The 72,089-nt window shown below is 39.6% G+C and overlaps 1 protein-coding gene across 5 annotated transcripts; it reads left to right on the forward strand.

Moving 5' to 3' along the window:
• Positions 1 to 33,326: 33,326 nt before the first annotated feature.
• On the forward strand, positions 33,327 to 47,078 carry LOC107771310 (urease). Of its 5 annotated transcripts, none has more exons than XM_075230880.1 (18): positions 33,327 to 33,674; positions 34,384 to 34,457; positions 35,029 to 35,074; positions 35,178 to 35,283; positions 36,220 to 36,362; positions 36,802 to 36,912; positions 38,025 to 38,188; positions 38,318 to 38,687; positions 38,764 to 38,872; positions 39,844 to 39,983; positions 40,363 to 40,500; positions 40,578 to 40,669; positions 40,839 to 40,968; positions 41,043 to 41,201; positions 45,077 to 45,244; positions 45,860 to 45,994; positions 46,273 to 46,348; positions 46,743 to 47,078. In XM_075230880.1, the coding sequence occupies exons 1-18, from the start codon at positions 33,549 to 33,551 to the stop codon at positions 46,958 to 46,960; spliced, it is 2,505 nt and encodes an 834-aa protein (XP_075086981.1). In that variant the 5' UTR covers positions 33,327 to 33,548; the 3' UTR covers positions 46,961 to 47,078. The 5 variants fall into 5 exon arrangements, with proteins under 5 accessions (XP_075086981.1, XP_075086982.1, XP_075086984.1 ...); XM_075230881.1 differs by having other exon boundaries at positions 46,273 to 46,344; positions 46,739 to 47,078; XM_075230883.1 differs by having other exon boundaries at positions 33,338 to 33,685.
• The last annotated feature ends 25,011 nt before the right edge of the window (positions 47,079 to 72,089 follow it).

Genomic DNA, 72,089 nt, shown 5'->3' on the forward strand with positions numbered 1-72,089 from the left:
TCAAGCCCGCGCGTACAACCACAAACCACATGCATGACTTCACACGCTGAAGGAACTGATCTTTGCCACAATCATGTTGATTTAGCCATTACTAATCGACCCGACTTCTTCTAATTTACTCTCGACTTGCCTTAGAAATAGTAATAGCTCCATTCAAAAAACGTAACGAACCAAATCCGCAATTATCCCGAGTGACCCGCATCACGAGACCACATCATCTCAATACTCATGAACTATCTCATACTCTCCCTATGCGCACAATAGCATCTCCAATTGGTGCACCCATTCTGCAAGACCTTCCACGAATCCAAAGTTGTTTCACCCTTTCCTCTAATACTACACCGTATACCTGACGATAATATAGAACATTCCAAGTCTCATTCGTAATCCAGTATGAAAAATCGATCCTTAAACACACAACGGACCCGAAATCCTTAGGCACTGCACTTTAATTCTTGAACCCACTAGGACCGTTGTTGAGAGTCACACACTCTGACCTGATCCCGAATATAACCAAACTTCAATACTCTGCTATCACATGAACACCCTCTCAAAGAAGCAACCGGCTGAATTCTTTTCCTTGTACATCACATCCACAAGAAGCATAAACTCTTAATCTTCCCAAAACCTGCACATGAATCGATAAGGCGGAATATAGTGCACATTTATCAATTTCTTTGCTCGAATTACCCCTGACCTTTTCTTTCCTTAGTTAATCCACCAATACACCGATAACCAGAAATCGCACAAGCAGACAAACACGCGATCCAATCGTAAACGGTGGGGCTCCCCTACTTAGCTTTAAGCTACCATTACATAAACCTAGAACCCACCAAGATTCCTCCTCCTCAATTACCATGATCTCTCACATTTAAACCGCCAAATTTCTTGTAATTTCTTATTAAACTTTTCATGGACATCCCGAATTATCAGCCATAATCGCATATTCAACCTTTTGTCGGGTAGTAAGTAGAACTCTTCATAGAAACTTCATCAGAATCACGCAACAGCTAATCTGCTCACAGGAGATCACCCTCATGTGGAATTCCTTACCGACATCTTCCAACGATGATGCACTGGGTACAACTACCACGAAATCAGTTAACTCTCCTGAGCCCATGCTCGCCCACCAGTTGTACAAGTCTGTTCATTTCCCATTAACATCAACTAAAAGTGTGACAACACATTCCAAACTCAAAGTCTTGTTGCATCCCAATGATAATCAAGTTTTCACACCCCTCTTCATTTCAAGCAAACTCCTTTCTGCCATATTCAATGTTCCTCAATACAATAGCCACCATCCCAACTAAAATTCGTAGACCTAGTCACTTTTCCACCATGATTCCCAAACCGTTCTAAACTTTCTCAAGGCACGCAGCTATCCTACGACATAATCCATATGCTAATCTGCCACTCTTACTTCGGTTAAACCATCTCCTTTAAGCAACTTCTCGGCCTCTACTTTTCATACTTGACCTGCTAGTACTTCAACCACCACGAAACACTTCCCGCCTTGTCCTTTCTCATACTTTGCTTCCCAAATGTTGCCTCAAATCAAATCCATACCTGTAGCACCGGAACTAATGAATTTATACCAACTCTAAACCTCCTAGAAGATCATCTTTCTCGAGCCATCAATATTAGAAATACCAATTCAATTCTGAACTGCTACCCACTGCTATCTCAGACAACCGCTTCTTAGGCGCCACTTCCCAACATCCTGTCCCGAAGGCAACTCGAAGAAGACCATAACATCGGCGAACCTAATGCATTCCAACAAGGACGACGACACCATATCACGAATGATAATTCAACCACACTCAAAAATATCAAGTCTCGTCGCTTCGTCGACCAAGGCCTGAACATCTATAGTCTGATTGCCTTTCCTTTGTTGCAATTAAATGTTGAACCTCTAAATCATGCACTGAGAAATCCTCCATTCAAGTCATTCACTACCTCGACACATAAACAAGCACATTACCATTACACCAACATTGTGCGATAACAACGCATGGATATCATAGCAATCCGTGCACAGTCTCGAAACCATAGAAAATACAGATACTGAGCTGGAACAAAAGAACATCCTTTTGCAAGGAGACGATAATAGCATGCCCGAACACGCAGGGAAAAACATCATGCACCACGTCTGCAGTACCACTACAAATCCTCGATGCCCAATTGATAATAAGTTCCCTACATCGCATAAGATTGAGTAGGAAGGAAATAAAGGTATAAGCCTCAAAGGAATCAAATCGCACGATGGGGAAATTAAGAAGGGAAGTGCTCTAACAGCCCTGTAGCCTCTCAAAGATAAGTACAGGAGTCTCCGTACCAATCCGCAATACTCTACTAGACTTGCTCATGACTCGTGAGACCTAAGTGAACCTAACCCTCTGATACCAAGCTGTCATGACCCAAAATAAACTATAGGTCATGATGGCGTATAACGCCGTCGTCAGGCAAGCCAACGGTGATTTACCAATTTGATTGCTAATTTTATTACTTTCAAAATCACAAATTTTAATAATAAAAAGAGATTTACACTTCCAAGTCACGGGAACGTACAACATTTGTAATTTATAAAAGAAACGAAAGGCGATAATAATATACGAAACCCTAAGCATCAATTAGTATAACCCCAAAACCCGGTGTCACAAGTGCATGAGCATTTTCTAAGGAGTACAATAGTAATACCACATTTGTCCAGAATATAAATAATACAGGATAAAATAAATAGTATGGTGGAGACTTGGTAGACTGCGATGCATAGCCTGAATTGTAGCTCACATAAAGTCTCCTCAGCAAATGCGCCTATGCGCCAAGATGATCACCAAATGAACCTGTCATATCCTGCACATTTAGTGCAGAAGTGCAGCATCAGTACGTAAATCAATGCGTACCCAGTAAGTATCTAGCCTAACCCCGGAGAAGTAGTGATGAGGGGTCGACATCGACACTTACTAGAGGTCTAATAAAATAATATAATAATTCATAACAGATATAAAGTGCACAACGATAGTGGGGTAAATCTGTAAATTTCATAATCTTCCAAATATTTCTTTTAATGTATAAATTTCTCGATCTTGTATTCTACTTTAATAGCTCAAGAAATGCCAAGAGTCAATATCAAATAACTAAGGAATACCATAAAAATGTCGGGCATAAGTGGAAGGTTTATCTCGTGAATATTCGGACTACTAGTGATATAACGCATGGTTCTGCCGAGGTCGTTCGCCCGATCTAGAATAATGTGTACACTACCGAGAGTCGAGCGGCACAAACCATAGATGCATCTATTATACTACCGATGCATTCAGCCCGCTCCAAAGAAAGGAAGGAAGTTATCGAATTATGAGACATGTGTTTACAATACAGTACATGAGCACAGAACGAATATAATCTTTACCGTTTCTCAAATAACTTGGCCACAACTCAAAGTGTTAAGGCTCAGCCAATTATACATATATTTATTTCTAAATCAAATTCAGTTATAACTTTAATTAATTAAGCCAGCAGAACGAGTTCGTATTATTCAATTATAACATGATAAAGTCCTAAGTCTACCAGGACATAAACATGCTTTAGCTACGTACGGACTCTCGTCACCTCGTGCGTACGTAGCAACCACAACTAGTTGCACATAACAATAAATATCGCCTAGGGGTAGTTTCCCCCTCACAAGGTTAGACAGGAGACTTACCTCGCTCCGAAGTTCCATAAGCGTCTCCAAAGCCTCTACACAACCTCAAACAGATGCCCGTCGATCCAAAACTAGTCAAACAATGTGGAAATCCATAAATATATACTCTATTATCCATAATTAATCAATTTATAACAATTCTCAACTTCGTTCGAAAAGTTAATAAAATCAACCCTCAGGCCCACGTGCCCGGATTCCAAAATTTCTCGAAGATAAACTTTACCCATAACATTACGAACCCAAATATATAATCTATTTCCAATTCCATGTCCAAAATCGTGGCTGAAATCCAAAATACCAATTTCTAGGGTTTCCACCAAAATCCCAAATTTCTATAAATTCTCATACTTAAATCTATATATAAACCATATATTTAACTCACAATGTGAAGAAATCACTTACCCCATAATAGATGATGAAGATGGCACTTCAAAATTGCTCCAAAATCGGCTCCCTTGGACGAAATGAAGTGGAATTGAGCCAAACCCCCGTTTTAAAAGAACACACTGCCCAGCCCTACCTTCGCACTTGCGGTCCATTAGCCGCTTCTGCGGCTCTGCACTTGCGAAAATTCCCATCGCATGTGCGGTTTCCACTAAGCCCAGCCAAGTCCGCTTCTGCGGCGTCGCTTTTGCGACTACTCCACCGCTTCTGCAAAAAATCCCCCAACATGAAGCCTCGCACCTGCAGAAACATTCCATGCTTCTGCGGCATTGTAGGTGGGAGATTATTCCGCTCCTGCGCCTTCACCCGTATCTGCATTCAGGGTTTCACTATTGTGCTTGCGCATATACGGCCAAAGCTCCGCACCTGCGGCCCTTCTCCTGGCCGGTTTTCTCTGCTTCTGCGATGACCACCATCGCACCTGTGTGTCCACACTTGCGACCAAACTACCACAGGTGCGGTGACACTAGATTTCAGCAGTTTCCAGCATTACCTCAAATCCAAATTTCAATCTGATTTCAATCCGTTTCAAACCCAAGGCCCACGGGACCCCATCCAAACATTCCAACACATCCCAAAACACGACACGAACCTACTCGAGGTCTCCAATCACACCAAACAACATCAAAGTTGCGAATCAACGATCGAAACCTTTCTTCAAACTTTCAAACTTCGACGAACGCGTCTGATTCAAAACATTCAGGAATGACGCCAAACTTTGTGCACAAGTCATAAATCACAATACGAACCTATTCCAAGGCTCGGAAACCCAAACGGACATCGATAACACCAAAGTCCACCTCAAACCAAACTTAGGAAATTCTAAAACCTTCCAAATGCCAACTTTCCACAATAAGTTCCGAAATGCTCCCGGGTGATCCGATACTCAACCCGAACCTACGCCCAAGTCCGAAATCATCCTACGAACCTATTGGAACCTTCAAATCCTGATTCCAAAGTCGTTTGCTCAAAAGTTAAACCTTAGTCTATTCTTCCAACTTAAAACTTCCGAAATTAGAATATTTCTTTCCAAATCAACTCCGAACTTTCCGAAATCAACTCCGACCATACGTACAAGTCATAATACCTGAAGTGAAACTATTCAAGGCCTCAAACCGCTAAACGACGCGCTAGAGCTCAAAACGACCGATCGAGTCGTTACACATAGATGCCTTCTACGATTCCTAATTAATTATAAAGATCATTAAACCTAGAAAACTTAAAGTAGAAGAGTAAGATTCTTATAAGTTTTTACATAATTAGGAATAGGCGTGGCATATTCACAAAGATCTTCGACTTCTAGGAAACTTAAAGTACAAAAGTAGGATTTAAATAAGTTTTAACAAAAAATTTTTTGTTGATTTTAGCATCCTAAATAGTAGGTAAAATAATTAAATTACAATTTTGTTCAATATGAACTCTATTTTTAAAGGGTAAAAAAGGCGAACGATATTTCGCTAAGGGCCTTCGTGCTTTTAATATAGTATAGATAGATAGATAGATAGATAGATAGATAGATAGATAGATAGATAGATAGATAGATAGATAGATAGATAGATAGATAGATAGATAGATAGATAGATAGATAGATAGATAGATAGATGTAGACACTTCAAAGTATAACAAAAAGATAAAATTAATATTCCGCATGTAATCTGAATAAATTTCTAGGAAAAAGGGATTATTCTGTTGATGTAATATTTTAAACTCCTTTGAAGAAAATGTCTTAGGAGTAGCATCCCGCAGGATCCACGTGGCAAAGATGGACACTAGCATGTCTCAAATGTCGCAATACGTGGGACTCTAATGGCAGAGCTATGTTCAATATGTATTAAAGAAGCTTGTTTTGATTAATACTAATAATAATATTGCCCATGGAAGAAAGCAAGCACAAGGAAATAGATAAAGAGGACCAGTTCAAGCAATTGAAACATGAAATTGATGATAAGAACAAACCTCAAGACAGTACCAGAACCCAATCTGATCAAGGGAAGACTGTTTTCTAAGACCAAAGAATCCAAAAACAAGTAGAAGAAGAATACATTAAAGGTCTTCCCCATCAACAATGAAGGAAAATATATTATTATTAATCTTTGAAAGCTCTCTACAACTATCACAAATCTCCACACATAAAATAATTTACTGTTTACCCATAAAACGATACAGTTGAATTTGTTCGTAGTTTCTAGACAAGTGAATTAATTTGATCCAAAAGATAATGAAATAACTGATGAAATATAAAATACTTAGCCTTAGAATGTAGATGGAATGACAAAGTTGCTGAGTCCGGGAACAGGGTTTCCCGAAACAACAATGATGAGATCAAAAGCGAGAAAATAAAATTGTATTAAAATGTTGTATAGAATGTAGTGTAAGTTAGCCAAACATTTTATGTCATTTACAATGATAACTGAGCTCTCTATTTATAGCTATGTCTAGGGAAGGAAGTACTAGGATCATGCCCTTCTTTAATGTCAATTGTGAGGGCCATTGATGAAGATGTAACGTTAGACATAAATGTCAAATTCCTTATAACGGGCCATCATCCTTAATGCTGCAAAATATTCTGTATTAAATATTACCGGGCGCAAAGCACTTAATACTCCTTTTATGATAGTTGTTCCTTCCGGTGACAAGCGGAATAGCTATGTTCGGTGGCCATCCCCAACTTGTGTTCCACGTGTCCTTCCTTTAAGCGGCCAAGTGTCATGTCGTATTTTTTCCTATACAGATAGTCCCCCTGCTTTCCGATGATACAATCTTGAGTTACCGGGAAGTTGGTAGAAAGCACCTTTTTGGCGGGAATTACTATAACTCCCTTTGAAGTTTTCTGACAATTGATTAGACACACGTCTCTCCGCATTTAATGTCCTGAACACGCGTCATCCCACGATTCAGCACAGGTTTTGCCGATTATCGAGGTAATCATGGCCATGAATTTAGCTGTCAAACTTTTACTTATACGCATCATCCTCTTCTTATGTACTTCATAATTTCTCAAACTTCTAACTGGCATCTCTATTTCCCAACTTTTCTCTGATCTTCTTCTAACCAGAAATTTTCTTTCCTTCTATTCCAATGGCCTCATCTTCAAAACGTGCTAGTTCTTCAAAGGGCAAGAACAAAACCGAGGATTTCGTTCCTCCAACAATGGGTTCCATCATCCCACGAAGGCTTAGTACTTCGAAGAATTTTGAAAAGAAATTTCCTACTGCTAACCCTCGCACATGGGTTGTTAGTAGGTATCCGTCTTCTATTCGTCCTTCAAGTATTCTTGTTGTGAAGGAGGACTGTCGCTGCCCTGAGTGAGATATTATTTCTCCTGATTTATCGGAGTGAGTGACCCTTCCCAAGGAAAGTTTTACATATTTTTTCACGTATCCCTTTACTTTGGGTGCATTTTCTTTGAGCGCATAGCTCGATCCCATGATTGTGGAATTTTGCCTTCGCTACCAAGTGTGCTTGGCATAGGTGAGCCCTTCAATATGGAGGACGGTTGCCTGCCTTCGACGCCTGTGTTAGGAAACTAGGGAAGATCTATCATTAGCACGTATGATGAACCTTTATTCCCCCAAGATTTTTCGGGGAGGTATGATAAATCTCTGTAAACATGGCCACCATGATTTGTTGACTAGCATGGATGATGACAACGACCGTGGGTGGATGGAAAGGTTCATTGCAGTTGCCACCAGTGACATTATTCCAACAACGGCTTCATCTTTTCTGGTTGCTTGGAACCGTTCTCGTAAGTTCCCTTTTAATACACTTTCTCTTACTAAATATTCTTTCATGCATTTATTGATCCTTCAACCTTTGTATGTTACAGTGACTCGATGGACCCCACTGGTGATAGAAGGCTTGGACTGATGGGTTCAGAAGATCTTGGACATCACAACGACCGAAACTCGTTTGTGGAAAGAGTTGTCCCTTAAATACGGGTGGAAGGCCAAAAATCATGGTAACTTTATTTTACCTTGTTTCAACTTTTTGTATATGAAGAACTTGGTTGAACCCTTCTGACTTGTTCATGAAATTAGGTCTACCTACGGGCTCAGTTGATGTCCCCGAGGAGGATGTTTTGGCTGACCCTGCTGATGTGGCGAGGCTGCTCCAGGAGGCACTTATTCAAACAGGCATCTCCGGGCTTGCTTTGGGCGCAAACATTTCTTCATGGAGTCCCCGGTTAGAGAACAAGCAACCAAAGAGAAGACGTTCCTCTGCAGCCGGGGAAAAGAATAAGAGGGCAAAGGTTGATGCCCCTGAGTCATCTCCGGCGACGATGACGACTGGTCCTCCTTCCGGGCCGATCATAGACACTGTGATGATCGATGATGATGAAGAAGTTAAGTTAGTTATGAGGGAGATTCTTTACATAGAAGGATACGATCCTCATCATCTCAACAGGATGCTCGACATGTTGAGACAACTGCACCAACTGACGATGACGTCTCAACACTTTGGGGAGAATCTGATTTAGTTGAATATGCTAACTCCCGCTTCTGAGCCCCAATTGCTGTAATCGGTACCGCGGGGCTAAGTATCGGGTCCGTGCCATCTTTGGTTGATGAGCATCAAACAACCAGCACTGCATTTGATGCAGCTGCTTCTCACTCTTTAACTCCATCAGCTTCATCTCCACCTTCACCACCACCAGCAACTGCTACATCATTTCCATCTTCATCCACTCTTCCAACAGCGGTTGCTACATCATCTCCATCGACCGCACCTGACCATGAAGAAGGTATTCCTCCTCCACAGTCCCTGGTTCATGGGCATTTGGGGCAAAATTATGTTGTCCCTTCTGAAGATCCATAAAGGAGGAGGAACATTACTCTTTCGGTCTCTACTGGGTGCAACCTGCTATCCCGGCCGGTAGAGCTTGCTAATTACCCGAAGCCTTTGGCTTCAGAAAAAGACTAGGAAATGCCTTCTCTTGTTTTATAGGACAACTTTCTTGCTTATGAGGGCCTTCAAAGGCTGATTCGTGAGAAGGAAGAACTTACTTCTGAACGGGATCAGCTTTTGGCGGAGCGGGACCAGACTGTTCTCCACCTCTCGGAACTAGAAACCAAGGCTACTGAGGCCGTTGTGTTTGGAGGCCCGTTTGCAGCAGAGCGAGTAAGAAGTGGTAACCCTTAGCCAAGAAATTGGGCCGATGAGGATTAGATTTGATGAAGCCAAAGCTAAATGGGCAGAAGTCCATAACGTCGTTCTTGCTGCAACCGATCGTGAGGCTACCTCCGCTGAAAGAGTGATTAATTTGGAAGCATCCTTAAACTCCAAAAGTGGAGAGCTTGCTGATGTGGTGGCGAAGCATGCCCAGCTCGAAGAGAAGTACAGGAAAACTATCGAGTATAATAGGCTCTTTAGTTCAACTGTCCGTGAGCTCGATGTCAGTCTCAAACCTACTAGGTCCGCCCGGGAAAACCTTTCCACCGAAGTTACTCAACTCAAAGAAGAACTCAAGCACTGAGCGGCTTTCCTCATTGTTGAAAACATTTATTAGCATGAGGAGAAAAACCTTGGAAGAGGCCAAGACTGGTAGCATGAGGACAAAAAACCCGAGAGCTTGAGTTGGCTGCAAAAAATGGACCCCCGGCGCAGTCTGATGCTCCAGGTTCTTCTGATTCTGGTTCTGAGTTTGGAAACTGAAGAAGGATCAGAAGGCGATGATGACAAAGACCAAGCTAGGCAAAATGTTAAGCCATCGGTGGAACCATCTACTACTCCCGGGGATGCGGATACTTCTCTTCCTCCTGATTCCGGAGACGCTGCAGTTTAGCTTTTTGTTTCTTTTTCTAATTTGTACCTTTATCATTTTGACATGTCCTTGTAAATAAAAACATATTTTTTGCTCAAGTATCGTTTGAGTCTTACTTTCGTTTGAATATTCATGAAAGTCTTTAACTTTCGTACTTGCTCAAGTATTCTGTGCATGTTGTTTTGTTCGCGCTTTATTATATGTAATCTCAGATGCTTTTTCTTCGAAGCATCTTGGTTCCAAATATTATCCCTTTTTCGTGAGGGTTTCCACGAGTATTTGCGCAAGTTTGCTTTTTGCGTCTTTTTCGTATGCGGCTTCGGGTATGTTTTTTCCCGATGGCATTCTAGATTCCGAGCATTGATTCTTCCGAAACCAACCCTTTAACGAGAGGGTTTTTATAAGAGAGGGCCCTCTTATGTTTATGGTGCTCTTGAAGAGGACGTCTCCTGTTCATTACGGCACTAACATTTTAAGTAATTGTTTAACTTTCAAATGGCAAAATTAACTCATCATTCAGACAAGAAACAAGATAAAAACAAAAGGAATTCTTTTAATTTAATTCCTTCTATTTTCGAAGGTACATAAGCATTTCGCTATGCAGAAAAGAAATTTCCATGACTTGTGGCTATCTTGTACAACTTGAATCTACGGGACTGGTTGTGCAGTCCCTGGTCCCGATGATGTATTCTGTTCCCGGATTTTTTGTTCCCCGGTTAATGTGGCATTTAATGTTGCCGTATTCTCATATCATTCCTCCCCTAGTGTTCGAATGCGAAGAATGCGAATTGGAACACTGGAAATCTTGTATCTTCAAAGATTCCACCAATGAATCGCTAGGTAATCCTTCACTCGGCAACATATCTTGTTTCCCCTTAGGAACCCATGTTATCGAGCGAAAGAATACCTAATAGTCCTCTAGTGGTTTATGATCATGAACGATCGGGTAACCATTATTGCCTCCTTGGCCACCAGAGGCAATAGTCCCGGACTAAAATCGGCCACGAAGTCAGCCAAGACTTGCGACTTAATTGCAGTCCTCTGTTTATATTCTATATCGAACTGGCTCATTTAGACGGCCCATTTGACCAATCTACCCGAGAGCTCGGGTTTATGGAGGATATTCCTCAGAGGGAAAGTAGTCACCACAGCTATCGGGTGGCATTGGAAGTAGGGCCTCAGCTTCCGAGTAGCGACTACGAGAGCTAAGTCCAGCTTTTTCAGATGTGGGTAGCGAGTTTCTACTCTCGTTAAAATTTTACTAACATAATAAATGGGAGATTGCGTACCTTCCTCCTCCCGGACTAAAACTACACTTATCGTAACTTCTGAAACCGCGAGGTAGACTAGCAACATTTCACCTTCTTTTGACTTTGAGAGCAACGGAGGGCTTAACAAATATTTCTTCAACTCCTTCAAGGCTTGCTGACACTCCGGTGTCCATTCAAAATTGTTTTTCTTTTTGAGTAGTGCGAAGAAGCGATGACATTTTTCTGTTGAATAGGAAATGAACCTGTTCAAAGCTGCCAATCTCCATGTGAGCCTCTGGACTTCTTTTACGTTAGACAATTGATCTGGGATGTCCTCTATGGCCTTGATTTTGTCGGGACTTACCTCAATTCCCCTTTGTGAGACTAGGAATCCTAGGAACTTACCCGAACTGACTCCGAACGCACACTTTTTAGGGTTAAGTTTCATATTGTTCTCCCTTAGGATGTCGAATGTTTCTTGCAAATGCTTCAGTTGATCACTTGCATTCAAAGACTTAACGAGCATATCATCTATGTATACTTCCATATTCTTTCCTATTTGTTTTTCGAACATATTATTCACGAGCCGTTGATAAGTGGCTCCGACGTTCTTTAACCCAGAGGGCATCACATTGTAACAATATATGCCAAAATTCATTATAAATGAAGTCTTTTCCTGATCTTCTGGGTTCATCTTGATTTGATTGTACCCAGAATAAGCATCAAGGAAACTCATTAACTTGTGCCCGGCTGTGGCATCAATCATATGATCGATATTTGGCAATGGGAATGAGTCTTTCAGGAGCAACTTATTAAGATCCTTATAATCTACGCACATGCAAAATTTATTATTTTTCTTAGAAACTACTACTACATTGGCTAGCCAGTCCGGATATCTTACCTCTCGGATTGAACCAATCTTAAGCAAACAGGTTACCTCTTCTTTGATGAATTTATTCCTTGCTTCGGCAATAGGGCGCTTCTTCTGCCTTACCGGAGGTATGTTGGGATCCAAGCTTAACTTTTGTGCGGCTCTCTCCGTCAGGATTCCTGTCATATCCTCGTGCGACCATGCAAACTAATCAGCGTTAATTTTAAGGAATTCGATAAAAGCAGACCTGAGTTCCGGGTGCAGTCCTGTTCCCAAATGGAATTTCCTTTCTAGGAATTCTTCGAACAACGCAACTTGCTCCAGTTATTCTGCCGTGGACTTCGTCACGTCCGTCTCTTCTGGTACTTGAAAATACCTTGGTACCTGGTATTGTTTCGACTCTTCTGTCCCTAAGCTAACTTCATCTAGTTTGGGGGAAGGTGCTAGTTTCGGTAATTGCTATGCCGCATGTTCCTTTCCTTTGCTACTGGAGACCGAAATTGCATTCATCTCCCTTGCTGCCGGTTGATCACCCCTTATCTGTTTGATCCCCTCGGGTGTCGGAAACTTTAACATTTGGTGATATGTTGAAGGCACAACTTTCATCTCGTGCAGCCATGGTCTTCCCAAGATGATGTTATACCCCATGTCTATATCTACCACTTCGAAGAGAGTTGTCTTCATTACTCCCTCAGCGTTCGTGAGTAGAAAAATTTCTCCCCGGGTTGTCATGCTTGCGAGGTTGAATCCGGTGAGGAGTTTCGTTATGGGGATAATACTTCCAGTGAGTTTAGCTTGCTCCAATACTCTCCATTATACGATATTAGCTAAAATTCCTGGATCCACTAAAACATGTTTAATTTTAAAATCTAACACATTTAAAGAAATTACCAGTGCGTCATTGTGTGGTAGCAGTAATCAGTCTGCATCTTTGTCTATAAATGTGATATCGTCTTCCCGGAGCCTTTTACTATGAGTTATCGATACTTTTGTCTTCTTCGCTGCCGAAAAGGTGACCCCATTAATTTTATTTCCTCCTAAGATCATGTTGATCGTTTGGCGTGGGGGTTCTTCTCCTGCTTTCGAGGTTTCTGCGTCGCCCCTGTGCCGACCATAATTGGTTTTAGCTCGGCACTAAAGAATTCTCTGAGGTGACCATTCTTTAACAGTGTTGCCACTTCTTCCCGGAAGTGTCAGCAGCCCCCAGTCCGGTGGCCGTTAGTGCCATGGTATTCACACCATAAATAGGGATCCCTCTGGCTAGGATCAGATTTTATATGTCTTGGGAATTGTGCCTCTTTGATATTTCTCATGACTGATACCAACTCCACAACACTGACATTGAAGTTATATTCCGACAACTTTAGGTAAGAAGAATCTCGCGACCCCGAGATTTCTCTATCCTGTAGCGATCTGTTGTTCTGGCCACGATTAGTCCTTCTATCAATGGTGAACTTGTTTGTTGTCTGGAAGCTCCTGCCATGACCTTCTGTCCGCTCGTAGGGAAAAAACTGACCCCTCGAAGTCCATCTATCTGTGTCAATATCATCTTTCGTATTTTCTCTATTCTTCTCCCGTCCTTTGGTCGACAATGGAAAGCCAACCTGATCGTCTTCGATCCTTATTTTCTACTCGTACCGGTTGTGGACATCTGCCCAAGTCGTCACTTGAAACTCGAGCAGACTTTCCTTCAACTTCCGGGAAGCGTCCGAACTTCTCAGATTTAAACCTTTGGTGAACGCTTTAGCCGCCCATTCATCCGGGACTGGCGGTAGTAACATACTTTCCTTCAGGAACCGGGTAACGAACTCTCGTAATAATTCGGATTCTCCCTGCGTGATCCTGAATATGTCGGCCTTTCGGGCTTGTACCTTTCTGACACTGACATGAGATTTGAAGAAAGAATCCGCGAGCATCTCAAAGGAATCTATGGAATGCTCGGGAAATAATTAATACCACGTTAAAGCTCCCCTCGTGAGAGTCTCACCAAATATTTTCAGCAACACGGACTCAATTTCGTGAGGAGCCAAATCATTTCCTTTCTCTGTTGTTGTGTAGGTGGTAATGTGCTCCTGTTGATCTGATGTACCATCATACTTCGGCACTTCGGGCATTTTGAACCGCTTCGGGATTAATTCTGGGGCCGCACTCGGTTTGTACGGTAATTAAATATACTTCTTCGAGTTTGGCCTTTCAATACTGGTGGCGCACCCGGGATTTGATCCATGCGGTCGTTTACTTCCTTCATGAACTGCAAAAGTTCCTCCTTGAACGGATCGTTACTGTTGTTGAGGTCGGATCTACTCCCCCCGGCCCCGTCGGAGCCAACTTCGTCCCTGGGAGTGTCATTGTCGACTCTACATCGTTTGGTTTGCGGGAACATCGGGAGGAATTAGATCTCGCCTGTTCACATTATTTGAAATACCTGATAGCGCCTGCCTTAGTTCCGTCATAACCTGATCCTGCCGCGTGAGATGGCCTAGAATGATTGCTTGCTTCTCGTGCAGGACCTTCACTGCATCCGCTACATGCTCCTCATCAGCATTATCAGGAGTCGTCTACCGAACCTGTCGAGGGTATCGCCCGTCATGCACTGGTGTGGCGTCATTCCCCTCATTGCGAGTGTCACTGATTGAATCCTCGAAATGAGGCTGCTCCCCTTGAATCTCAGGGTTGTGTGTGTCGTTAACAGTGTTACCTGTCATTTCTTTTGTGATTTTTGCTAAGACAAAATAATCAAACACGTTAGTAAAAAAGGCAAGGATCAATTTAATCGCACGGCTGTCTAGGCCCCACGGTGGGCGCCAAACTATTTACCCGTAAAACGGTACAAGTAAATTTGTTCATGGTTTCTAGACAAGTGAATTCATTTGATCTAAAAGATAATGAAATAACTGATGAAATATAAAATACTTAGCCTTAGAATATAGATGGAATGACATAGCTGATGAGTCCGGGAACAGGGTTTCCGGGCACAACAATGATGAGATCAAAAGCGGGAAAATAAAATTGTATTAATATGCTGTATAGAATGTAGTGTAAGTTAGCCAGATAATTCGTGTCCTTTACAATGATAACTGAGCTCTCTATTTATAGCTATGTCTAGGGAAGGAAGTCCTAGGAATATGCCCTTCTTTAATGTCAATTATGAGGGCAATTGATGAAGATGTAACGTTAGACATAAATGCCAAATTCCTTGTCACGGGCCATCATCCTTAATGCTGCAAAATATTTTGTATTAAATGTTACCGGGCGCAAAGCATTTAATACTCCTTTTATGATCGTTATTCCTTCCAGTGACAAGCGTAATAGCTATGTTCGGTGGCCATCCCCATCTTGTATTCTATGTGTCCTTACATTAAGCGGCCACGTGCCATGTCGTATTTTTCCCTATAAAGTTACTAATACTCCTATTTATAATAATACGAAATCTATTTCAACTAGAAACATGAAAGTCTATTCCTATATTAATTCTAACTACAAATCCTATTAAGATATGAAATAAATAAATCAAGGGAAAAGGGTCAAATATATCTCTCTATTTTTGGATATTGTCTACATTTAACCTCCGTTATACTATCCGGACAAATTTGCCCCTACCGTTATACTATACAGCCAAATTTACCCCTACCATCATCAAAATTTTAAAAATACCCCTCAGTCCGTCAGGTAACCCATAATGTCACGACCCCGAATTCCCACCTTCTGGACCGTGATGGCGCCTAACATTTCACTTGCTAGGCAAGCCAACGTTAGAGGATTCTTTAAACCAATTTTTAGTCAATTTCAATAGCAGAATCAATTAAGCTAAATAGATGCTAAAACTTAAATGCGGAATAACATAAAGCCCATCATGTTTGATACAATACGGATCTAGAGTCACAACTCACGAGCTTCTAAAATTTACTACAAACAGAGTCTGAAAGAAAATACAACTGTTCTGAATGAAAAGAAATAGTAAAATAAGGAAACTAGGAAGGGACTCCAAGGTCTGCAGACGCCAGCAGATCTACCTTGAGTCTTTGATAATCAAGTCCGGACTGCCGAGTCTCACGATCAGCTAGGGCCAATACCAAAATCTGCACAAGAAGTGTAGAGTGTAATATAAGTACAACCGACCCCATGTACTCGTAAGTGTCGAGCATAACCTTGATGAAGTAGTGACGAGGCTATGACAAGACACCCACATAATAAACATATGCAGACAACAGTATATGTACAAGAAAACAATAATAACATTTAAACATGTACTATTGGGAGGGGGACATGCTAAAGGGCACAAGATATAAGAGATACAACAGAAATGATAACCAGAACAGTCAACATGCTTTTAACCAGTGAAAACAACTAAACACAATGAAGAAAATTGCATGGCATCACCCTTCGTGTTTTTACTCTCAACCTCACAATGAAACAATGATACTGCACGGCATCACCCTTCGTGCTTTTACTCTCACTCTCAATATAAATCAATAGAAACGGCACGGCATCACCCTTCGTGCATTAACTCTCATACTATGGCACGGCATCACCCTTCGTACATTAACTCTCATACTATGGCACAACATCACCCTTTGTGCATTAATACTCACAATATGGCACATCATCACCCTTTATACATTAACACTCACAATATGGCACGGCATCACCCTTCGTGCATTAACCCTCACAATATGGCACGGAATCACCCTTTGTGCATTAACACTCTCCCTTACCACATAACAATGAACAAGAAATAGCAGGGAGATAGAATCAACAAGAACAGGCCTTACTTCAACAATGGTTCCACAATACCAATCTCAACTTTGGAATCAATACTAAATTATCACAAAAGCCCGTAAACACGATAAGAACGATCAATTTAATAAGTAACTAGTCTAAGCATGGATAACAAGATCAAAGTAAGCAATAAACTACAAGGAACAAGTCCCCACCCGCATGCTTTAACCCGACAACAACGCATAAGTACTTGTCACCTCACATATACGTTATACCCAACATCTAAACATGTAGCAAATAGACAAACAAGTCCTAATACCTCAAGTCAAGGTTAACCACGACAATTACCTTGCTCCAAAGGTCCACTCAAACCTCAATCACAGCTTTGTCTTTCAAACAAGCCTCCGAACCAATAGCAAATTACCAACCAAACGATTCAAATTAAGCCTTAGGAACTACCCACGATTGCAAAGAATTCAATTTAGGTCATTATTGATAAAGTGAACAAAAGTTAACTCCCGGGCCCGCTTGTTCCAAACCCAAAATTCGGACCAAAACCCGATTACACATTCACCCCGAGCCCGGTTATGTAATTTATTTTGGAATCCAACCTCAATTTGAGGTATAAATCCTCATTTTACAAAAATCCCTAATTCTACCCAAAACCCCTAATTTCCACCATGAAAACACAAGATTTATGGTTGAAATCTTAGGAAATGTAGTGAAAGATTGAAAGAAACTAGTTTAGAATCACTTACCATTGATTTGGGGAAGAAAGGTTCTTTGAAAAATCGCCTCTAGGGTTTCTTGTTTTGAAAGTTTGAGAGAATGAACCAAAATCCTGTCTAAGTCCCATTTTGATCAGTTGCATATGTCGCATTTGCGACCTGGGGTTCGCAATTGCGAACCCCGCAAATGCGAGAATTGCTTCGCAAATGCGAAGGCTCCCCCATATCTGCTAACATCGCATTTGCGATGGTTTGTTCGCAAATGCGAACTTCGGCCTTCCGAAATTGTGACCATTTGATCGCTATTGCGATCATTATACCCCCTTGACCACTTCGCAATTGCGAAGTTTTGTACACAAATGCGAACTTGAGGTGCCCCAGCTACTCTTCGTAAATGCGATGAGTTGCTCGCAAATGCAAACCCATAAGAGGTCTCAAATGCTAAGCCTGACCTCGCAATTGCGAGGTCTGAGGCCTGCACCAAAAACTAAAGCACACCAGCAATGTTCTAAGTCAAATTCCACTCTATTGCCTATCCAAAACTCACCCGAGCCCTCGGGGCTCTAAACCAAATATGCACACAAGTCTAAAAATATCATATGAACATGTTCGCATGATCAAATCACCAAAATAACACCTAAAACTATGAATCGGACACCAAAATCAAATAAAATTTTCAAGAAACTTTAATATTGCTATATTAACAATCGGACGTTCGAATCACGTCAAACCAACTCCATTTCTCACCAAATTTGACAGACAAGTCATAAATATAGTATTGGACCTATACCGGGTTCTAGAACCAAAATACATACCCGATATCCAAAAAGTCAAATATTGGTCAAACATTTCAAAGTCATTAAGCTTTTAACTTTCAAATTCCAACAAAGTGCGATAACTCGGGCTAGGGATTTCCGAATTAGTTTCCGGGCATACGCCCTAGTCCCAAATCATGATACGGACCCACTGGGACCGTCAAAACATGAATCCGGGTCTGTTTGCTCAAAATGTTGACCGAAATCAACTCAAATAGATTTTAAGGCAAAATTTTCATATTTTCTCAATTTTTAACATAAAAGCTTTCCGAAAACACGCCCGGACTGAGCACGTAAATCGAGAAAGGTTAAGATGAGGTATTTAAGGCTTCAAAGCACAAAATTAGGTTCTAAAACATAAGATGACCTATCGGGTCATCACATTCTCCACCTCAAAAACAATTATTCGTCCTCGAACGGACATAGAAAAGTACCTGGGCTGGTGAAAAGGTGGGGATATCTACTCCACATGTCCGACTCGGACTCCTAAGTAGCTACCTCGATGGGCTGACCTCTCCATTGCACTCGGACTGAAGGATAACTCTTCGACCTCAACTAACGAATCTGCCGGGCTAGAATAGCCACCGGCTCCTCCTCGTAAGTCAAATCCTTGTCCAACTGGACAGAGCTGAAATCTAATATGTAGGATGGATTTCCGTGATACTTCCGGAGCATGGACACATGGAACACCGGATGAACTTCTGATAAACCCGGTGGCAACGCAAGACTTTAAGCCACCTCTTCCACTCTCTCAAGAATCTCAAAAGGTTCGATATACTTAGGGCTCAACTTGCCCTTCTTTTCGAACCTCATTACACCCTTCATGGGTGATACCCGGAGAAATACTCTCTCCGACCATGAATGCAACGTCACGAACTCTATGGTCGGCATAACTCTTTTGCCTAGACTGATCTGTGCGAAGTCGATCCTGAATAATCTTGACATTATTCAAGGCATCCTGTACCTAACAACCGAGCCTCCCCCAGTTCGAACCATCCAACCGGCGATCAGCACTGTCTACCGTATAATGCCTCATAGGGAGCCATCTGAATGCTCGAATGGTAGCTGTCGTTGTAGGCAAACTCCGTAAGCGGCGAGAACTGATCCCAAGAACCTCCAAAGTCTATAACACAAGCGCGGAGCATATCCTCTAATATCTGAATAGTGCGCTCGAACTATCTGTCCGTCTGAGGATGAAATGTTATGCTCAACTCAAACTCACGTGCCTAACTCACGTTGTACTGCCCTCCAGAAGTGTAAGGTGAACTACGTACCTTAATCAGAAATGATAGACACGGGTACACCGTGAAGACGGACGATCTCGCGGATATAAATCTCTGCCAACCGCTCTGAAGAATAGGTAACTGCCATAGGAATGAAATGTGCTAACTTAGTCAGCCTGTCCACAATGACCCAAACTGCATCGAACTTCTTCAGAGTCCGTAGGAGTCCAACAACAAAATTCACAGTGATACGCTCCCACTTCCACTCAGGAATCTCTAACTTCTGAAGCAAACCACCATGTCTTTGATGCTCACACTTTACCTACTGACAATTTAGACACCGAGCTACATATGCAACTATGTCCTTCTTTATTCTCCTCCACCAATAATGCTGCCGCAAGTCCTGATACATATTGGTGGCGCCGGGATGAATAGAATACCAGGAACTATGAGCCTCCTCAAGAATCAACTCACGAAGTCCATCCACATTAGGCACGCAAACACGACACTGCATCCTCAAAACTCCATCATCTCCTACCGTAACCTGCTCGGCATCACTGTGTCATACTGTGTACCTAAGGACAAGCAAATGCGGGTCATCATAAAGCCGCTCCCTAATACGCTCAAACAAGGAAGACCGAGTGACTGTACAAGCTAGAACATGACTGGGCTCAGAAACATCCAATCTCATGAACTGATTGGCCAAGGCCTGAACATCTAATGCAAGCAGTCTCTCAGCGACTGGAATGTACACAAGGCTGCCCATACTCACTAACTTTCTACTAAAGGCATCGTCCACCACATTGGCCTTCCCGGGATGATACAAGATGGTGATATCATAGTCTTTTAATAGCTCCAACTACCTCCTCTGCCGCAAATTGAGTTCCTTTTGTTTGAATAAATACTGCAAGCTCCGATGATCTGTGAATACCTCACACGACACGCTGTAAAGATAGTGCCTCCAAATCTTCAGCGCATGAATAATGGCTTCCAGCTCTAAGTCATGAACAGGGTAATTCTTCCCGTAAACCTTAAACTGCCGCGATGCATATGCAATCACCCTACCATCCTGCATCAATACTGTACCGAGCCCAACACGGGATACATCATAATATACCGTATAAGATCTCGAACATGTGGGCAACACCAACACCGGTGCCGTAGTCAAAGCAGTCTTGAGCTTCTGAAAGCTCGCCTCATACTCGTCTGACCATCTGAACGGGGCACCCTTCTGGGTCAACCTGGTCAATGGGGCTGCTATAGATGAGTACCCCTCTACAAACCGACGGTAATAGCCCGCCAAACCCAAGAAACTCCGGATCTCCGTTGCTGAAGTGGGCCTAGACCAGTTCTGAACTGCCTCAATCTTCTTAGGATCTACCTGAATGTCCTCTGCTGATACAACGTGCCCCAATAAGGGGACCGAGTCCAACCAAAACTCGCATTTTGAAAACTTAGCATATAACTAGCTGTCTCTCAGAGTCCGAAGTACAATTCGAAGATGCTGCTCATGCTCCTCTCGACTGCGGGAGTAGATCAAGATATCATCAATAAACACAATCACAAAGGAATCCAGATAGGGCTTGAACACCCGGTTCATCAAATCCATAAATATTACTGGGGCATTTGTTAGCCCAAATGATATCACTAGAAACTCATAATGCCCATACTGAGTCCGAAAAGCTGTCTTAGGGACATCAGATGCCCTAATCCTCAACTGATGGTAGCCAGACCTCAAACCGAGATTTGAAAACACCTTGGCACCCTGAAGCTGATCAAATAAGTCATCAATCCTCGGCAATGGATACTTGTTCTTGATGGTAACCTTGTTTAACTGCTGATAATCTATGCACATCCTCATCAATCAATCCTTCTTCTTCACGAACAACACGGGCGCACCCCAGGGCGAGACACTACGTCTAATGAAGCCCTTATCAAGCAAATTTTGCAATTGCTCGTTCAATTCTTTCAATTCTGGCGGGGCCATACGGCACGGCAGAATATAAATAGGCTGAGTGCCCAGAACCAAGTCAATACATAAGTCGATATCCCTGTCGGGTAGCATCCCCGGCAGGTCTGCAGGAAACACCTCTGGAAACTCATTGACAACTGGTACTGAATCCATGGAATGAACCTCCGATCTAGAATCACGGACATAAGCCAGATAAGCTAGACACCCATTCTCGACCATACGTTGAGCCTTCATATAAGAGATACCCCTACTGGTAGAATGACCAGGAGTTCCTCTCCACTCTAATCGAGGCAACCCCGGCAAGGCTAAGGTCACCATCTTAGCGTGACAATCAAATATAGCATGATAAGGTGACAACCAATCCATACCCAAGATAACATCAAAGTCTACCATATCGAGAAGTAGAAGATCTACACTAGTCTCAAGACTTCCAATGGTAACCACACACGAGCTATAAACACGATCTACAACAATAGCATCTCCCATAAGTATGGATACATACACAGGAGCACTCAAAGAATCATGAGGCACAACCAAATATGAAGCAAAATAGGATGACACGTAGGAATAAGTAGAACTCGGATCAAATAGAACTGAAGCATCTCTACTGCAAACTGAAACAGTACCTGTGATAACAGCGTCAGATGACTCAGCCCTAGGCCTGGCTGGAAAAGCATAGCATCGGGGCTGGGCCCCACCACTCTAAACTACATCTCTAGAATGGGCCCTAGCTGGCTGGCCTCCACCTCTAGCAACCTGAACTCTACCTCTAATGGCCTGACCTCCACCTCTAGCTGTCTGACCCCTACCTCTAGTTAGTTGGGCGGGCGGTGAAGCACCCAGTGCCGGGACCATGGCACGAGAACCCTAATGTTGTGAGTTGCTCGATGCCCGATAGCAAAACCTAGCAATGTGCCTCGGATCACCACAAGTATAACAGGACCTCGGCTGTTGTGACTGATGACCCTGTCGACCTGAGTAACCACCCTGAAAACTCTGGAGCGGAGGTGCACTAATAGGAGATGGTGGTGTAATGTAGGCTAGCTGGTCGGAATAAGGCATATGAGGGCCACGACCACCTGAAGCACCGTGGGATGCCTGGAGTGCTGAATGAAATGGCCTAGGAGGATGGCCTCTACCAAAAGTAGCCCTTCCTCCAAACGAGGCACCGCTAAACCCACCGGAATGACGAGGCCTCTTGTCAGACCCTAGACCTCCCCCCTGTGCAAGAACCATCGCGACTCACCTGGCAATATTGGCAGCCGTTTGGAAAGAAATCTCACTCTGGGACTCCTTAGCCATCTGCAACTTGATAGGCTGAGCAAGTCCCTTAATAAACCTCCTCACCCGCTCTCTCTCGGTAGGAAGCAGAAGAACAGCATGACGGGCCAGATCTACAAAACGGGTCTCACACTGAGTGACGGACATACTGCCCTGTTGAAGAAGCTTGAACTGCCTGTGAAGATCCTCTCTTAGTGTGACAAGAAGGGACTTCTCAAGAAATATCTGAGAGAACTGGTCCCAAGTAAGAGCAGGCGACCCAGTTGGTCTGGTCGATACAAAATCCTTCCACCATCTCTTGGCGGAACCCGTCATCTGAAACACAGCAAAATAGACCCCATTGGTCTCAACTATCCCCATGTTTCGTAGAACCTCATGGCAGTGGTCAAGATAATCCTGTGGGTCCTCAAAAGGTGCACCACTGAAGTGAACTGGAAAGAACTTGGTGAACTTGTCCAACCTCAATAAGCCCTCAGAAAACATAGTTGGTCCATCACCGGCCTGTGCCGTAACAACCGGCTGAACAGCTCCAACTGGCGGGGCCGCTGGAGCCTGATACTGGGGAGCCATCTGCTCCGGAGGGGGAGTAGTGCGAGTTTGTGCTCCTCCCCCAGCCTGAGAGACGGTTGGTGCCATGGGAAATGTATCGGCCTGGGCCACACTCTCCATAAGTCCCACCAAATAGACCAAAGCGTCTTGAAGTACTGGGGTGGCGATGAACCCCTCCGGGACCTAAGCTGGTCCGATAGGAATAGTCTGGGCTGGAACCTCCTCGTCAAACTCTACCTGAGGTTCCACTGCTGGTGCTGGTGCTGGTGCTGATACTCGAGCTCTGGGCTGAGCTCTGCCCCTACCTCGACCTGTGGCACGGCCTCGACCTCTGCCCCTCATAGGAGCTGCCACTGGGGGGCGCTGGCTGCTGCTCAGCTGAAGATGCAGTACGTGTTCTCGCCATCTACGAGAGAACAAGAGTAGAAGAGTTCAATATGCAATGAGAGAACAAAATCGCATGACAGAGAAGAATAGAAGTGAAATTTGTTCCTAAACTTCATAGCCTCTGAAGATAAGTACAAACGTCTCCATACCGATCCTCCAGACTCTACTAAGCATGCGCGTGACTTATGAGACCTAAACAACCTAGTGCTCTGATATCAACTTGTCACGACCAGGAATTCCCACCTTCGGGACCGTGATGGCGTCTAACATTTCACTTGCTAGGCAAGCCAACGTTAGAGGATTCTTTAAACCAATTTTTAGTTAATTTCAATAGCATAATCAATTAAGCTAAATAGATGCTAAAACTGAAATGCGGAATAACATAAAGCCCATCATGTTTGATACAATACGGATCTAGAGTTACAACTTATGAGCTTCTAAAATTTACTACAAACAGAGTCTGAAATAAAATACAACTGTTTTGAATGAAAAGAAACAGTAAAATAAGGAAACTAGGAAGGGACTCGAAGGTCTGCGGACACTAGCAGATCTACCTTGAGTCTCCTATAAGCAAGTCCAGACTGCCGAGTCTCACGATCAGCTAGGTCTGGTACTAAAATCTGCATAAGAAGTGCAGAGTGTAGTATGAGTACAACCGACCCCATGTACTCGTAAGTGTCGAGCCTAACCTCGACGAAGTAGTGACGAGGCTATGACAAGACACCCACTTAATAAACTTGTGCAGATAACAGTATATGTAAAAGAAAACAACAATAACAACTAAACATGTACTATTGGGAGGGGGACATGCTAAAGGGGCACAAGATATAAGAGATACAACGAAAATGATAATCAGAACAGTCAATATGCTTTTAACCAGTGAAAACAACTAAACACAATGAAGAAAATTGCACGGCATCACCCTTCGTGCTTTTACTCTCAACCTCACAATGAAATAATGATACTGCACGGCATCACCCTTCGTGCTTTTACTCTCACTCTTAATATAAATCAATAGAAATGGCACGGCATCACCTTTCGTGCATTAACTCTCATAATATAGCACGACATCACCCTTCGTGCATTAACACTCACAATATGGAACGGCATCACCCTTCGTGCATTAACACTTACAATATGGCACGACATTACCCTTCGTACATTAACACTCATAATATGGCACGGCATCACCCTTCGTGCATTAACACTCTCCCCTTACCACATAACAATGAACAAGTAATAGCAGGGAGATAGAATCAACAAGAACAGGCCTTACTTCAACAATGGTTCCACAATACCAATCTCAACTTTGGAATCAATACTCAATTATCACAAAAGCCCATCAACATAATAAGAACGATCAATTTAGTAAGTAACTAGTCTAAGCATGGATAACAAGATCAAAGTAAGCAATAAACTACAAGGAACAAGTCCCCACCCACATGCTTTAACCTGACAACAATGCATAAGTACTCGTCACCTCACATATACATTGTACCCAACATCTAAACATGTAGCAAATAGACAAACAAGTCCTAATCCCTCAAGTCAAGGTTAACCATTACACTTACCTCGCTCCAAAGGCCCACTCAAAGCTCAATCACAGCTTTGCCTTTCAAACAAGCCTCTGAACGAATAATATCTAGAAAATTACCAACCAAACGATTCAAATTAAGCCTTAGGAACTACCCACGATTGTAAAGAATTCAATTTAGGTCATTATTGAAAAAGTGAACAAAAGCAAACTCCCGGGCCCGTTTGGTCCAAACCCTAAATTCGAACGAAAATCCGATTACCCATTCATCTCCGAGCCCAGTTATGTAATTTGTTTTGGAATCCGACCTCAATTTGCGGTCTAAATCCCCATTTTACAAAAATCCTTAATTCTACCCAAAATCCCTAATTTCCACCATAAAAACACAAGATTTGTGGTTGAAATCTTAGGAAATGTAGTGAAAGATTGAAAGAAACTAGTTTAGAATCACTTACCAATGATTTGGGGAAGAAAGGTTCTTTGAAAAATCGCCTCTAGGGTTTCTTGTTTTGAAAGTTTGAGAGAATGAACCAAAATCCCGTCTAAGTCTCATTTTGATCAATTGCAGATGTCGCATTTGCGACCTGGGGTTCGCAATTGCGAACCCCGCAAATGCGAGAATTGCTTCGCAAATGCGAAGACTCCCCCATCTCTGCTAGCTTCGCATTTGCGATGGTTTGGTCGCAAATGCGAACTTCGACCTTCCGAAATTGCGACCGTTTGATCGCAATTGTGATCATTATACCCCTTGACCACTTTGCAAATGCGAAGTTTTGTTCGCAAATCCGAACTTGAGGTGCCCTAGCTACTCTTCGCAAATGCGATGTGTTGCTCGCAAATGCGAACCCATCAGAGGTCGCAAATGCGAAGCCTGACCTTGCAATAGCGAGGTCTGAGGCCTGCATCAAAAACTGAAGCACACCAGCAATGTTCTAAGTCAAATTCCACTCTGTTGCCTATCCGAAACTCACCCGAGCCCTCGGGGCTCTAAACTAAATATGCACACAAGTCTAAAAATATCATACGAACTTGCTCGCTAGATCAAATCGGCAAAATAACCCCTAGAACTATGAATCGGACACCAAAATCAAATGAAATTTTCTAGAAACTTTAGAATTGCTATATAAACAACCGGAGGTCAGAATCACGTCAAACCAACTCCATTTCTCACCAAATTTGACAGACAAGTCATAAATATAGTATTGGACCTATACCGGGTTCCAGAATTAAAATACGGACCCGATATCCAAGAAGTCAAACAGTGGTCAAATATTTCAAAGTCATTAAGCTTTTAACTTTCAAATTCCAACAAAGTGCGATAACTCGGGCTAGGGACTTCCGAATTCGTTTTCGGGCATACGCCCAAGTCCCAAATAATGATACAGACCCACTGGGACTATTTTCGGGACTGTTTGCTCAAAACGTTGACCAAAGTCAACTCAAATGGATTTTAAGGCAAAATTTTTATATTTTCTCAATTTTTAACATAAAAGCTTTCCGAAAATACGCCCAGACTGCGTACGCAAATCGAAAAAGGTTAAGATGGGGTATTTAAGGCTTCAAAGCACATAATTAGGTTCTAAAACATAAGATGACCTATCGGGTCATCACACATAATCTCTCAAATTATTTTAATTAAATCACTTATTCTACTTCTTGATCCCCTATTTTCGAAATAATTGACATTTACTTGCTTTCTTAATTGAAAAAAAATAAGGGAAAGAACTATTATTTTTGATACAATGGTTTGTAAATAAAGTATAGTAAACTGAAGAATCTAAATTAGGTAGCTTGTTTAAATTCCAAAAGTATTTACAACATCTTAGCTTTAAAGAATTCGTTGCACCAAAGGTATAGAGACTTTGCAAGTATTAGTGAGAGAAGTTGAAGTTCCTTGAAAACTTTGCATTGTCGAATTCAATTTTGCTTTAATCGAATTCAACTTTGCTTTAATCAAATGCCTACACATTGTGCACTCTCAAGTTAGTCGATCGAACTCTATACTAACACACAATAACAAAATATATTCGAATATACATGCACATGCATGATGATCATCTGCATATAATACACAATAAATAAATTCACTGTATTCTACGGTGTGTATATGATTGAAAAATAAATAAAATTTTAAACCAATTCCAAACTCTTTATCACAAGAAGAGAAGTGGGTGCATTGATAATTAAAAATATTCATGAATAATTTGTATAGTCTAGTACCTTTAGCATTCACATCAATAGTAATTTCTGAAAATAGTGGAGCAAGAAGAACAATAATCGATTTAAATAAAAGAAAATTGAGAGATTTAAATTACTTAACAGATCAAGGGGTAATTTTTAAAAGTTTGTTGATAGTAAGGGTAAATTTGGACGGATAGTATAACGGTAGGGGTAAATTTGGCCGGATAGTATAATGGAGGTTAAATGTAGACAATATCCGAAAGTAGAAGGTATATTCGGCCCTTTTCCCATAAATCAAATCCTAAATAACTAAGGTTTCCTACTACAACTTTGAATTAGTTTTCCAACATTCTCCCGTAATTCAAAGTTGTATACGTCTGACTTGTTTGTATTGGTGTCTTGGAGCACTTTTCTCCAAATTCTACTTTTGCTGAAGCATATGTTTCCCACCCCCGTTGATGCACTTTGTCACCAACACCCAATTTTGTTGAAGCACTGGTCTCCAACTCATGTTGATGCACTTTGTCACCAACGCCCAATTCTGTTAAAGCACCTGTCTCCAACTCCCGTTGATGCACTTTGTCACCAACACCCGATTTTGTTGAAGCACATGTCTTCAACTCCCATTGATTCACTTTGTCACCATTCATTGATGCACGTTGTCATCAACACCCAATTTTGTTGAAGTGCTTGTCTTCAATACCCGTTGATGCATTTTGTTACCAACACTTAAATTTGTTGAAGCACGTAATCAACTTCCAACTTTTTTAAACCTCTTTCCAACTTTTAGAGAAGAGTATCTTCCACCTGTGCCATATTTGTTTGCACCTCTTTAAACTTGCTTTTTTTCTTGAATCTATTTTGAAACTTTTCATCGAATAGTCTAATTCTGTTGACAACTATCTGTAATTTTGCCAACATATTTTTTGGCCAGACGGATGGCACACATTGCTTAGCGATGCCTGCCGGCAACGAAAGCTATTTGATTCTCTCCCAAGATCGTAGAAGCTCTGATACCAATATGAAGAAAAATATTTTATTATTAATCTCTAAAAACTCTTTACAGCTATCACAAATCTCCACACATAAAATAAGTTACTAATACTCCTATTTATAATAGTACGAAACTTATTTCAACTAGAAACATGAAAGCCTATTCCTATATTAATTCTAACTACAAATCTTATTTAGACATGAAATAAATAAATCAAATTCTAAATAACTAAGGTTCCTACTACAACTTTGAATTAGTTTTCCAACATACAAGTTCCACAACCAAGTGATTGTTTAACCCAAAAATAGATTTCTCGGTCAAAGTCAATATCTAGAAGAAATCGGGTTACTGATAACCAAGATTTACTTCACTTTCCCAACAATTTGAAAGAATAGATCAAGAAATGGAAATAATTGACACAGAAAATATGAAATGAACTGATAATCACTCCCAAAATTACGACTTAGAACTTTGAGAGTAAAGCAAAGAATAACTGTATACATTTCAATGATAATTATTTCTTGCCATTACAAATGAGATTTCAGTCCTTATATATGAGCATACAATTATAACGGTTCCCTTACTTAATTTGGGCTCACTAATGGTATTAATTACCTTGATTGCCCGTTACCATGTACAATCGTAATGGAACCATTTATGATTAAAGATTCCTTGTAACTGCACCGATTTCCCTTCCTTATTTATGACAAGTTCATGTATCTTCCCTTCTTCACAACCTTTATTATTTTGTTCATGTTTCTCCTTTTACAGCTGTCAGGTCCCATTTTTTCTTCAGTGTAACACCGTGGGTGTTTCTCCCATACCTTTTTCGCATTCTTTAACTCGTTTAATTAAGAACACCACTTGTCCTTACATCGATGTTCCACGTACTATGCCCCGTCAGCTTGTTGATAGTCAACGTGTCTATGTCTTTTTCCACCAATACAGTTATTTCAACCTACAACAACTTGAGCAACTCTGATCTTCCTACTATATTAAATCCCTTGAGAAAAAAACAAAACAGAATGCTTGTATGGTCCTTTATGTATTTCTACAAAAAGAGTTCAATGGTACTCCTAATAAAGTTACTTTTTTTTGCCATAAAACGTTCAATGCTATTACAATGTGCTAGTCAAATTGTTTGTTTATTCCTACAATTTTAAAAATAACATTTTTATTTTTAACAACAATACGTATTGTGATCTCTATAGTTTTTATTAGAATTACTTTTTCTCTTTTATAAAACTTGGACAAATTATTTTTTAGCTAAAGTAAAATCAGTATTAAATAGAGTGGAACATTAGGATGGAGGCCCGCCCTTCTTGAAGTTGCTCATCAATCATCATCTAATAGGAACCAATGCGATGCAATTAACTATTGATCAAAATAAAACCACAAATCAAAGCGTATTTATTTAAGACATAAAAACATACTAAAGGACTTAGCAAGGGAACTAAAATATGATAAATCGACTTTTCTGCCGTGTACAATTCATTGGGCCCTGTTATTGTGGGCAGAATATAATTTTTTCTAGGTTATCACATGATTTTATTTTTTGAAAGATCAAACTTGTTTCATATATTGTTGAAAATTGAACAATTTTATGCTTTATTAAATTATTGATTTAATGTTATTTCGCATTTAAGGTTTTTTTTTTCCACTTGACCTCGAATGAAGCTTTATGATCTTGAATGAAGGGATAATTTTCTTTGGGTAGAATTTCGACATATTAAGCCCTGTTTGACCATAGATTTTGTCAAATTATTTTCAATTTTTTCTTGACAAATACCTATTTGTTTATAGATTTTATCCATATTTTGGCAAATTTTCAAATCCTTTTTGGCCCAAAATATTACTGTTTGGGTTTTAAAAATTTTTCAAAAATTGCCCTAAACTTTTATATTTTATAAAAAACGCACACTTTCTATTATTATGACCCAACTAATATATATCTACCCACTTTTCCCTCATTAAACTCACGCGGCTTTGCCCTTCTCTATAAAAAGAAGAAAACCTTCCCCAAATTTGTGCCAATCCTGTGGCATTCCACCGCAAAGATAAAATTTGAACATAATTTGCTAAAATCTGCTAATGTTTGTATAAATTTTAATCATATTTGTTTCGCTTGTTTTGTATGAATTTTCTTCAGATTTGTTTGCTTGTTTTGTATGAATTTTCTTCAGAGTTGATGGGTATTTTTGATAGTTTCTAAAATTTAAGTCACATTTCATGTTTTTTCAAAAATAAATAAAATATATTTTGACAAATTTTGTCCAAACATATTTTCTTCTTCAAACCAAACTTAACTCAAATAATTTTTTTTAAAACAAATTTAGAAATCTACCGCCGAGCGCCACCTAAGTGAACCCATTTCAAGACTTGGTTAATAACACAGCCAGATAAAAGCGAGAATTTAATCTTTTCATGTGTAATTATGGCCAATATTTGGGCTAATGGAGTCCATCTCACATAAGCATAAGTATTTTTGTAAAGTGTAGACTTTGTTGGCAATATTCTTCGGGACCCAAAAATATTGCATTATGTGGTGGACATCATTTGCACAAGTTGTATCCCTTCTTTTACACCTAAGAGACCAAAACTTTTTTGCCTATAAAAGGGAAGGTCATTAGTTTATTTTATACACACCAACAAGGCTTGAGTCTTCATTTCTTGTTTCTTTCTTTCCTCTTTTATTAAGAGTGTTTTGTATGAGAGTTAAGTGTTGGGAAGCACTTGTATGAACCCTTTCTTTGGAGTGATCTTGTGAGGTTATTCCCTTAGGGTATTTGGGATTAATTAGAGTATTTGCTCTAATTTTGTACTCTCTTTTATACTCTTATTGAAATAGTGAAATTGCTCATCTGCACTTGTGGACGTAGGTCACACTGACTGGAACACGTTAAATTTGTATCTTTTTTATCTTCTTTAATTGTCGTTGTTATCAACTTTCATTGTCTTTGTTATTGTCATTATACCGTTGTTTGGATAAATTTCGCACTATCCGAGTTTCCGATCCTAACAAATTGGTATCAGAGCCGGATCTAACCGAGTTAGTTTCAATAGCCAAAATGACTCTAACAAAGACCTATGTTGAGAAATTTGAGCGAAGTACAAATTTCGGAATGTGGCAATTAAAGATAGAAGTTATCCTAATTCAGGATGGCTTAGACTTGGCGTTGCAAGGAAATGAGAAGAAGCCGGATAAAATGACGTATGCGGAGTTTGCCGTCATAGACAAAAGGGCAAAAACATGTATCATTTTAAATATCTCAAATGAGGTTTTACGTGAAGTTTCTGTAGAAACCACAACCAAAGGCATGTGGGAAAAATTAAAAACTTTATATACGAAGAGGACGGTGAAAAATAGACTTTACCTGAAGCAGAAGCTTTATACAATTCGTATGGGTGAAGGTACCTCTATTCTCTCTCATCTTGACACATTTGATTCCATTCTTATGGATTTGAGTAATATAGATGCTGAAATTAAAGATGAGGATCAAGTCGTGTTACTGCTTTATTCTCTACCCCCATCTTTTAAGCATATAAGAGATACTATGCTTTATACAAAGAATAATATCTCTTATAAGGATATTAAATCTATCTTAAAATCAAAAAAACAGATAGATAGTGATATTACTAGGGAAGCTAGTGGAACTCAAGCGGAAGTTGGCTTGTTTGTTAGGGGCAAATCTGACTCCATATCCAGATACAATAATTTAGAGTGTCTCTATTGTCATAAGAAATGTCACATTATCTCTGAATGCTATAAACTGAAAAATAAAGAAAAACATAAAGAAAAAAAAATGAGCACGAAAATACTGACACCGTCGAAGCTAGTGTAGCAACTGATGAGATTGAAGAAACTATATTTTTAGCAACTGAAACTAGTTTCATATTAGACAATGAGTGGATTTTAGATTCCTGTTGTTCATATCATATGTGTCCTAGCAGGGACTTGTTTTCTACATATGATTCAGTTGCAGGTGGAGTTGTCCAACTGAGTAACAATGTTACTTGTAACGTTATTGGCAAAGGTACAATTCAGATCAGAATGCACGATAGTGTGGTGAGAACTCTCACCGATGTTAGATATGTTTCTCAGTTGAAGAAAAATCTCATCTCTTTGGGCACTTTAGAATCCCTTGGGTGCAAATTCACTAGTGAAGGTGGAGTTCTAAAATTTTTTCAAGGTGTTCTTGTGATCATGAAAGCACACAGATCTGGTTCGTTGTATACTTTATTGGGATCCATTGTTATAGGCCCTACTACAGTTTCGGCATCAGACAACTTGTCTGATTTTGATGGCAATAAACTTTGACATATGTCCATTGGGGTTTTTGCGGAGAAGGTGGAGCAAACTTACTATATCAGCCAAAATTAGGCTAAGGTGGAGATTTGTAATTATGGCCAATATTTTGGCTAATGGAGTCCATCTCACATAAGCATAAGCATCTTTGCAAAGTGTAGACTTTGTTAGCAATATTTTTTGGGACCCAAAAATATTGCATTGTGTGGTGGATATCATTTGCACAAGTTGTATCCCTTCTTTTACATCTAAGAGGCCAAGACTTTTTTGCCTGTAAAAGGGAAAGCCATTAGTTCATTTTATACACACCAACAAGACTTGAGTTTTCATTTCTTGTTTCTTCCTTTCCTCCTTTATTAAGAGTGTTTTGTATGAGAGTTAAGTGTTGACAAGCACATGTGTGTGAACCCTTTCTTTGGAGTGATCTTGTGAGCTTATTACCTTAGGGTATTTGGAATTAATTAGAGTATTTGCTCTAATTTGTACTCTTTTTTATACTCTTATTGATATAGTAAAATTGCACTTCTCCAATTTGTGAACGAAGGTCACATTGACCGAATCACACTATTGCATTGTTTTTATTATTATCGTTATATTGTTGCTCGGCTAAATTACGCCAACTTCCCATTCTAATATATGTCCACGGCCTTTGGAGAGTTTAACGTTTCCATAAGTCAACTTATCCGTCAAGCTCCGGCTTTATTCACTGCTACAGTTATTTCCCCTTCAAATTTCCTTGGATTTTCTATAATTAATAGCGAGTGGTTAACTTATGTATTTAGATTCTTCTACTCTGTCCTGTTAGTGAATTTAGACTGAAAAAGAAAAAAATGAAGTTGGTACCAAGAGAAATAGAGAAATTGATGCTCCATAACGCTGGATTTCTGGCTCAAAAGCGTCTTGCCCGTGCCCTACCTCTTAATTATACTGAAGCCGTTGCTCTTATTGCAACTCAGGTATCTTTTATGTATGTATATAATCCAAGTCCCATTTTTTATTTCCTGCTTGTTTTAATCAGCCAAAAGAGTTGAATAAACACCACCTTGTAATATTGCTAGTGTTAATTCTACCTGTTGAGTCAACAGTTTTACTTTTGGTGAAAAACTGTCATTTGCTATTTTAAATGGAAACTTGGGTTGTTTTGTATTGCACTAAAAGGACCTGAATTGAACAGAATGATAGAGAATTCATATGCCGAACCCCAACCTCTTATAAAGCATGAGATTTTATGTATTTAAATAAAAAATCACTTAGGGATTGAGCTATAGTTGATGGACAAAAAAGGTTAGTTTTGCTATTTCACTTGGGTTGTTTTGTTGTTCTAATGAAACAGAGCTGAATAGAGCAAACTACTTTGGGATTCAGCTATAGTTGCTGGTGAAAAAGAAAGGTTACTTTTGCTCTTTCAAATTATTCTTTGGGTTGTTTTATATTAATGAAATGGACCCAAATAGAGCAGACTGATACAAGAATTCATCTAGTGTGGGGACTATATGATTCGTTTAAATATCCTACATGCATGATACTACATGAAACTTGTAATATTATTTTGAGGGGTAGTGGTTAGGGTGTGCGTTTGTTTTTTGTACTTATAGAAGCTTATCTGCAATCATGTCTTATGCAGCCAGATTCGTTTTGATGTATTTCATTTTTCACAATGACAAGGTATTAGAATTTGTCCGTGATGGAGATAAGAGTGTGGCCGAGCTGATGGACGTAGGGAGACAATTACTGGGAAGGTACACTGTACATGAACGGCAGATGCCATATGGTCTACTGACTTATATTAATGAGATCAATGCTACCCTTGATATGTAAAAAGGTCTGATAATAAATTGGATTATTGTTTGCAAACAGGGCATTTGCATTGCTTTCTCTATTTTCTAGAGATGTCACCAGGCTAGATAAACACTTAAAATTCCACACGGCCTCGTAAGAAAGTAAACAGTGTGAATTGACCCAGGAATGCTGTTGGCAGGAAATAGAATAATTTGGGCATAGCAATATCTTATGCATCGCCATTCAGATTGTTAAGTGAGACAACTTGCATCAAAGGCTTGTTTGGGGTGTATATTTTTGGTTACAGCATATGATTTCCCTGGCACCAGGAAGTAATAAATTCATGCACCTAGAAAGTGGAGGGATTGAATCAATAAATAAAGAGAGTATCATGAGAAACAGTGCATATAAATTGAGCCCAGGTGAAGTTGATACGAGTTGAGCGAAGTGCCTCAAATAATGTAATTGTTTAAATGATTACATGAGGTTGATGGAGATCAATGAGCTTACAATTAACTTTTTTGTTGTCAGGAGACAAGTTCTTCCAACTGTTCCTCATCTCTTGGATACTGTTCAGGTACTACACTTTTCCCATTTTCTCTGTTTTTGCTCATTGACTTTGCCATTGTTCGTCTGCAGTTCAAGGCAGCTGGTGACTATTCAGTGATAATTTATTTTAGGTAGAGGGGACCTTTCCGGATGGAACAAAACTAATCACCATCCATGATCCTATAGCATGTGAAAATGGAAATCTGGATCTTGCTCTGCTCGGTTCTTTCCTTCCTGGTAATCATGTGACGTCCTGTTTTTAGCATCTTCAACTGTAATTTTTCTTTCATTGGCAAGAAACAAGATTTCGTTCTTTGCTATAGAAATAAATATCTTGGAAGAGGCACATTTTCTCCATATATTGGTACAACGAAGGTTATTTGACTAGAACTTGAATTTGGTGGAAGCGTTATTTTACTTGTATGAATAAGGTCCTCTTCATTGGGGTTGATGCTTGCTGACTCCAACCAAAACTCACACCAAGTGATCCCAATTAGGAATTACATCATCCCAATATCCGTAAGCCACTTTATTCCCCTTCATGCACCCAAAAGTACCTCAAACCGAAATGTTGTCTAAAGAGCCCTTCAATGAATCTGAAACTGTTCATCCCTCTAATGCTGCATTGCAGAATCAAATAATGATATAGAAGTATTCATGACCTATCTTTGAACTGAATTTCCAAATGTCAAAGTTAAGCTGTGGATCAAGTTGCCCCAGAGTCTGTTTCTAATTCAATTTGGTGGATAACTCTGTTGTATTCTTGGAGTTTCTATTTGCCGATTCTTCCCTCTGAATTCTTCCACCCACCATTGTTCTGTCTGTGCGCCATGGTTTGGGAGGGGCTGGCTGACATCTGGAACAATTTATTTCCCTCCTACTGTGTCTAGGAATTTAGTGGTAGCTCTCGTGAATAGGTATCTTGCGCATTTTAGACCCATATGATATTTATCTAAGCATACTAGTAGTCGATTCATGTGATGCTACCCTTTGTAATTTCTGAGTAAGTTTTGCAATTTAGTAATTTCTCCGGTTAAATCCTGAAATTTCAGGCATATATTTAGCTTTAAGCTGTTCTGGAAGTGAAGCATATTCAATTAGGCTTGCTTTGTTTGAAAGATATTTTTCAGATAGACGATAGGTACTGTTCGTTTGAAAGATATCATTTTGCAGTTCCTCCTCTGGACAAGTTTCCGTTGATAGAAGATAGTAAAATTCCTGGTCAGTTGTGCTTTGGAGGTGGGCTGATTGTCCTTAATCCTCACAGGAAGGCGGTAATTCTCAAAGTCACTAACACAGGTGACAGACCAATTCAGGTGCTTCTTTATGCCCTCCTTCATGCATTGCTGCATTGCACTACTCAGCCCTGTTCGCCCACTGCCAATCCCTCAATATGAATAATGAAAAGAAAAAATATTATGGAAAAGAGATCAAAGAGACTAATGTGAGAGAAAGAATTGAGTTATCCTGAGTTTCTGAGTTGAACTGAAGGTATCCTACATGACTTACTTAAATATGGAAGGGAAAATAGTTAGTGTAGTTATGCTACATATGTTGCTGAAACAAGTTCCATATTGTTTGACTAATTCAGTTTAGTTTTCTGTTTATTAGGTGACTGTAGGCTGGTAACTCCTGGATCCTTTGCCTTTCTTGTTACAAGTCTATAATGATGCTCCCCTCTTAGAGCTGTAGTACGTTCAGTATCCAGATATAAATGGGATTGACTCTCGTGGATCTAATTGCTAACATTTCCAGGTTGGCAGCCACTATCACTTCATCGAGGTCAATCCATCCTTGATTTGTGATCGAAGGAGAGCGCATTGCATGCGGTTGAATATACCTGCCGGCACAGCTACAAGGTTTGAAGTGAGACTTCTGACACTTTTAGCTTTGAAGCAACACTTTACTTCAAATCTGTGTCTTGGTTTTTGCAAGGATAGGAAAAGCAACTAGCATGTTTCTTTCTTCCCGGATATCTCTTCTGCCTGTAATATTCACTTTTTGTAATATGGTTGTTAGAAATTTATCTGGAAGTTGTGGAGTTAAGTAAACCATTCTACTTGAGCTTGGTTGTGAATTGGGGTTTTCCGGAACTGGCTAGGGCATTGATTTTTGAGAAGACATTGTGGACATATTGCTTTTGCTCAAGAACACATACAGGAGTTGGCGCAATTGTTATGTTTGTGATTAAGCATCTAATTAATGAATAAATGAGCTAATCTTGGCTCCACTTGTAGCAAATTTGCGGAGAAAAAGATGCTTGTAAGAATAGGATACCTACCTTTCTTAGAGCACATACCAGAGATATGCCTATAAATCTAGTACTCCTCTGTTCCAATTTATGTGGCGGTGTTTCGGCATGGAGTTTAAGAAAGAAAGAAAGATTTTTGGAACTTGTGGTCTTAAACCTGCCATGACATTTATGTGGTTATAAAAGTATACCATTAAGGGTAAAATGGGAAATTTTAAAGCTAAATTCTTTCAAAAAATAGGATGGTGGCATTCTTTTTTGAACGGATTAATAAGGAAATAGTGCCACATGAAATGGAATGGAGGGAATATATGTTATGGCTTCATTAAATGTCATTTGGACCTAAAAGCTCCTTGATAAAGAACATGATGAATTAACCTGATATGCCAGGATAAAGTAGATTAAAAAGGCCTCAATATTCAACTGAAAACTAGTCAAATATTTAATTGACAGACAATTAATAGTATCATCTGAAGAGTAATTGGAGAAGATTCTTGCCGTTCCGGACGTGCTTCCATTTCCAGTATAGGTTAGAGCTGAAATAGTCTGCAAGAGTTAGCAGTAATCTTTCCATGCTTAGATGTTTTTATATTTGTTCCTCTCTGGTCTTGTCCTTTAATTTTTGAAGTAGTGGTGCTCAAACATGTTAATCAAATTTGAGATTTATCTTCTCTTCAATTTCCGCTGTCTCGTGCTTGGAGTTGACAAATGTCAATTACTTTTCTAGCCAGGAGAAACAAAAAGTGTTGTTCTTGTTAGGATTAGTGGCAAGCAAGTGATCAGAGGAGGTAATGCAATTGCTGATGGTCCAGTTGATGATGCAACGGTTATGACAGTAATAGGAGCTCTGACTCAAGGAGGATTTGGCCATTTGGAAGAACCAAATGCAAGGTCTGGTAGTATTCTTACATTACCTTTTTTCTCTCATAACTTTCCTGAAGAATTTGAGTTATTTATTGAGTTGCTTAACTAATTTAGCTGCGAGAAAAGGAATGTCTTAGCTTGAAAAGTATTGTGCAGGGAAGGTGTTGTCGGAGAAGAATCTTGCTTTTCTTTTTCAATGTCTCATGAGGCATATGCCAACATGTATGGCCCCACCACCGGAGACAGAATACGTCTGGGTGATACTGACCTTTTTGCTGAGATTGAGAAAGACTTTAGTGTCTATGGTGATGAGTGCGTGTTTGGGGGTGGAAAGGTTCTAAGAGATGGAATGGGTCAAGCGTCTGGATATCCTTCAGCAGATTGTTTGGATACTGTTATAACAAATGCTGTAGTGATTGACTACACAGGGATTTTCAAGTGCGATATTGGAATTAAAGATGGTCGTATCTTTTCCCTTTGTAAGGCAGGTAACCCAGATGTCATGGATGGCGATACGATAATTGGGGTAAGTCTGGGAACATTCTGATGTTAAGTAGGCAGAAGTCACTAGAATGTGAAGCTAATACTTCCTGATCTTTCAGGTTAACACTGAGGTAATTGCAGGCGAAGGAATGATTGTAACAGCAGGAGCTATAGATTGTCATGTGCACTTTATATGCCCTCAGCTGGCATATGAGGCAATATCAAGTGGTAAAATCTGTAACTTTTAGGAAGTATATTTTTAGAATTCCCTTTGAGAAAATTGGAAGGGGAGCCTTGGCGCAACTGGTAAAGTTGTTGCCATGTGACCAGGGGGTCACGGGTTCGAGCCGTGGAAACAGCCTCTTGCAAAAATGCAGGGTAAGGCTGCGTACAATAGTGTGGTCCAGCCCTTCCCCAGACCCCGCACATAGCGGGAACATAGTGCACCGGGCTGCCCTTTTTTCCTTTGAGAAAATTGCTAATACATGCTTTTTGTTTTTACGTTTTTGTAGCATGTTTATGTAACAACTGTGTGTAGCTAAATATGTAAACAATATGATCCCCCGTGCTCTTGTAGTGTTCCAGATTTATGTTGTAACCTCCTGTCTTTGGTATTTATGATCACTGTCAAATTGAGCAGATTTTATCTGGTTTTTGGTTTTCTTTTGGAGATAATCGTCCAATTTGATTGAATGTTGGAGAGAACTGTTTTTTTTTCTTCCTTTTTTTTGGTGTGATATGGTCTTAACTCACCTTTAGAAGAGACTTCAAAGATTTTGGCAGCTGAAAGTTACTATTCATCTGGTGATAGTCATACTAAGTATCTGTTGATTGTTTGATGCTCGACATTTGGGTCTAAGCAAATTATGAGAAGGGTTACTTATCCGCGGTTTTGGTAGTCAATCCATAAACTGATTTGCTTAACTGACTACATATTGCCGGAACCACATGCATTTGGATGCAATAAGGATCACGTTATCATATGGGTAATCAGATTTGAAAGCTGAAGCAGAAGAGCTCCTATCTAAGCTGTTTATCCAATAGCTCAGACTTAAGCTTGCCTTGTATTGTTCTATAAGTGGCTTAATTTTCTATAAAGCAAACTTAATCTATTGTGTTCTAGGAAAGAGGAGTGAAGTGATAAATTGCTAGCGGTTGTGTTTAATTTATTGTCTTGTTTCCTTCTTTATGTTTTGTAGGAATCACTACAATGGTGGGAGGTGGTACAGGACCTGCTCATGGGACACGTGCAACCACTTGTACACCGGGGCCTGTGCATATGGAATTGATGTTGCAGTCAACAGACGAACTTCCCCTAAATTTTGGCTTCACTGGAAAAGTATGCTTATTTGCTCGCTTGTTTTACTGATGAAAGAAAAGTATGCTTATTTTCTGGGATTTACTGTAAAAGAATAACTATGTGTAGCTTCAGATTTTGCGAACATTCTTTCACTTGCTTGTAAGCTCAAGTGGCATAACTGCACTTCACAGAGTCAGAACCAGATCTCTTCACCCTCTTTCCTACTATTGTGACCAACAAATGGAACAAAAGATCTTTGTTTCTGTGTTCTCTGTGTTGGGCATACACGGATGATTTTATGCTGATTTCTTTAGTGTAATGCATTGGTGGTTTGTCCAACTTGAAGTCCATTAGATGTTCCAACAATGTGGTATGCCTGTTTCCAGTGCATTTATTTCTTTGTCCAATTGTTTTGCAGGGTAACAGTTCCAAGGCTGAGGGCTTACATGAAATAATCAAAGCTGGAGCAATGGGCCTGAAGCTTCATGAGGACTGGGGAACTACTCCTGCTGCTATAGATATGTGCCTTGCTGTTGCAGATCAATATGACATTCAGGTGCTCGTTCCTTTCTGTGTTTGCTGATTTAACCAAGTTTTACAAGTTAAAAAGTGATTATGATTTCTGAAATGCAGGTCAACATCCATACTGACACCTTGAACGAATCTGGATTTGTTGAGCATACAATTGCTGCTTTTAAAGGTCGCACCATACATACATACCACAGGTAAACACTTAATGTACCTGCTCCCTCCAACTCCGAAGGAAAATGGCAAAAAGAAGAAAGAGAGCCAAGAATGATGAATAGAGAAAAAAGGGATAAAATACACTGCTGCTTGCCTATTAGATTAACGAACACGACTCTTCTATCCCATGTTGTAACATGTACTCTGCAGTGAAGGTGCTGGTGGTGGACATGCTCCGGATATCATCAAAGTTTGTGGTGTAAAGAATGTCATTCCCTCATCAACCAATCCCACACGTCCATTCACTTTGAATACTGTGGACGAGCACCTTGACATGCTGGTAACAAAAGCTTATACTAGGGTGAAGTTTCTATGCTCCTGAACAATATATTGACCTGATAGCTCTACATGCAGATGGTATGCCATCATCTGAACAAGGACATCCGAGAGGATGTAGCTTTTGCTGAATCGCGGATTCGAGCTGAAACAATTGCTGCAGAAGACATTTTGCATGATATGGGAGCAATTAGCATTATATCTTCTGATTCACAAGCCATGGGTCGAATTGGAGAGGTTTTCAGTAGTCTAATTTCCAATTAATTTTTGGATTGAGAAACATCACATTGCAGGCAAACTCAACCAATTATTAGTTTTCTCACAATATTTTCTGTTAAGAGCTGGTAAACAGAATGTTTGGTGTTTGTATAATCACATCAGCATAATGCAGTAAGCAGCATGTACATCAACGTTCTTAACACCTACCTACCACAACCCAATGTTTTATATATGCTGCTAGAATATTAAGTGAATATGTATCTAGATTCATCGCACCTGAATAAGGAAAATCATACAGAATTTTCTATAGGGTACCTTAGGATATTTTGTACTTAATTGTAGAATATTTACTTATCTTATTAGCATAAGGATTGATTACCTACCAAATTTTATTTAGTGTAAGACTCTTTATTTTTGTTGAAGAGGAATTCATTAAAAGCATCCAGAGGATGCAAGCAAAAGATTACAAGAAAGAGAGAGAGTGTCTGCTAATATACACAAAAAGTTATTCTATCACTAGGGAGCGGACACAATCCAAAAGTTGTGAGCCAACTAAACAAATTCAGTAAGCATTTTGCTTTGAGTACATGAGTAGGAGCTGAGATCCCATCAAAACATCTATAGTTCCTTTCATTCCAGATGCACCAAAAAATAGCAGCAGATACCAGTTACCATATTATTTTGATGGATTTACCAACTTACCATGAGCACCAGCTTTCATATGCTTCCTAGATGCTGTTAGGCTTGAAGCAGGCTAGTCTAAAAAGAGAGAAGAACATGTTCCAAATATCATATGCTACAGGACGATGCACAAAGAGATGTCTATCTCTTTATCCGTATTGCACATGTAGCACCTATTCACTGTTGGTATACTCATTGGGCTGAGGTTATCTTGTGTGAGGCATGTTTCTTATAAGGTAATCCAGCTAAACCAGATCACTTTAGTAGGCAGTTTTGTTTTCCAAATTAATTTCCATGGCCAATTGTTTATCAGCTCATTGTTGGAGCAGAGGTGTCATATGCTTTCTTAAACTGTAAATTTCCCCTCCTTAGAATCCTCCCATTCCAGTCTGTCCTTCAACCGAGGGTTGATAGCAGTCCCTGCTAGCTTGGCAAGCAATTCCATCAGGTCATTTATTTCCCAATCTTGAAAATGGCTCCTGAATTGAGGGTCCCAAGAGCTATTCTACCAATATTGTTCTCCAGTGGATTCTTGATTACTTGCCAATTGGTACAAATTTGGGAATTCATCTTTTAATGCCATTGTTCCCAGTCACTTGTCTTTCCAAAACTTGATATGTGTTGCACTCCTTAACTTGAGCTTTGAGTTAAGTTGAAACTCATCCCATAAATCGGATATGTGCTTCCAGAGGCCTGTACCATAGGTGATCTGCTATGTTTTGTGTTGTTTCTCACACCATATTTTGCATTGATTACTGATTTCCATAATCCAGGATTCTCCATATTATACCTCCCGTGCCATTTCATTAGCATACTCTTATTATGTAATGCCGAATCTTTAGCACCCAATTCTCCATGCTCCTTTGGTGAAATGAGCTTTGGCCATTTAACCAAGTGAAATTTGTGGCTCTGACTCTTGCCTAACATAAGAAGGCTCTTCCAATTTGAGCTAGTCTCTTCTGTAACTTTAACCGGAATTGGGAATAATGACATGGCATGAGAAGGGGAGCCTTGGAGCAATGGTAAAGTTGTCTCCATGTGACTTATAAGTCACGGGTTCAAGTCGTGGAAGAAACCACTAATGCTTGCATTAGAGTAGGCTATCTACATCACATCCTTAGGGATGCGGTCTTTCCTCAGATCCTGCATGAATGCGGGATGCTTTGTACACCGGGCTGCCCTGGGAATAATGATATGAAGCATGTAGGGGTACTGTCCAGCACACTAATTATAAGTGTCAATCTACTAGAGGGGTACTGCATTTTCCAGGAGGCCAATCTTTTCCCAAACTTCTCAATAACCCCACTCCAGATTTCTTGTGATTTGTATGAAGCTACCAATGGGAGACCCAGCTATGCAGTGTGGGATGGAGCCTTGGAGCAATGGTAAAGTTGTCTCCATGTGACTTATAAGTCACGGGTTCAAGTCGTGGAAGCAACCACTAATGCTTGCATTAGGGTAGACTATCTACATCACACTCTTAGGGGTGCGGTCCTTCCTCGGATCCTGCATGAATGCGGGATGCTTTGTACACCGGGCTGCCCTGGGAATAATGATATGAAGCATGTAGGGATACTGTCCAGCACACTAATTATAAGTGTCAATCTACTAGAGAGGTACTGCATTTTCCAGGAGGCCAATCTTTTCCCAAACTTCTCAATAACCCCACTCCAGATTTCTTGTGATTTGTATGAAGCTACCAATGGGAGACCCAGGTATGTAGTGGGGAAGGATCCCACACTCCAACACATTATATCAGATAGCTCTTCGATGAATTGTGCTTTTTGACATGTTCACGTGTAAATCTGATATGGCTTCAATTATTATAAGTGTGAGGTTCAGGCACATTACTTGTGATTTCTCAGCCTCACAGAATATATGGAGAACCTCTTGTACATTGTGTATCAAGTCAATAAGCTTCTTTTTATTTTACATTGTGTCAGAGCTAGAACCAATTTTATCCAATGTTGGACCCCCATCTTATATTGTCCACGTTCCAGATGTCTGGTCCCTGAGCGTGAGAGGGGTGAAGTTTACCATATTGGTGGAGGAAATAGCTTGTTGTCTGCTATATGATTTTGAAAAATCCTCAGCTCTTGAGCTAATTTTTGGGATTGAGTTAGGCCTAAGATCCCCCTTTTTATTATGGTATTAGAGCAGGTAGAGGTCCTAGGTTCGAGTCTCCTTGACACCACTATCAAAAAGAATTTCTATGTGCTTTGATCATCCAAAAGAATCAAAACGCAAGGGGGCATGTTATAGACATATCTAAGTAAATAAAATTGTGCTTTCTCTAACAGCTTAAGCTTTTAGATGAGATGATCACACACTTCTTTCTATTGGGTTTATGTTATAATATGTCTCCTGCTATTACGGTTAGGATTTTCCAGGAAAGCAAAATCTATTCTTTCTTTGTTGTTAGTTGATAATAGGCTCATGTCACGATTAAGGCGAAAGTGCATATTAAGAAAACTTTTTATCAGATCAATCTCCCTTACAATCCCTTGTGCTGGAACCTAATTAAGCTGAACAAAAATAATAGAGAACCAGAGGGATCCATCCAATTATATAGTATTATTTATTTCTTTTCTGGCATTTGTTATTTCTTGAAGGTGGAATATTGAAAAAGAAGGTAACCGAGTAGGTTATATCCTAGACTGAACGCCCTGTTGCTGCCAGAATTTGCCAGAAAACTGCAATTAATTGTCCTTGTGCTAGGAACTTACTAGCAGCAAAGTTAGTTTGGTCTGAAAGAGAGGAAGCACCATATTGATGTCTCCTTCCAGCTCTCCTAAACTATTTTCTTTAGTTTGCCACCTCATAACACTTGCAGAGACTCAAACTGCTTTCTCCTATGTAACTTGTGTGTCATCCTCTAATAACAACTTGAGTGTCACCCTCTTAAAAGTTCAAGGGAGAGATTCTGAAGTATATGATAAAGTTTAACTCTGTCGTTATCAAGGGATATGTGTTTTCTGCTGTGGGGTGTAAAAATTGGACAGGGGGTTGAACTTGGCAGTAGGGAAATTTCTGTTGTTTAGCCAATATGAATATTGCAATTAACTGAGTAGGCTCAGGTCCTTCTGTTAAGCCTGTAATCAGCTACCTGCTGTGAGTTAGCACTGAATGTGATTAAGATGAATATATATTTTACACTTTCTACAAAACTTGGCTGTATGATATATATATTGGTCAGATACTTCTCTTACCAGGTGATTAGTAGAACATGGCAGACTGCCCATAAGATGAAGTCATTTAGAGGACCACTGGACATTGATGGGCCAGACAGTGACAATTTCCGGATCAAACGATACGTCGCAAAATACACTATAAATCCTGCAATTGCTAATGGAATCTCTCAATATGTTGGATCAGTTGAGGTCTGTCTTTATCATCACTGTTAATCTCATGAGTTTGTTAGACTGATTACTGACTGTTTACCTTCGTGACCTTCAATACTAAATTCTATAGCTCTCCAGAGAGATGCTTTTGTGATGTTATGAATTGGAAATTTTTCTTTTGTTACAGTTTTTCATCACTTCCTTTTTAGGGTGAGGTGCTTATGATATATGGACTCTTCGTTTACCTAGATGTATTGGACGTGTATGACAAGGGTATGGATACTTTGTGTAAGTCCTTCAAAATACACTAAAACACCTGTAAAACTTTGGACATGACCATGTCAGATCCATATCCAGCCGACCTAATATCCGAGGCTACGTAACATTTGGGTTCTTTTTGGGGTTTTTTTTTTTTGGGGGGGGGGGGTGGGGGGTGGGGGGGTGGGGTGGAGAGGACCATGTTAGAAAACTTGAAGCATGTCTAGTTCAACTAAATTTGTAGAAACTTGCATTGCTATAAAGCTATTAGAATCTTTAAAGGTAGTTATTCTCTCCTTTGTCATCATAGTGCTGAAGGCATTGTCCTCTGAAAAGTCGAGCACTTCAACTCTCATTGTCATAGATTCCAGTTTTATTTTATTGGATATCTTGCAGGTAGGGAAATTAGCTGATCTTGTGGTGTGGAAACCATCGTTTTTTGGGGCGAAACCAGAAATGGTGATCAAAGGAGGGGTAATAGCTTGGTCAAACATGGGAGACCCGAATGCTAGCATCCCAACTCCTGAACCGGTAACTGTTTTACATTGGAGGACTCTTTTATTCGCAATTTTTGCTATTAACCAACTTTTGAATCTATGTTCTTGCATGCAAGAGATCCAACATTGGACTAATGTTTCTTAAATAACTTCATAGTGTAATTCTCTTTTTGGCTTTCATAAGCTAATATTGAATTATTGCTTACGTTTTACTACTAGCCTGTACCCTTTAGACCCTTATTCAGTTTTGTTATCCCGTTGAAAGCAGAACTGTTATCTGCATTTTCATTACTGAAGCACAAGTTGTTACAGGTGTTAATGAGGCCTATGTTTGGAGCATTTTCCAAGGCTGCAAGTACTAATTCAATTGCTTTTGTCAGCAAGGCATGTCTCTCTCTCTCTCGTGTATGGCCATTTTCTCGTATATTTAGGAGTTGAGATTTACTGTATATACACTGGCAATGTAAAGATTGTATACACAGAGTGTATTTTAACCCGTTACAAGAGGTTTATTACTCTATTTTCTGAGTTACCATATTAGATTTGCTAAGGATGGACAGCTATTGTTGTAGGTAATGTAACCTAATGGTGCAAAATAACTATATACTGCCAGGGAGTAGAAGTTAAATTTAGGAGTTGACGTTAGGACCGTCAAAACTTGAAGGATGTTCTTTTGCTAGAAGCTCTGCCGCTACACATACGAATATGCACTGAAGAATAACGGAATCTCTATAACATGTGTACTAACACAACTCTGTCTACTGCATTGGATAAACAGGCAGCTCTGGATGCTGGAATAAAACACTCATATGGACTAAATAAGAAGGTGGAAGCTGTAAGTAATGTGAGAAACATAAGTAAACTAGACATGAAGCTCAACGATGCACTTCCTGACATCAAAGTCGATCCGGAGACATACACGGTGACCGCTGATGGAACAGTCCTGACATGCACGCCAGCTATTACTGTTCCGCTCTCGAGGAACTATTTTCTTTTCTAGTGGTAACTATTTATACTCCAGTAGCTTTTGGTTGGGTACTTTTGATATGAGATATAACTCAACAGATTTTCGTTTTCTCGACTTGCATGTAATGTTTACTAGGTTTCAACTGCTTCAACGTTTACTTTTCCCCTTATGTTAGACCAAATATTTTGTAGGTAGTCAACGGAAAATAGTAATTGGGGACGAGGGAACAATGTGGGATAAGAATAGTAGAATTAGAGGTAATGGAAGGGACTTCCTATTTATAAGTACTCGGCTTAATGGTACCCGAAGTTGTGGTGGAGTCCCCGTTGAGGAGCGGGTGCTATATGGCGGTCTTAGTAGACTTGTTACACATTATAAATCTAATCTCTTTCCACATTGCTTGTTCTTAATCTAATAGGCCTAATTATTTTGTTAATTCTGCTTATGATTGAAAGTAAGATATATATATATATATATATATATATATATATATATATATATATATATTTTTTTTTTTTTTCATGTATTCCGAAAAATATTTTTTCTAGGAAGATAAGTTCCTTAAAAATTAGAAAATGGCTTCCCTAAAGATTAGGGAAGCAAGTTCAATAGATGGCAATCACGCTAATTATGTTCTCCCCACACCCCTAACACGCCACTCCCACATCAAATCCTAACCCACCCCCACTATGAACCACGAACCCTGACCCATCTCTACTTTTTATCTCTTAGAATAATATTTTCTACTTACTTATCAAATATTTATGAATTGTTTTTTTCTAGAAAACATTTTTCGACGAAAAACATTTCCCCCATCCCAAACACACCTTTCATATCATGCTTTACCGAGTGAAGTATGTCTCGTCTTTATCTTTGAATTATACCCATTTTCTCCCTCTTTTATAAGTTGGGATGGACGATCGCTACTTCAGTTTGGTATTGAAGAATTTCAGTGTGGTACTTTAATATTTGACTTATTAATTGTGTATATCAAATATCCTACCAAATTAGTTTGATATGGTTCGATATTCCCAATTATACGGCATTGTAATCTTTTCCTCCATTGGCATTTCAGTATATCAGTTGTTATTTTTAGTTTTCATAGTACAAACGAGTTAAAAAAATTAAACAAGTTCTTTATAATATTATAATATTACAAGTGAAGAAAACAATGTTCAACTTTTTGCACGAGAGCATACAAGACGTAAAAGAATAATCTGGAAGTGTAATAGATGCATCTATCGGTAAGCAGATGGCACCTAATAGAGTGGCTAAGGTTTGTGGAAACATTGACCATCAATTAATATGAAAAACTGGTATCATTTAACGAAAACCTTAAACAAAGCAGAATAATACATATATTCTAGGTCATGAGTGGTAAGGGAAACCAATATAGTATATGTTGGGACGACATATTTTGGCTTAAGCTTACAAGATTATTAGGTTATCTACTAAAAAGTTCGGTATTTCGGTTTATCAAAATACCACAATTTCAAAATCAAGAACCGTACCGAAATATCTAACTTTTAAAAATTCAAACTGAATCAATATCGAAGTAACCAAAGAACTAAAACCGAAGTGCCAAATTAATTCAGTCTGATTTTTTGAATTTTATGTCTAACCACGAGAAGTGAATTTAATCACGAGCAAGTGACATTTAAGTAGGGACTCAAAAGCATATGCAGGATAACTGTCTTCTAAAAATATTTTAGGGGTAGAAAGATATACAGCTTTCTGAAAAAACCAACTAAGCTAAAGAAAAATAAAAATAAATTTTAGTTCTATCTCTTGATCGCACCAATGCATAGCTGTGGAAATCTTGATGGTTGAGCGCTTTAAAAATGATGAGATAAATCTAAAATTTTGTAACGACCTGATAGGTCGTTTTGAGTTTTAGCTTCTCATTTTGTGATTTGAGATCTTACATAGCTTTATTTGACGATTTATGACTTGTGGGCGTGGTTCATTTCGTTATCCGGAGAGTCTAGATATGATTTTTCAAAGAAAACTTGATTTTTGAACTTTAAAATGGTTAGAGTTGATTATAGTCAACATTGTTGGTAAACGACCTCGGATCGACGTTTTGGCAATTTCGGAAGGTTCGTATGATGATTTTGGACTTGTATGCATGTTTGGTTGGGGTGTCGGGTGACCCGAGACCGTTTTGGCGCTTATTATGAAAAGTAAAAAATTGGAACTTAAGAACTTTAAAATCTTTGAGTTTTGACGTGTGATTTTGGTTCTTGATGTTAATTTGATATTTTGAGCTTACGAGCGAGTTCGTATGAGGTTTATGTATTGTGTGGATATTTGGAGTATGCTTCAGGGGGTTCAGGTGAGTTTCACGGTAGTTTTCAACCATTCTTGCGTAATATGCAGCAGCTGATGTAGTGTGCATCGCAAACGCGGAGCTTGTCTCACGTTCGTGAATGGTTAATTGGGGCAGGGGTGTTTTACTCTAAGCGAACGCAAAGGGAAGCTCGCGAACGAGATGGCCTAGGGTGGAGCTGGCGTTCGCAAATGCGGTTGACCAAACGCGAACGTGTAGGCTTGGGGGATGGTAGGGCTTTTCTTCATCGCGTTCTGGATAGCAAACACGGAGGCTTGGAGGGCAACAGCCTTCACGAACGCGAAAAAGCCTTCATAAACGCGATGGCCAGTTGGCAATTGATTTTCGCGAACGCGACAGGCGCTTTGCGAACGTAAAGAACACCCGACGTCCATGTATATAAAGGGATAAAAATCGGGATTTTATGCCACTTTTCACCATATTTGAGACCTAGATCACAGATTGAGGAGATTTTAAGAGGATTTTTATCCCAACTATTAAAGTTAGTAACTGTTACCTAGTTTTGATTTATTTTCATAAATTCTCATAAATTTTTATCCCTAAATCTAGTATTTTAAAGTGCAGAAATTGGGATTTTGGGAAAAAACTTTTGAGGGTTAATTTTGGGGATTTGAACCTCAATTTGAAGTCCATTCTTGATATAAATCACATAGTTAGACTCGGGGGAGAATGGATAAATGAGAATTGGTGTTAGTTTCGGATTTTGACCATGTGGGTCCGGGTTGACTTGTCCAAATGTGATAAAATTTAAATCTTTTTTATACTAGGATAGTTTCTAAATCTTGTTTTGACTTATTTCGGTATTATTTGACTAGATTCGAGTGGTTTGGAGGCTTGTTCTAAAGGGAAAGCTGTGTTGGATTATTTACTTTATACCGAAAAGAGGTAAATATTGTGGTTTACCTTGATTTGAGAAAATTAGGTGTGAATGATCTATTTTCAACGTGTTCTATGTGTTTGGGGCCACCTGGTGACGAGTGCATGTGCATTGTCGTGGTTTAAAGCATACAAGTGGGAGCTAGATTTTTCATGCCTTTACTTATTTCATGCTTTTATTTGTTAAATGCCTCTACTTATTTCATGTTTTTACTCGTTAAATATTTTTACTTGATACATACTTTTACCTGCTACGTGCTTTTACTTGCTACGTGCTTTTACCTTCTACATGACTTTACTTGTTACATGCCTTACTTGTCACATGTCTTAACTTGTTTCATGCTTTGTTCTTCTACGCGGTATTAGATTTTGTGGCTACTTGACCGTTCGCGTGTTATTGGCCTTGTTTGAGTCTTTGTCGGGATATATAAGTGAGACTAGTTACGGACATCAAATTGCCTTCTATTCCTTGCTAGTGTACATCTTTTCCTTAATGAAATAGGTTCCTATTGTTTTCGATATTTTATTATATACCTCGCTATGTCAGGATGGATTGTTAGATGATTCTATATAAATCGATATGCAGGATCAGGTTGCCACCACGATAATGTTATGATAAGGATCGAGTTGCTCGCCGCAACAATAGCATGACCATGGGATTGGGTTGCCGCTGCAACGATGTTGTGTATTGGATTGGATTATGCGGCATAACATATATAATACATATTTTGTTGTTGTTTGTGATTTAGTCCTCATTGTAAGTTGTAATTATGTTGTTCACGTATATGGTTCTTCCCTACTGTTTTGAGCTGCTGAATAGGGGTTTGGTTGTGTCATTTGATGAATGTGGAGTAATATTTTTGGTTTTGGCTCCATTTATTATTTTTCTGCTTTTATTCATGTTATTATTATGTTATATATATTGTTATTCCTGTTGCTTTTAAACTGTACAAGTTATATGGTAAGGGTCTCTTCATTGCCTAGTCACTACCTTCGAGGTTAGGCTCAATACTAACCGAGTAAATTGTGTCGGTTGTACTCATACTATACTTCTGCACTTCTTGTGTAGATTCTGATATTAGTACTAGCGGAGTCCCCAAAGGTGCTTAGCTGATACCAGATAAGTGACTTGAGGTAGAGCCGCACACTCGTCCTCAGTCCGTAAAGTCATCTTTCCATTTCTTCTCTACTATTTATTGTACCAGATAGTATTTTATTGTTTGCAAATGTTGTATTTAGCCTTTCTAGTAGCTCATATACTCTGTGACTCCAAATCTTGGTAGGTTGTTTAGACGGTGTTTGGCTTTAGACTTATTTTGTATTTTATTAGAGTTTTACTCTTATTCAATGTTATTATGTTGTTAAATGCTAGTCTATTTTCCTTATTTATAGTTAAGTGTTGGCTTGACTAGCAAGCGGTATTAGGCTCCATCACGACCCCGCTGGTTCGGATTTTTGGTCGTGACAAGTTAGTATCAGAACACTAGGTTTCCTAAGTCTCACGACTCATGAGTAAGCTTGGTAGAGTCTTGAGGATCGGTACAGAGACGTCTGTACATATCTTCGAGAGGCTATAAAGCTTTCAGGAAACTTTGCTTTTTTCTCTTTCTCTATCGTGCGCCTTTATTCTATCCTAAAGTTTGAATCTTTACTCTCTTATTCTCTTACAAATGGTGAGGAGACGCACTTCAGCGGCAACCGAGGTTGAATTGGAGCCCCAGATTGCAGCCACTACCAGGGGTAGGGGCCTGGGCTGGGGTAAAGACAGAGGCAGAGGCAGAGGCAGAGGCAAAGCTCATCCTAGAGCACATGCAGCTATACCTAGAGTCGAGCCTCAGCTAGCTCCGGATGGTGAGATTCCAGTTCAAGTCAAGCCGGTAGGACCAACTCAGGTCCTAGAGGGGTTCATTGCTACCCCAATGCGTTTTGTCCTCATGGTTGACCTTATGGAGAGCATGGTTCATGCTAGTGTGCTTACTATGGCACCATCCACTTCTCATGCCAGGGTAGGAGCTCAGACTCCCGCTACTCACACCCCAGAGCATATGACCCATGGTTATCAGACCCCAGGAGTATTACCAGTTGGAGTGGTTCAACCTATTATTGCCGGGCGGCCAGAGGATGGGCCCACGATGTTAGTCGATGCACTGAAGAGGATGGATAAGTTCCAGAAGTTGTTTCCTCCTCACTTTAGCGGTGCACCTTCAGAGTATATCTAGGACTTCCTAGACTGTTATCATGAGATTCTGCGCATTTTAGGACTAGTTGAGTCCAATGGAGTTGACTTCACTATCTTTAAGATGCATAGTTCGGCCAAGAGGTGGTGGCAGACGTATGAGATGTGCAGGCCAGCAGGATCACCCCCTCTTACACGGGCTCAGTTTTTTCAGTTGTTCTTGGGGAAGTTCATCCCACTTACTCAGAGAAATGAGCTACGCATCCATTCTGAGCGTGTTCAGTAGGGTGGTATGACAATCACCCAGTATGAGACGAGGTTTGTTGATTTTTCTCGTGATGCAGCTATCCCGATCCCTACTAAGAGGGAGAATGTGGGGAGGTTTATAGAGGGGCTTTCTTATGGTATCAGACTTTAGACAGCTAGAGAGGACGAGACTGAGACTTCTTTCACTCAGGAGGTTGAGATTTTTTGAAGGATTGAGCGGATTCGTGGCCAGGGAAGAGAGACGACATCTGATAAGAGGCCTCGTTATTTTGGTAGTTTAAGTGGTGCCTCGTTTGGAGGAAGGGGTTCTTTTGGTAGAGGTCATTCTATTAGACCGATTCAATCAGCACTCTAGGTTTCTCAGGGTACGTCAGGCAGCCATGGTACTTATGGTTCTCGCTTAGGGCAGCCATTATTTTTGCATCTCCAGCTCACATCAGTGCACCTCCTAGATAGAGCTTCTACAATGGTGATTCGGGTCGTCAGGGATATCCCCAAACCTAACAGCTACGTCCAGTGAAGGGTTGCTTCGAGTGTGGGAGTATATGGCATACTGAAGGCATTTCTTGAGATTGAGGGTGGATTACAACATCGTAGCCAAACCATTAATCCATCGCCAGTTCCTACATCACCTGCTCAAAAAGGTAGATGTGGGGGTCAGCCAACCAGAGGTGGAGGCTAGCAAGCTAGGGGTGGAGGCCAGTCGGTGAGAGGTCATCCTAGAGATGAAGGATAGGTTGGCGGGGCTTAGCCTTGTTGTTATGCATTCCCAGGTAGGACCGAGGTGAAGTCATCTGATGTAGTTATTACAGGTAATATCTCACTCTATCATAAAAATGCTTCAATATTGTTTGATCCGGGTTCTACATATTCTTATATGCCTTTATATTTTGCATCACACTTGAGTATGCCTTGTGATTCTCTTGATATTCTCATTTTTTGTGTCTATACCGGTTAGAGATTCTATTGTAGTTGATTGACTGTATCTTTCTTGTGTTGTTACTATTAATGATTTTGATACTATAGTCAATCTCTTATTGTTGGATATGGTGGATTTTGAGGTCATTCTCGATATATATTGGTTGTCTTCGTATCACGCTACCTTTGATTGCCACGCCAAGATTGTGACCTTATCTATGCCAAAGTTGCCTAAATTGGTGTGGATAGGGACCCTAGTTCATTCTACTATTAATGGAGTTTCGTTCTTGAAGGCTCAGTGTATGGTTGAGAAGGGGTGTTGTCACGACCCCAAATTTCCTCCGTAGGATGTCGTGATGGTACCTAGTTTCTAAGACTAGGTAAGACTATCAATGCGGAATAATAATAAATATATGAAATAAATAAACTACAACTCAACCAATTTCAACTCCCAAAACACGGTAGAAATAAGTCACAAGCTTCTAAGAATTTATTCTCAATGTCTCTATATGTCAAGGTCTAAAGAAAAATAAGGAAGCAACATAAAAATGATAGAAGGGGACTCCGGAGTCTGCGGACGCTGACAGATATACCTCGAAGTCTCCGTGCGCAGTTAACTCACTGACGTCTAGGCTGGTAAGATGTACCTGGATCTGCACAAAAAGATGTGCAGAAGCGTAGTATGAGTACACCACAGCGGTACCCAGTAAGTGCCAAATCTAACCTCGGTAGAGTAGTGACGAGGTCAGGTGAGGCCCTACTGGAATATAATAATGGCATGGAAAAATGTTTAACAATATAGTAAAATAAAATAACATTGGAAATGAATCAAGTAGTGTGTCACCATTTAATTAAGCAAAAATAATGGCAAATAATATCTCATGGAAACAAAACAGAATTTCAAAAAATATCTCGTGGAAACAAAATCGAATTTCCTTTCAACTTTAAGAAAATCACAACAAATAATCAAGGCAACTGCGGCCATAAATCAATATCAACAAGGGTACTCTCGAGGTACCGCCTCATAGTCCCAAATCATAAACAAATTCACAATATCTCATTTCATTATCTCACCACGGGAGCCTTCACAATTTATTTGAAAGAAAATATTTTTCCCGAAATAGCATCCCACGTTTTAGCCATCCTTATCACACCGCATGACTTCTAGTAGTTCCCCCTACTAGCCACGCGTATCAAGCCACCCTTATCTCACCGCATGCGTTTCAATACCTAGACCTTATACCACCGCATGCGTATCAATATCACAATTTATACCTCAAGTGCTCAAATAATGTAACTTGCCAAAATAATTCAACAACAATATTTTTTTCCACAATAAAGAGCTCACGGCTCATGTTAAAATAAATCATCAATAATATTTTTTCACAATAAAGAGCTCATGGCTCCATCACAATGAGTACAAAAATCTTACAAAATATTCAAGAATAAATAATTCCGGAAAATAATATTTCAAAATCTTCAATGCGTTGCTTCAATATCAAATTTAAAATGTCAAATACTTCATATTAATAATGTTTAATTTAAAGAAAATCACCCTTCAAGTAATGCACAGAATAAAAGAAACCAAGTTTTAACTAAACAGGTATAACAATTAGCAGAAAAATGTCAAACAAATTTAAGGTTTATATCTCAGATCAATGATGAAGAATATAACAAAATAAAATAATTTAATAAATGCGCAACAATGATCTACACAATTTAAAAATATAATCTTTCATATTTAGCCCGTGTACACACTCGTCACCTCGTGTACACGACTTTCAACACATTTCAATAATCACATTAATATCAATTCTAGGGAAAATTTCCCCCACACAAGGTTAGACAAGTCACTTACCTCGACTTACTCCAATTTAACCAAGTAGTATGCTTTTTCCTCGATTTTACGATTCCGATTGACTTTATCTAGTCATAATTAAATCGATACAGTCAACAAAAATTATAGAATCAATTCCATAAGAAAATACTATATTTTTCAATAAAATCCGAAATTAACTAAAAAATGGCCCGTGAGGCCCACGTCTCGGAATCCGGCAAAAGTTACGAAATATGAACGCCCATTCAACTACAAGTCCAACCATACTATTTTTACAAAAATCCGACATCAACTTGACCTTCAAATCTCAAATTCTCATTTTTGAAATCCTTATGCCCAAATCCTCTAATTTCACCTCAAAAACATGTAATCTATTAGAAATATTCAATGATAATCCAATATAATTGACTAACAATGATCACATGTGACTTACCTCAAGTTTCCCCGTGAATTCTCTCTGAAAAATCGCCCAAAACCGTGTTGTAAATGTCCAAATAACAAAAATATCGGAACCCCTCTGTTTTTGTAATCTTGTCAGTGCTTTCACACCTGCAGACAAAATTCTCGCACCTGCGGTCCCGCATCTGCAGTGAAATACCGCATCTGCGGAATTTGCTCAGCCCAGCTGCCTTCGCTTCTGCGAGCTTTGGACCGCATCTGCGCCTTCGTAGGTGCGGAAAATTCCATCGCACTTGAGGACCTGCCCGCACCTGCGCCCTTCCTCTCACTTCTGCGCAATATGAGCCGCATCTGCGGCTCCAACTAGGCAGTCCTTCATCCGCTTCTGCGAGCCACAGCTCGCTTGTGCGAGTCCGCATGACACCAGAAGCTGCAAATTTCAGAATTTGCGTAAGTCCAAAAATTGATCCGATTTCGTTCCGAATCGCACTCGGGGTACTCGGAACCCCATCCGAAAATACCAACAAGTCCTAAATCATCATACGAACTTAGTCGAGTCTTCAAATCACACCCAACAACACTAAAAACACTAATCACACATAGATTCAAACCTAATAAATCTTAAGAATTTCCAACTTCTACATTCGATGTCGAAACCTATCAAATCAAGTCCGATTGACCTCAAATTTTGTAGATAAGTCATAAATGCCATAACAGAGCTGTTAAAATTTTCAGAACTGGATTCTAACCCCGATATCAAAAAGTCAACTCCCCGGTCAATCTTTCATACTTAAATTCCTATTTTAGCCATTTCAAGCCTAATTTCACTACGGACTTCCAAATAAAATTCCGATCACGCTCCTAAGTCCAAAATCACCATACGGAGCTGTTGGAATTATCAAAATTTTATTCCAGAGTCATTTGCATATAATTCGACATCCGGTCACTATTTGAATTTAAACTTTTAATTTTTCTTCAAAATTTCATATCTTGGGCTAGGGACCTCGGAATTTAATTCCGGGCATACGCCCAAGTCCCAAATCACGATACGAACCTACCGAAACTGTCAAAATACTGATCTGAATTCGTTTGCTAAAAATATTGACCAAGGTCAACTCAGTTGAATTTTAAAGCTCTAATTCACATTTTAATTCATTTTTCACGTAAAAACTTTTTGAAAAATTTTACGGACTGCGCACGCAAGTCGAGTAATTATAATAGTTCTTTTCGAGGTCTTAGAACATGGAATTAATTATTAAATTTAAAAATAACATTTTGGGTCATCACAGGTGTTTAGCATATTTAGCTTACATTCGAGATTCTAGTACAAGCCGAGGGTCTATCAAAAATAACCTCTCTATCTTTATAAGGTATGGGTATGGTCTACGTACACACCACCCTCCCCAGACCCCACTTATGGGATTACATTAGGTTTGTTGTTATTCGAGATTCTAGTGTAGAGGTTCCTTCTATGGATTCAATGCTGGTTGTGAGAGAGTTTCTAGAGGTGTTTCTAGTGGATTTACCTAGCATGCCATCTGATAGGAATATTGACTTTTGCATTGACTTGGTTCCTGGCACTCATCCCATTTCTATTCCACCGTACCGTATGGATCCAGTTGGGTTGAAGGAATTGAAGGAGCAGTTGCAAGTTTGCTTGATAAAGGATTCATTAGACCAAGTGTTTCTCCTTGGGGTGCGCCTATATTGTTTGTGAAGAAGAAGGATGGTTCTATTAGAATGTGTATTAATTATTGGTAGTTGAACAGGGTCACCATCAATAACAAGTATCCATTACCTCGCATTGATGATTTATTTGATCAGCTTCAGGGTGCCCAAGGTATTTTCAAGATTGATTTGAGATCGGGCTATCATCAGGTGAAGATTAGGGCTTTAGATGTTCCTAAGACAGTTTTTAGGACTCGCTATGGTCTTTACGATTTCTTGGTAATGTCATTTTGTTTGACTAATGCTCCAACGACTTTTATGGATTTAATGAATCAAGTGTTCAAGTCTTATTTGAATTCCTTTATGATTGTGTTCATTGATGATATTCTGGTTTTTTCTCGTAGTAGAGAGGAGCATGAGAAGCACTTGCGGGTTGTACTTCAGGATTTGAAGGATAGTCAGATTTATGCCATGTTTTCGAAGTGTGAGTTCTGGTTGGACTCAGTTGCATTCTTGGGCCATGTTGTGTCTAGTGATTGTATCAAGGTTGATCCTGAGAAGATTAAGGTGGTTCAGAATTAGCCTGAACCTACTTCAGCTATAGAGATTTAGAGTTTCTTGGGTTTGGCGGGATACTATCGCTGCTTTGTTGTGGTTTTTTTTTATCTATTGCAGCTCCATTGACCAAGTTGACCCAGAATGGTGCTCCTTTCAGATGGTTCGATGAGTATGAGGAGAGCTATTAGGAACTCAATATTGCTTTGACTACAACTACAGTGTTGGTATTGCCCATAGGTATAGGTCCATATACCGTTGATTGTGATGCTTCACGCATTGGACTTGGTATAATTTTGATGCAGGATGGTTGGGTGATTGCCTATGCATATAGACAATGGAAGACACATGAGAAAAACTATCATGTGCATGATTTGGAGTTGGCAGCTATTGTGATACGCTGAAGATTTAGAGGCACTACTTGTATGGCATGTCATGTGAGGTCTACACTGATCACCGGAGTCTCCAACATTTGTTCAAGCAGAAGGATTTGAATTTGAGGCAGTAGAGATGGTTGAAGTTGTCGAAAGACTATGATATCATTATATTGTATCATCCAGGAAGGCTACTATGGTAGCTGATGCCTTGAGTAGGAAGGCAAAGAGTTTGGGTATTTTGGCATTTATACCAGCTGTGGAGAGGCCATTGGCTATGGATGTTCAGGCCTTGGCTAACAAATTTGTGAGGTTGGATATTTCCGAGCCTAGTAGGGCTCTCACTTGTGTTGTTGTGTGAGTCTTTATTGGAGCGCATCAAGGCTCGCCAGTTTGATGATCCTCACTTGTTGGTGTTGAAGAAGCATCAGTGTGGTGATAAGAAGGTTGTGATTTGAGATGATGGTGTTATGCGCCTTCAGGGTTGGATTTGTGTTCTGAATGCTGATGGTCTGAGAGAGTTGATTCTTGATGAGGCTCATAACTCATGGTATTCTATTCATCCAGGTGTCATGAATATATATCGTGACTTGAAATAGCATTATTGGTGGCGGAAAATGAAAAGTGACATTATCGGGCATGTTTCCCGGTGCTTGAATTGCCAACATGTGAAGTATGAACATCAAAAACTAGGTGGTTTGACCCAGAGGTTAGTGATACCAGGGTGGAAGTGGGAGCGCATTACTATGGACTTTATGGTAGGATTACCATGAACTTTGAGGAAGTTCGATGTTGTTTGGGTCATTGCAGATATATTGACCATGCCCGTGCATTTCATTCTAGTGATGACTGCTTAAACATTGGAGTGGTTGGCTCAGATCTACATCAGGGAGATTGTTCGTCTGCACGATGCGCCTATTTCTATCATTTCAGACTGTGATACGTAGTTCACTTCAAACTTTTAGAGAGCTGTTCATCATGAGTTGGGCACGCGGGTGAAGCTCATCACTGTATTTCACCCGCAGACGGATGGCCAGTCCAAGTGGACTCTCCAGATCCTTGAGGATATTTTGAGGGCATGCGTTATTGATTTTTGAGGTCATTGGGACCATTTTATACAATTGGCGGAGTTTTCCTACAACAATAACTACCAGTCCAACATTCAGATGGTGTCGTATGGAGATTTATATGGTAGGTAGTGTCGTTCTCTTATTGGTTGGTCTGATCCTAGTGAGGCTAGGATGTGGGGTACAAATTTGGTTTGTGCTACTTTAGACAAGGTGAAGTTGATTTACGATCGCCTTCGGACGCAAAGTAAGCAGAAGAGTTACACGGATAAGAAGGTCCTTGATGTAGCTTATATGGAGGACGAGAAGGTGCTTTTGAAAGTTTCGCCTATGAAGGGCGTGATGAGATTTAGGAAGAAGGGAAAGTTGAGTCCGAGGTTTATTGGCCAATTTCAGGTGTGAGAGAGAGTTGGGGAGGTTGCTTATAGTCTTTCATTGCCTCCCAACCTTGATGGGGTATATCCGGTATTTCATGTTTCTATATTTCGGAGGTATCATGAAGATAAGTTGCATGTTTTGGGATTCAACACAACGCAACTTGATGAGGATCTGACCTATGAAGAAGAGCCCGTAGCTATTCTAGATCCACAGATTCAAAGTTGAGATCTAAGGATATTTCTTTTGCAAAAGTGATTTGGAAAGGTCAGCCGACTTAGGAGGCTACTTGGGAGTCCAAGCCAATATAAGGAGTAGATATCCGTATCTTTTTACTGGTACAGGTACATTTCTATGTTCGTTCGAGGACAAATATTTCTTTTAGAGGTGGAGAATGTAACGACTCGATATCTCCTTTTGAGTTCTAGCTTCCCATTTCATGATTTGAGACCTTAAATAGCTTTATTTGATGATTTATGACTTGCGTGCACAGTTAGTTTCCTTATCCGGGGAGCCTAGATATGAGTTTTCAAAGAAAACTTGATTTTTGAACTTTAAAATGGTTAAAGTTGACCACGGTCAATATTGCTGGTAAATGACCTCAGATCAGTGTCTTGACGATTATTGTAGGTTCGTATGATGATTTTGAATTTGTACGCATGTTTGGTTGGGGTCCCGGGTGACCCGAGGCCGTTTCGGTGGTTATTGTGAAAAGTTAAAAATATGAACTTAAGAACTTTGAAATCTTTGAGTTTTGATGTGTGATTCTTGGTTTTTGATGTTAATTTGATATTTTGAGATTACTAGCAAGTTCATATGAGGTTTATATACTTGTGTGTACATTTGGAGTGGGCCTCGGGGAGCTTGGCTGAGTTTCAGGGTGATTTCCAGCCATTCTTGCACAATATGCAGCAGTTGATGTGCCGCTGGTGTAGTGTGCATCGCAAACGTGGAGCTTGTTTTGCATTCGTGAAGGGTTAATGTCATGACCCAAAAACACCGATCGGTCTTGATGGCACCTAATTAACTTGCTAAGCAAGCCGAATATAATAAAAACGGAACAACATAACAAAAATAACGGAAATAGTACAAGTCTAAAGCCAATAACATAAATAACTGTGTCGATACATAAAAATACCCCCAGAACTGGTAATACAGAGTCATGAGCTATAACCTAGACATACAAATCTGGAATACAGAAGGAAAAGACTATCTGAATAAAAGCAACAATACATAAATGAAAAGAGATGCCATAGACTGCGGTCGAGATGTAGCTCTATCTCGTCTCTTGAAGAGAGTCACAACAACAAACCACAGCTACTCATGGCTCAGTCAACACCTGGATTTGTACAATAAAGTGCATAGTATAGTATGAGTACAACCGACCCCATGTACTCATCAAGTATCATAACTAACCTCAGCGAGGTAATAAAGGCAAGAATTATCAATCATACTCGCTACTAACATGTTCAGTTCTTAAATCTCACAAGTACACAACAATAATATTATCAAGTCATAAATCACAGATAAAGCCACCTCGTGCACAAAGATAACATAACATGCTCTGCATCAGTTAACAATCCAGCATATAGAGAAGATACGAAAAATAAGGCATGTATACATTCCTAATCTAGCATATAGAGAAGATATGCGAATAAAACTTGTATACATCCAAGGAGATTGCAAGTAGAGAAGAAATGCAATAACCAAAACACACACTGGCGAGTTTTCCTCATACCGTGTGTACACCATCAAGAGAGAAACATGAGAGGGTGGCCCTAGGGGGAAGGATCCTTATCCACACGCTGCACGGACAACTCACATGCCATATATTTAATCACCGCATGGACAACTCATGTGCTAACATAACTCAGATCCGCACGGATCACTCACATGCTATTAACCTAGTTCATATCACACAGAAAAGCATATACAAGGATACATGTACATGAATAATGGATATTGAATTACATACTCATGGACTGATATAAGTGACATGCTAAGGTGTAGGCATGTGCAGAGTGTACTACTATAGTTTAAATCAGGCGATTACACCACAAGAATAGCCATTAACATGTTTGAGCAAGAGATCAATCAACAAATATTCTATAATGTGATTCAATTATCTCACAAAGGGAGTACAACATAAGAAAACATGATAACATGAAGCTTAGCAATCAATAAAAAGCATAAAATAGCCTAATCACTATCCCGAGCATGAATTATACCCTGGTGCACGCACATGGGCTCAACCCCCCTCACATGTGCGCTACCCATAACACATAGCTATCACTAATAACTCAAGCAACTAGTGTCTCAACCAAGTTTAGGTAAGGTACATAAATCAAGCAAGCTAAATAAATACTCTAAGAATCCCTTCCTGCGTGAATCAACCTCCAGACGGCTTGAATCTAGCTAAAATAACATAATAATATCGATAGAAGCCGTAGAAAACTACCCAAACAATAAACCTATGATCTTGATACAAATATGCAAAGTCAACCTCGTGCCCGTATCCTAGAACCTAAAAAAACTCACAAATTCTGAATACCCATTCCAATACGAGTCCAACCATATAAGTTTCATCCAATTCTGACTCCAAATCGGGGTTCAAATCTCGAATTTACACTTTAGATAAGTTTTTACCAAAATACCCAATTTTTTCACTTAGATTCATCATTTAAATGCTAAAATCAAGGATGGAATCATGGATAATAACCAAATCCTAGTAAAAAAACTTATCCCAATCCAAATCATGAAAATCCCCTAAATATTGCCCAAATCCGAGATCTCAATCTCAAAATGTGATAAAATGACTACAACCCACGAAATAGAGTACTTAAGTGACTGCCCAGCGATACCCTTCGCCATCGGGGGACCTACTTCGTGATCACGAAGGCCAAGTCCTTGACCAGATGCTGCCCCTTCTCCTTGATATTCTTAATCTGCTTATGCGAATGTGGTAGCATGCACGCGAATGCGATGACCAAACATATGCTATCTCCTATCTGGCCTTCCTCTACGTGAACGCGATGCCCAGGTCGCGAACGCGAAGGCCACTTCCCCCATGCTCCGCGAACGCGAAGAACAACCATCACCTGCCACTAAAACACTATACGCAATTGCGATACACCACCCGCGATCGCGAAGCACACCAGAACATCATAAAATCAGCAGTTCCAAAACAAAGGAAAATGGTTCGAAACCTATCTGAAACACACCCGAGGCCCCCGAGACCCCTTCCAATCATACAACCAATCCAAAAAAATAACACGGATCTATTTGAGGCCTAAAATCACATAAAATAACATCGAAATCGTGAATCACACCTCAATTCAATCCTAAGGAACTAATCAACTTCCAACTTTCCAAAACCCATGTCGAACCACATCTAATCAATTCAGAATGACCTCAAAATTTTCATACAAGTCCCAATTGAAACAACGGACCAATTCCAACTCCCAGAACCACAATCTGAACCCGATATCATCAAAGTCAACTCTCGGTCAAACCTATGAACCTTCCAAACCTTCAAGTTTTTAACTTTCGCCAAATAGAACCACATTAATCTAGGAACCTCCAAATCCAAATTCGGACATACGCCTAAGTCCAAAATCACCATATGAATCTATTGAAACCATCAAAATACCATTGTGGGGGTCGTCTACACAAAAGTCAAACTTCGGTTAACCCTCACAACTTAAGCTTCCAACCTTGCGTCATAAATCAATTGCAAGGCATAAATTGAGTAATAAATGGGGGAACGGGGTTATAATATTCAAAACGACCGGCCGGATCGTTACAGTTAATCTTTAGAAAGTAGAAATCATGTCCTACTGCTTGAAAGGGGAACTTGCTAACGCGATGGCCTGGGGTGGAGCTGGCCTTTGCAAACATGGTTGTCCAAATGCGAACGCATAGGCTTGGGCGCTTGGGGATGGTACGGCTTTTCTTCATCACGAACGCGACCACAAGATCGCAAACGCAAGACTTGGGGGGTGATAGCCTTTGCAAACGTGAAGAAGCCTTCGCGAGTGCGATGGATAGTTGGCCATTGACTTTCACGAATGCGACAAGTGCTTTATGAACGTGAAGAACACCTGACACCTATATATATATAAAGCACTGAAAATCGGGATTAAGACACTTTTTACCATTTTTGAGACCTAGATCATGGATTGAGGAGAATTTTAAGAGAATTTTCATCCCAACTTATAAGTTTAGTAATTTTTACCTAGTTTTGATTTATTCTCATGACTTCCCATAGATGTTTATCCCTAAATCAAATATTTTAAAGCGTAGAAATTGGGGTTTTGAGGGAAAAACTTTTGAGGGCTAATTTTGGGGATTTAAACCTCGACTTGATGTCCAATATTGATACAAATCACATATTTGGACTCAGGAGAGAATAGGTAGATGAGAATTTGTCTTAATTTCAGATTCAACCATGTAGGCCCATGTTGACTTTTTCTAATTTGATAAAGATTGAACCTTTTTGATGCTATGATAGTTTTTAAAGCTTGTTTTTACTTATTTGGGAATTATTTGACTAGATTCGAGTAGTTTGGAAACTTGTTCTAAAGGGAATGCTATGTTGGATTATTGACTTTTTATCGGATTGATGTAAGTATCATGGTTAACCTTGATTTGAGTAAAATAGGTGTGAATGGTCTATTTGCTACGTGTTCTATGTGTTGAGGGCACATATATGTAAGGTGATGAGTGCATATGCATTATTGTTGGTTAAAGCAAGCGGGTTGGGGCTAGTTTATTCATGCCTTTACGTGTTTCATGCTTTTATTTGTTAATTTTCTTTACTTGATTTATGCCTTTACCTGCTACATGCTTTTCCTTGCTACATGCTTTTACTTGCTATACACTTTTACCTGCTATATGTCTTTACTTATTTCATACCTTATTTGTCACATGTCTTAACTCATTTCATGCTTTGTTATTCTATGTGGTATTATATTGTGTGGCTACTTGATCGTTCGTGTGTTATTGACTTGTTTGAGCCTTTGTGGGGATATATGGGTGAGACTAGTTTTCAGACATTGGATTGCCTACTATTCCTTTTTACTGTACATCTTTTCCATATGAAATAAGTTCCTATTCTTTTCGTTATTTTATTATAGACCTCGCTATGTCTGGATGGGTTGTTGGATGATACTGTACGAATTGATATGCTGTATGGGGTTGTTGCCTCGATAATTTTATGATAAAGATCGGGTTGCTCGCCGCAACAATAGTATGGCCACGGGATCGGGTTGCCGCCGTAACGATGCTTTGTGTATTAGATCGGGTTGCACACCACAATATATATGATATAAGTTTTAGTATTGTTTGTGATTTATTCCTCATTGTTAGTTGTAATTTTGTTATTCACGGATATAGTTCTTCCCGTTGTTTTGAGTTGCTGAATAGGGGTTTGGTTGTGTCATTTGAGGAACATGGAGTAATATTTCTGGTTTTTTCTCCCTTTATTATTTTCTTTTCTTTATTCCTGTTATTATTAATTTTATCTGTATTACTATTCTTGTTGCTTATAAACTATATCGGTTATATGGTAAGTGTCTCGTCATAGCCTCGTCACTACCTCATCAAGGTTAGGCTCGATACTTACTGAGCATATTGGATTCGTTATACTCATACTATAATTCTGTACTTCTTTTGTAGTTTCAGATATTGGTACCCGCGAAGTCCCGAGAGGTGCTTAGCGGATACCAGATAAGCGACTTGAGGTAGATCTGCAAACTCCTCCGGAGGCCCTAGAGTCATCTTTCCATTTCTTCTCTACTGTTTATTGTACCAGACATTATTATATTTCTTACAGACATTGTAGCTCATGTGCTCTATGACTCTAAATCTTGGGAAGTTGTGTAGACAACGTTTGACTTTAGACTTATTTTGTATTTTATTCGAGTTTTACTCTTATTCAATGTTATTATGTTGTTAAACGTTAGTCTCTTTTCCTTATTTTTTGTTAAGTATTGGCTTACCTAACAAGCAGTATTACGTGCCATCATGACCCCGTTGGTTGAGATTTGGGCCATGACAAATTACATGGATACAAGTTATTTAGAGAAATTTAAATTAACAAAAAAAAAGAATATACTGGAAGTAAAAAAACAACTCTTATACTTGTTGATAGTAAGAGACACAAATTTATTTCCTAACCAAGTCTATCAAGTAAGCGCCATGTTCAATTTTGACTATGACGTGGGCCATTCCCGTCCCATCACTTGGACTTGTCATAGGCAGGATATTGGCGTTATCCAACAATTTTTCCCATTCCCCAACACCTGGCACACATATCATATTGTTCCTGGGAATGGAAAACATGACCTTGGTTTTGATACCACTTTTTAGGATCAAGAGCTTACTCTAGGGGTAGAGGTCAGGCGGGTAGAGGTCGCCCTAGAGGGGGAGGCCGGGCCCATTATTGCGCTCTTCCTGGTTGGGTAGAGGCCGATGCACTAGATGATGTCCTTACAGGTATGGTTTTAGTTGAGTAAAAATATTCATTTGTGTTACTTCGATCCAGTCCCATTTATTGGTAAGATTCATCCTACCTTGCTTGAGATATGGCTGTGTTTTGTGATTCTTATACTCTGTTCATGTGTTCATGCCGGTTGAGTATTTTATTGTGATAGCCCGTGTATATTGTTCTGGTTTGGTTTCTATTGAGGTTCATGAGGCTTGGGGGGACTTTCTGTTAGTTAAATACGGTAGGATTTGATGTGATCTCTGGATGGTTTTGCCTGACTTATGGTTGGGTGCTCTACAGGTATGAGATGTTTTATGTGTTGTGGTTTTGGTTATACAAGATTGAGTTAGTAAAAGGGTTTAGTTTCTGAGAAGTTGACCTTACTTATGATTCCGAGTGGAGGATGGAGACCTGGTATTCTTTGTGAATATGTGTGGTTGTGCAGGACTTTGTGCCGTGGTGAGGTCATATTAAGGTAAGTTTATTGTGGTTGTTACGTACGTCTTGCTTCTTCCTTGAGGATTGGATTCGCAGTATGGTATCGGTGGGGAGTTGTGCCTATTTGTCTTGTTGACAATTCTCTCATGTGATCCTCTTTTCATATTCAGTCATATTCGAGTTATGCTTATTGGGTTTGGATTGCTATGTATGTGCCTAGGTGGCATTTTGAAGTGGCTTGTTGACTAGATGAGTAGTTATGAGTTTTGCGTGTTTCTTATATTATTTTTAGCGTTGTGAATGTTTGGAACAAGGTTCAATTGATATGAGGCTATTTGTCGGTATCAGGCTTGGTAATGGACATCTATTGTGGTTAGAGTTGTTGCTACGGGCATATGGATGCTGTGATGTCATGTGGTTGTACTTTGTGGGTGTATGCTTGAGCTGTTGTAGCTAGTTGAGGATTTTACGGTGTTTGTGTGATAATAAGGCACTTGGTAGATATAGAAATTTGATTCTAAGGCTTATTGGCATGAGTAGAAGGAATAATCTTCGATTGAGATGATGTTGTCAGTTTTATGTGGTTTAGGGTGACATGGGATCACCCATGTGTATGCTCATGGTGAGTTTATACAGTGATTTGATGGCTTGGAAAAGACTCTTGGCACATTCGAGGATGAACGTTTGTTTAAGAGGAGGAGAATGTAAAGACCCGACCTGTCACTTTAAGCTTTAAGGTTCCGTTCAATGCTTCAAGGGCTTGAATGGATTCATATTGTGAAATATGGCTTGCGTGCATGGTAGTATTTGATTTTCAGATGTTTCAGAATGAATTTGGATGAGTGATTCTCACTTTAGAAGCTTAAGTTGAAAATATTGACTGATGTTTGACTTTTGTGAAAACAACACCGTAGCGTTGTTTTGATGGCTCCGATAGGTTCATATTCTGATTTTGTACTTGGGAGTATGCCTGAAATCGAATTCGGAGGTCCGTAGGTTAATTTGTGTTGTTTTGCCGAAAGTTGGCAATTTAAAGGCTTAAAATTTTGATAAGTTTGACCGTAGGTTGACTTCATAGCTATCGTGTTTGGATTTCTATTTCGGGACTTGGAATAGGTCCGTTTTGTCATTTGGAACCGGTTCGCAAAGTTTGGCGTCATTCCGAGTTGATTTGATAGGAATCGGACGCGGTTGTGTTTTTAGAAGTTCTTGAGTTTCATGTTAATTTCATGTGTTTCAGAGGTCCAATTCGTGGTTTCGGATGTTATTTTAATGATTTGATTGCTCGAGTGATCTCGTGTTATGTTTTTAGACTTGTGTTGATGTTTGGTTTGGAGCGCCGAGGGCTCGGGTGAGTTTTGGACGCGTATCAGAGTATTTGGAATGATTATAGCATTGCTGGTTTTTGGCACAGATGCCTCAGGTCTCACAATTGAAAGATATGGATCGTATTGGCAATATTGGGCTGTAGTCTACTAGGTTCGCATTTGAGAACCCAGTGTTCGCATATGCGATGGGGTGTCTTGGGTGAGCTGGTTCACATTTGCGATCTTGACGGTCGCATTTGCGAAGTGTCCATGTTGGCAATTGTGAACTATTCATCGCATTTGCGATGACAGCAGGGATGGGAGGTGTTTTGATTTTGCGAAAATTTCATCACAGTTGCGGGGTTCACATTTGCGAATCTCAGGTCGCAATTGTGACTCCTGCGCCTGGACAAAAAGCTGAGGGACGGGATTTTTAGTCTCATTTTCACATCTTTGAACTCTAGACTCAGTAGGAGGCAATTTTAAAGAGGGATTTTCATCTAAAATCATTGGGTAAGCTATTTTGTTCAATTTCCAACTATTTTGCATGATTATATGTGAGTGTTAACATCAAAATCTTGAGAATCAAAGTGAAAATTTGGGAAACTTTGTCTATATTCTTAAAAATGAGAATTTGCGTTTTGAGAGTCGATTTGGACTCAAATTTTGAAACAAAACACATGTATAGACTCGTAGGATTATGGGTAGTCGGAATCTACCCTTGGACCCGAGTTTTGACCAGGTAAGCTCGGGGTTGACTTTTGTTGACTTTTGAGGAATTGTGTGAAGATCATAGCTTTATTTATTGGAATTAATTTGTCTTGCATTATTTGATGTTATTAAGTCAATTTTTGTTAGTTTTGATCTGAGCGAAGGTGAATTGCAAAGGAAAAGACGTATTAGAGTATTGATCGAGGGCTTTTGAGGTAAATATCTTGCCTATCATTGTGTGGGGGAACTACCCCATAGGTATTGGTTTGTCTGTACTATTTGAACTACGTGAAAGACGTGTACATGAGGTGACGAGTGTGTACACGGCTTATATGTGAAAATTTGACCGGTTTAAACTCTTAGGTTCTTCTGTACATTAAAATAAAGTTATCTTATCATGTTAAATCCTCCATCACTAAATTTATTCTTACGTGTCTTATTTGAAGTTGATTGGTTTATGTTCTATCCTTATTGCCAAATATACTCTTATATGCCTTAATTGAAGTTGTTACCTCTTTTATTGCCATGTTATCTCTTCCGCAGTTGATTATCCTTAATTGAAGTTATTGTTATCTTTTCCATTGTTGGTTTATCCTTATTTGAAGTCATTGTTACATGCTATCTCTCTTATCGTTGAGTTGTATTTATTTGGAATCATTATTATATGTTATCTCTCTTATTGTCAAATTATTCTTATTTCGAATCATTGTAACATGTTATCTCTCCTTTTGTTGAGTTACTCTTATTTGACATTATTGTTACACATTATCTCTCTCATTGTTGAGTTATTTTTACATGAAACCATTATTACTTGTCATTTACTTGCCATACTCTCGTGTTATTGTTGTTGTTGTTGAACTTAGTGTTGTTGAGCCGAGGGCTATGTGTGGTTGTGGTATTGGAATTGTTTTAAGGAAATATTGTGGTATATGGGCACATGTGGTGCAAGTCATTATATTGTGTTGTTATGTTTTTGGCACATGTGATATTGTTGAGAGGATTGTCGGGGTGTTCGCACGTGAGTTGTCTGTGCTATTGTTATTATTGATATTTGCATATGTGGCGAGACAAGGCGATATATATATATATATATATATATATATATATATATATATATATATATGTGTGTGTGTGTGTGTGTGTGTGTGTGTGTGTGTGTGGGGGGGGGGGGGGTTGCGTATGTGGCGAGACAAGGCGGGAATTATATATATATATATATATATATATATATATATATATATATATGTGTGTGTGTGTGTGTGTGGGGGGGGGGGGGGGGTTGCGCATGTGGCGAGACAAGGCGGGAATATTATTATGCGCATATATATATATATATATATATATATATATATATATATATATATATATATATATATATATATATATATATATATATATATATATATATATATATATATATGTGTGTGTGTGTGTGTGTGTGTGTGTGTGTGTGTGTGTGTGTGTGTGTGTGTGTGTGTGTGTGTGTGTGTTCTGCATGTGGAGAGGCAAGGTGTGAATGTTATTATGCGCGTATGGCGAGACAAGGTGGGCATGTACTTTATTGTTGCGCACGTGGCGAGACAAGGTGAGCTATGTCGGGGATGATTTGTGATGACTTGTGATGGCCTGGGGGCATTGTTGTTGATAATATTTGTGTAGTGGTGTGCCTACCTTGTGTGAGTCATGCATTTTACGTTTTGTTATGTTGTTTCCTATGTGTCATTCGTTGTCTCTACCCTTGTTGACTTGAGTTGTGATACAACACTTGCACAAGCATACACCGTAATTAGTCACTTATATCGATGAACCCTGAGGTTTATCGATCATTTACACGTATTCTTGTATACCTGCCTTCTGTGCATGAGTTACACCGTTAGCACATGAGTTGTCCGTGCAGATATGAGATGTTGTTAGCAGGTGAGTTGTCCGTGCAATTGTGAGGCATAAATGGTATTGGTATGTGAGTTGTCCGTGCAACACATGAGTTATCCGTGCGATTGTGATTTGTAATATGGGCACAAGATGCCAAGTTATTATGGTTCGTGATTTGGGATCCGTGATTTTTGATTATGAGGTGTGGTACCTCGGGGTAATTCTTGTATAAACCTTGGGTGAAAGAGGTTGTTTTATTGGATTGTTACTTGTTTTCCCTTGGTTTTACCAGGCTTTAACTGTATTCTGATTACTTTACGCCATTATTATCCGTTGCTCCTTGTTGTTAATTGTTGTTCTAGTTCTTATTGCAAGTATTGTAGAATCATTCTTACCATGTTTAGCTTTATATTGTTCCCTGTTAGTTTTGTATTCATACTTGTACATGTTATTATATCTAGTAGGTACCTTGACTGTTCTTTGTCACTACTCCACCGAGGTTAGTCTTGATACTTACTGGGTACCGCTGTGGTGTACTCATTCTACACTTTCTGCACATTTTTGTGCAGATCTAGGTACTTCGGAGCGTGTTGATCCTTAGATAGCTGATTGAGTATTGATGTGGTGACTTCAAGGTATACATGCCGTCGCGTTCATAGGCCTCATAGTCACCTTCTGATATTTTACTTTGTACTATTTATTTCTATTCCAGAACAGTTGTACATAGAGATTTTCTAGCAAACTCAATAGAGCATATGAATTGCACTACCGATTTTGGGATATTGTATTGTAGTCGAGATTGTTGGCTTATTATAGAAAATTCTGGTTCATGTTTAATAGTTGTTTGGTTAAAATCTTTTATTATTTCAATAAGTGTTAGGCTTACTTAGTCATAGAGACTAGGTGCCTTTACAATTCCTAAGGAGGGATTTTGGGTCATGACAGTAGCTATTTCGGGAAAAATATTTTCAAAACTATTTAAATGCAAGGCTCACGCGGCGGTATAAGAAAGGATTGTGATTGAAATTGACAAAAATGAATACGAGGCGGTACCTCAGTTATGATTCTTGTTATATACGAGGCGATACCTCGATTGTGACACTTATTGTACACAAAGCGGTACCTCGTTGTGATTCTTGTTGTTTATCTCATGTTGCAAAGAGTTATTGGTGTGAACAATTCTTGTTGTTTTGTTCTTCCTTGTTCTATCAGTTATTGTTCGGATATAATCATTGTGGTTCTCTTCAATTGCTTCCTTTATGTTATCTCTATGCTTACAATCCTTTCATTAGTCTATGTTATTAACTTGCTTCATATTACTTATTTCTTCGCTTTCCGTTGCTTCTCATTATTGTAATTCGTTCTGTTTATTATGTCCTAGTAGGTGTCTTGACCTGGCCTCATCACCACTCTACCGAGTTTAGGCTTGATACTTATTGGGTACCATTATGGTGTACTCATATTATACTTCTGCACATTTTTGTG

Source organism: Nicotiana tabacum, chromosome 15 (assembly GCF_000715075.1).
Source record: "Nicotiana tabacum cultivar K326 chromosome 15, ASM71507v2, whole genome shotgun sequence".
NCBI classification, from domain to species: Eukaryota; Viridiplantae; Streptophyta; class Magnoliopsida; order Solanales; family Solanaceae; genus Nicotiana; species Nicotiana tabacum.

Bases quoted from the DNA above. Each gene is read 5' to 3' on its own strand.
- LOC107771310 (XM_075230880.1), top strand. From the start codon at position 33,549: ATGAAGTTGGTACCAAGAGAAATAGAGAAATTGATGCTCCATAACGCT. The intron at 34,458-35,028 runs GTACACTGTACA...TTTTGTTGTCAG, and splicing joins GGGAGACAATTACTGGGAAG to GAGACAAGTTCTTCCAACTG. The intron at 38,873-39,843 runs GTAAAATCTGTA...TATGTTTTGTAG, and splicing joins ATATGAGGCAATATCAAGTG to GAATCACTACAATGGTGGGA.